The 71623-nt window shown below is 44.7% G+C and overlaps 1 protein-coding gene and 1 pseudogene across 1 annotated transcript; one reads left to right on the plus strand and one right to left on the minus strand.

Annotated features, from left to right (window-relative positions):
* Positions 1–15849: 15849 nt before the first annotated feature.
* On the minus strand, positions 15850–21578 carry LOC149747608 (uncharacterized; annotated as a pseudogene).
* Positions 21579–22073: 495 nt separating this feature from the next.
* Positions 22074–49641, plus strand: GATA6 (GATA binding protein 6). Its single transcript, XM_022586812.2, has 6 exons — positions 22074–23199; positions 27500–27666; positions 31740–31865; positions 32971–33058; positions 33151–33254; positions 49259–49641. Exons 1-6 carry the CDS (start codon positions 22074–22076, stop codon positions 49424–49426), a joined length of 1779 nt encoding a protein of 592 aa, XP_022442520.2. The 3' UTR covers positions 49427–49641.
* Positions 49642–71623: the final 21982 nt, after the last annotated feature.

Raw genomic sequence — 71623 nt, forward strand, 5'->3', positions numbered from 1 at the left:
ACACAGAGAAACACATAGAGGGAAGACAATGTGAAGGACAAAAAGAAAAGGTGGACATTTGGTGCCAGGGAGAGAGGCCTGGACCAGAGCTCTCCATCACGGCCCTCAGGAGGAACCAACCCTGCCGACACCTTGATCTTGGACTTCTGGCCTCCAGAGCTGTATTTCTGTTGTTTAAGCCACTCAGCCTGTGGTGCTTTATTACAGTAGTGCTAGCAAACCAATACACGGGACTAGAGCTCAGCTCCCAGAGGAGGAGGGGCATTGGCAAGGACCAGGCAGGATGTCAGAGTAACAGCCAAGCCGGCGAGTGAAACTTCAACCCCACGGGGGAATGAAAGTGAAAAAGGGGAACCAAGGTAAAGCCTAGTGAATTGGGGCAAACTCAGCGATGTTAAAGCTGCACTCATGGGCTTTCCCAGGACTCCTCTCCTAAACATAAAAGATCTGGCATCAAATCCAGGGCAGTAAGAGCTTAAGAAGGCTGGTTGCCTCCATGGGAATGGCCCAGTGTCTGGGTCAGGTTGGCATGTGTGTGAAAGTCCCCAGTATCTATGGCTGAGTGGGTGTAGGCAAGGCAGTCGTGTGAAAGAAGATTTAGAATTTATCATAGAGGAGAATAAATTTTGGCTCAAAGTTAGGAGAACTTTCATTTTTTCTTTTTTTAAAAATAAATTTGTTTTACTTATTTATTTTTGGCTGCATTGGGTCTTTGTTGCTGCGCGTGGGCTTTCTCTAGTTGCTGCGAGAGGGGGCTACTCTTCGTTGTGGTGCGCGGGTTTCTCACTGTGGTGGCTTCTCTTGTTGCGGAGCACAGGCTCTAGGCATTCGGGCTCAGTAGTTGTGGTTTGTGGACTCTATGGTGCAGGCTCAGTAGTTGTGGTGCACGGGCTTAGTTGCTCTGCAGCATGTGGGATCTTCCCGGACCAGGGCTCGAACCCGTGTCCCCTGAGTTGGCAGGCAGATTCTTAACCACTGCACCACCAGGGAAGCCCCTGATTTTTTCTTTTTAAAAACATTTGATGTTTAAAATATCAAATGGAAATTTGGAAAATAGGAAAAGAAAAAAATTCTCCCCACAATCCCACCATCTTAACCAAATTCACCATGTATTTCCTTTGCCTTTCTTCATGTATGTATACTTCAGGTATTAGATTTAGAAAGTGTGCATATAATTTGCATCCTGATTTTTAAAGGAATAAAATTTTAGTACAAACATGTTCCCATTTTGCTACATGATTTCTCATAAGGATAACTTTTAATGGCTGCAGAAGTCCATGGAGTGTGTGAAGCATAATAAATGATTCCCCTATTGTTGGATGTTAAGGTTGTGGCTAGTTTCTTCCTTATCAATATTCTCCCTAAGGTTCCTTCCAGTACTGAGATTCTATGATTCTATGTTTGGCAAAGGGAAAAGAAAACGACTTCTCAAATTACCTTCTCCCTCTATAATTCTTAAGAGGGGCCTTTTGAGATACCCTGACATGGTATATCAAGTCGTCTTTCTTTTTTCTTTTTTTAGTGGCCACACCACATGGCATGCGGGATCTTAGTTTCCTGACCAAGGATGGAACCTGTGCCTCCTGCAATGGAAGCCCAGAGTCTTAACCCCTGGACCATCAGGAAAGTCCCCATCAAGTCATATTTCTGTTTATTTCCTCTGAGTACCACTTTCATAAAAACAATTTTAAGAAATTTCTATCTAGTTGCCTATCTTTGACAGTTTTTTTTTCCAGATGTACCAAAAAAAAAAGAAAAGAAAAAAGAAAAAACCACCAAATTAGAACAAAGAATTCCTGTATCCCTTTCATCCAGATTCCCCCAAAGTTAACATTTTACATAATACAATGATCAAAATTGGAAAATTATCTTTGATGCAACACTCTTTTTTTTTTTTTTTGCCGTACGCGGGTCTCTCACTGTTGTGGCCTCTCCCATTGCGGAGCACAGGCTTCGGACGCACAGGTTCAGCGGCCATGGCTCACGGGCCCAGCTGCTCCGCGGCATGTGGGATCTTCCCAGACCAGGGCACGAACCCGTGTCCCCTGCATCGGCAGGCGGACTCTCAACCACTGTGCCACCAGGGAAGCCCTAATGCATCACTCTTATCAAATCTACAGACCTGATTCAACTTTCACCATTTGTTTCTGGTCTCAGATCCAATGAGGGATCACAGGTTGCAGTAGCTGTCTGCATCTCCTTAATCTCCTTTAATCCAGAACATTTTCTCAATCCTTCTTTGTTGTTCACAACTTTGACACTTTTGAAAAGTACTGGCCAACTATTTAATAGAATGACCCTCAGTTTGAGTTGTCTTGTATTTCCTCATGAATTTTTGTGTACCACCAGAGTGATGTTGGGTCCTTTTCAGAGCATCTATGTGGGGAGGCACGTGATGTAGATCTGTCTCATTACAAGAAATGATAACTTTAATTACCTAGTTAAGGTGGTCTTTGTCAGGTTTTTCCACCATAAATTTACTGTTTTTTCCTTAGTAAATATTATAGGGATCTACTTTGAGACTATGTAAAAATCTTGTTTCTTATCATATTTTCACTAACTAATTTTAGCTTTCAGTGATGATTCATCCCTGAACCAATTATTGTGGTGTTTTCCAGATGGTGATTTTCTACTTTCATTATTCTTTCTATGAATATTAGCTGTGATTTACCTTGGGCAGGCTTTATATATATATATATATATATATATATATATATATATATATATTTACCTATACAGCCTTAGATTATACTTTTGTTAAAGCAGAAAAAGAGAATATTTACCTACTGCTTATTCTGTTGTTCCTGTTACCCAAACACCTGGGGACCGCCAAAGGTGGAGGTACCCAGACAAAGGCTTGGAGGTGATGGGGCATCTTCATGTATCTGCACCCACTCCTGATTTTCTGAGTTTCAGCTAATTATAGGTCGTTCTGTGAAGGAATCACAGGCACTTTTTACTACGTGGTTTATCCTTAAATAATTGCTGTAAAGTAATAAGAAAGTAGCCATTGCCACTTCCACTCTACAGATGAGAAAAATGAAACCTAAGAGTGTTGATACTCCATCCCAGATCACATAGCCGCAGTGCCTGGAGTTTTTTAGTTCCTCTCTGGGACTGTCTAAAAATTACATTACTTCTATTTGTATTTGATAACATGATATGTCTTCAAGAAAAGATATTGCTTTTGAACAAAATTATTATCAATAAGACTATCATTCTTTGGGCTAATTATTATGTAAATTTTCACCCATTGTAATCCAACCTATTATTTGCAAGCAACAATAGTTATTTAAACAGAAGCTTCTTGCAGACATAAATTACAAAAATTATTTTTATCTCAAGCTGAATTCTTCATGATGACCTGAAATTCTCAATACAAAATCTTCCGTTTATCCAGAATGGTTAAGAGGTTCTAGTTAACTAAACATTTCTATATGTAGCAGGATTCCCACTCTTCAAAGAATCCAAACACAAAGATGTAGGAAAAGTATTCTTTAGAATCAAATACACATTTTAGGCCACTCCTTAGATGTGCAGGATTAGTCAAGTTACTATAAATAAAAAGAGAATAAAATTTGGCTGGAAAAAAAATTAGACAATATCTTACATTAATATGAAAGGCAACTCTTATTGCACAGTCCCATTCATTATAAAGGAGGTAGGAGATGAGCTGATTTTTAAAAAAATATTCACTTCCTATGTTACCTTGTTTTCTTATCATTTTTTTTTCTCCTAAAAATAGCATATAGGAGAAAGAAATTTTAGATTAGGTGGACTTTCTGATGATTGGTATCTTGGAGTTTGTTTTTTTTTTTTTGTTTCACCACATGGCTTTTTTTTTTTTTTGCGGTATGCGGGTCCCTTTCTGCTGGGGCCTCTCCCATTGTGGAGCACAGGCTCCGGACGCGCAGGCTCAGTGGCCATGGCTCACGGGCCCAGCCGCTCTGCGGCATGTGGGATGCTCCCGGACCAGGGTACGAACCCGTGTCCCCTGCATTGGCAGGAGGACTCTCAACCGCTGTGCCACCAGGGAAGCCCCTACAGTGAGATCTTGGAGTCTTAACCACTGGACTGCCAGGGAAGTCCTGGTATCTTGCATTTAAAAAAGTTACTAAGACAGCTATTGTTACACCAGCTTCTTATCCTTAGGGTACCAGTAATTAGAGTTGACCAAGGGGACACCAAGCATCCACATTTGTTCACATAATCAAGACTCGTGAACTCCGAGTGCCTCAGCCCAGCCACTCCGGCTGATTGGCATCGTTTAATTTCATTTTTGTCATTTTTGTATCCCCAGTATTCATCCCTGTGCCTGGTACAAAGTAGGCGCTGGATAAATATTGCTCCCTGATCCACTGACCCAGTGACAGCCAGACTTCACACCCAGGATGAGCGCCCAGCCTCAGCCTTCCTGAATTCCTCGAATTTTTTTTCTTATTTCAAAAACAAGGCATGCTCATTATAGATACATGTAAAATAGAGAAACTCACGCACGCACGAAAGAGAACATAAAGACTTCCCTATCTCACTAGCCACAGAGATGACTAGGCCATAAAGATGAACATTTTCCCATTTACTAAATATTCTTCAAAAACATGTTTTTAATGGCAATAGAATGGTCCATTGTGTGGATGTGCCATGTTTAACCACTTCCTTGTTGTGGGTCATATAAATTCTTTACAGTTTGCCACCATTGGCAAGAGTGTTGCAACGTTGCACAATAAACTCTCTGGCTATTAAAGCTATTATCACGTTACTTTCCAAAAGATTATGTCCATTTAAGTCCATTTGCGACTGCCCCGTATATTTTAAATGCTGACAGTTGAGAAATGAGGGTTTCGAAACTCCTTTCCATTTAAACAGCCTCCAGTGTGATGAGAGTGAACTAACCTTTTCCTCCAGACTTAACTCTGGGCCCCTGAGAAGGGTAAATCACAGGGGAGTGGATAATTTGGAAAACATTCCTGGAAACCGCAACCCAAATGGAGGAGAGAGAGTTCGCCCTTTTAAAAAAAGCTTGTGCAATAAAGCGAAGGGGCAATGACACCCCAAATTGAGCGATAATAACACAAAACAACCAATATTGTTATACTGATTGTTGTCCTTGTATTCATGACCCCAAATTAAAAGTGATTTTCTCTTTACAGAGGATAAAATCATGCTAGTGAAAAGGCAAAACTATTTGGGAGAGGAATCAGTCAAAAAGAGAGAATACTTAAAAAAAAATTTACTTTTACTCTGAGGAATATATTTGCTTCATTCGGAAACAAAACCCTCATTTTCAAAAATGATATATAATAAAATCCAAATCTTTCAAAAGTTATGTGCCATTATCAGAAAGAAAATTCCATTCCGGTGCTTGTCTTTTTCTGCGACTGCATATTCCGCCTCTGAGACTGCAGAGCAGGTGTCAGCTTTGCTCAGGACCTACGGCAGGTGTGGTCAGTTTCTAAATATAGCATGTGCCCATCTCTTTATTAAGTCAGCATTTCAAATGACCGTGAGCCATTACATACAGCTAAATTATTATTATCACAATACAATAGCTTAACTCTTTTCCATTTAATACTTCATGGGACAATTTATTTCCAGCCTTCCACTTCCATTCGAGCAAAGGCTGCATTACTTGGAGCTCTGGGGAAAGCTCTAGAGATACAGGCCTGGGCTCTGAGCCAGTCCTGCAGTGGGAAACCACCATTTTAGAAAGCGGGATTTTTGGAGTACGGTGGGAGTGAGATTGAAATCAATCTTTATGTGGGGCAATTTTGCTGAGAAGCCTGAGTAATTGACCCCTTCTTTATTTTACTTCTGTGTTTTCACTGATTGTCGTGAATCTAATTCCAGGCTATTTTCCAATCACAAGCCTGTTTGTTATATTTTATAGCTTCATGGCTCAGGGATGAACACTGTGCCCACTGTTAGTCAAAAAGAGGATACCCTGCCAAAAGTTGGGTATATGTAGTTTTATTAATATGAGGTAGTTGGGAAAGCAGTATTAATCCCACTTTCTTTGTACATTTCTTTAGACAGCCTCATGGTTGAACTTGCAGTGTTTAGTGAGTGATTGACTACAGACAGACGATTAAAGAGTAGATTCAAAGCCACCACAGTTTCGTCTCAAAGTATGCTTGGAAGTCAGTGGGTACCAGAGCCGCTTTGTCAGGGAAGAAAGCATGAGTCGAATTCCTAGGGCCCTTGAGTTTCCCTTCGACAAGGAAGTGGAATGAAGAGGAAGATGGAAGACATGTAGCCACTTTTAAATGATGCAGGAAAAGATATATTTTTCTACTGATATCTTCTTTTTTAGTAGTGGTGGTAGGTCCTAAAGTTCTAAGGTGGAGTGAAGGTCTAGTAGCTGGGATCTGAGACAGAGTGGGGATCTACGGGGCTCCTGGAGGTTGGGGGTAGAGGGTACTCTAGGATGGAGTGAACAGAGCAGAACGTGTCCATTTCCTTCCTCTGATCCCCACACTTGTGTGCCTGCTCCTGCTAACCTAGCTTCCTTAGCTCCACCATGCCATATAACACGTTCCTTCAGTGGCAGGGGCTGGGGTTAACAGGGAAAGATGGTTTAGTGGATATTGTTGGTTATCTATCCATTTCTCCCCTTCATCCAGCTCAGCGGGCCCACGTTTTCATTTTCGTTTACATCATCACCCGTGTACTTTGAGGGGAGATGATCTCAACCTTAACTCTTGATCGGCTTAACCCAATCAGCCCATTCCATTCCCCAGCTAAGGTCAGTGGTTCAGGGTTGCATATGACTTACAGGGACCAATCAAAGTGAATTTCAGGACTCCTGCTTAGAATCCTGTGACCAGGGCTTTCTTCCTCTTCTGCTGGATGCCAGAAGAAGTCCTTTTGCCGCCTGAGAGAAGTGACCTCAAGATAAAGTCAACAAATGGGACAGACATATAATGGGGGAGGGGCAGAGAAATGGGGCAGGAGCTCCTGGATTAAACTGACTCTGAACTTCAGTTACATCAACACATGACCGTTCTCACTGCTCAATCCAGTTAGAGAAGAGTTTCTGCGTCTTGGGACCTTTACAGAGTGTTGGGGGTGTCTCGTATCTAGGCATCATATGGTCCATCTCTAGGGGCTGTGTCTTCCTTCTGACATGTTATGAATGGCAGCCAATTGCTCATATTAACCAGGAATGTAGATTAAATGGTATATACTTGCAGTGAACAATACTAGAAAACAATGCTCATGTCTACAATACTGTATAATGATGAAGGGAGGGGTGGTATTTTGAGCTCTAACCATCATTTATCACATTATTTCTATAAGAAAATCTGCTCCAACTTCTTGGAAGCAACTTACAAATGAACTTTTGGGGATCATCTGGGTCTCAGGTTTCTCACAAGGGTGAGAAAGTAAGTAAAAGTGAGCTCTTGGGCTACCCTGGTGGCGGAGTGGTTGAGAATCTGCCTGCCAATGCAGGGGACGCGGGTTCGAGCCCTGGTCTGGGAAGATCCCACATGTTGCGGAGCAACTGGGCCCGTGAGCCACAACTACTGAGCCTGAGCGTCTGGAGCCTGTGCTCCGCAACAAGAGAGGCCGCGACAGTGACAGGCCCGCGCACTGCGATGAAGAGTGGCCCCTGCTTGCCACAACTAGAGAAAGCCCTCGCACAGAAACGAAGACCCAATACAGCCAAAAATAAATAAATAAATTTATTTTTAAAAAAAAAAGTGAGTTCTTGTAACAGGGCAGCATTCTTGAATAATATGACATCTGCCAATTGTTCATTTGCCATTCAGCAAGCTGTATCTTGTTTGTTTTCACAGCAGTTGAGGATCTGCCGTCATTATTTTAACCATTTTTGAAATTCTAGCACAGTGCTCATATCTTGCCTCTGAATACTTATAAACCTTATTTCCTACAGTAAACTCATTTTTTGAATTGTCAGATTTATGGAAACTTGAGAGATCCAAACAGGCTCATATTTCTAAGCAAAAGCAAATAGTAATTTTCTCCTTCTCTACCCATGGGTTAGTCAAAGCAGGGATTTTTCTAAGAGCAGAGATATCTGTCATCTTTAGATGGTTTCAACACAAAAATGCAACGGTTCGTAATACTTTGGGCTCAACACTTAAGTTATAGATTGAAAAATAATTGGTCAAGTAAGCAGAGAGAGTGCCTTGAAATGAAAGGATCCATGCTTGGAATCGTGATTGGGTAAAAGTTACTTCACATATAGGTATGGCAAGAGACGGCCTACCTGAATTACATGTTACTAAGAGACTCGTCCCCCAAAATCTCTCCCACGAGACTGCCAAGGAGTCTGAAATTCCACCAATCACACCTTTTAGAAACCATACTATACAAAGTCTCCGCTGAAACAAGAGTGTATCACCTCTGACGGCCTGGTTATCCCAGTAGCCTTACTTAGATCAGCCTGGTGTCTACCTGTTCGGGGCGGGCTGTTGGGAAAGGGAAGAAGGGAAGGATTGAATGTGAGGTAACTGATGACTGTCCCTGTTGGCTACACAGCACTGGGTAGGGGAACAAGAGACCTTTGAAAGACAATCTGACGTATTTCGTAGCGTTGCCTTGGGCTTTCCCTATCTATCTCGATTCAATAGATCTCATTTTCCTTCTTGAGGTTCAGAGGGTGTGGACCGGACAGCTCTTCCCTCCACACCAATCCCCGTTCTCTGCCCTGTTGTTGCTCATTGTTTGGTCACCTACAAAGAAGTCTCAGCAGGACCCCTGTGTGCGGCCTGGCAGTTGCTCCGTAGGCAAAAGAGTAGCTGTTTGGATGCTGCTTTTCTTGAATGAGTTCCTTAGGTTTATGTCCAGAACTAATACGGATTCAGTGAACCCCTGGTTTGGTACATGGAGGGAGGAAGAGAGAGACAATTCTTTTTTGGCCTCTTCCTCACGGCCAGCCTACAGTCCCTGCATCAGTGTGAGAGATGAAGGAAATATGAGAAAATATGATACTGATGTTTGCTCTTGATGGTTACAGAAGAAGTAGAGTTGATCTGATGTGGGTCTGGGACTGTGCTATGAATCTCACTGGGGTGCTTCTAATTAGGTAGGCTATCTTATGGTGACAATTCTTTAAAAAAGGATTCTGTAGGGCAGGAACTTTATCGACGGTATTCTTGTAAGGTGCTCTATATTTTGTGGTGTTGTGTGAGAATGTTTGAACTGCATGTCCTTAGCACGTCTTGCCCTGTTTCCCATGTATTTGGGTGCTTCCAGGGAGGGAGGACCGTGGTGAAGTTGATGGCTGGTTTTCTCCAGATAGGGCACACGCTCTCACACCAGGCAAGTCCCCACAGCTGAAAAGCAATCTGCATTGCCCTGACCACACAGTGGAAAATATAAGTGACAGGAACTTGACATTGTATTCAAATGAATCCTTCAGAAGGGACCTTGTTTCTCTTGTGCTGTTTAACTTCTTTTGGTGTGACCTTATCCTATTGTATTTTTGGTAGGTGCCAGTTATAAATCTGTTCCTTTGTTATACCTACTGGCAAAAGGCAGTTGCTCTCAGGACTGACATCTGTTCCCTAACGTTAGAATGATGGAAACAAAAGAGGAGTAAGTGGCCGGGTCTCAAAATGGAATTTGCACCTCTGCTTCGTGTTCATGGTGCTGGCGATACTGTTGACTATTTGCCATTGATTCTTCTTTTTTTTTTTTTTTTGCGGTACGCAGGTCTCTCACTGTTGTGGCCTCTCCCGTTGCAGAGCACAGGCTCCGGAAGCGCAGGCTCAGTGGCCGTGGCTCACGGGCCCAGCCGCTCCGCGGCATGTGGGATCTTCCCGGACCGGGGCATGAACCCGTGTCCCCTGCATCGGCAGGCGGACTCTCAACCACCGTGCTACCAGGGAAGCCCTGATTCTTCTTTTAAAGTGCGCTTTCTAATTGGCTTAATAAATTATTGGCCAATATAGAATTCTGAACACAGACAATATAATGTTCTCAAGTGGCTGAATTAAGAGAGAAAAATGTGGAAAGTATTTTGAAGTCGGAAGTAGTAGAACGTAGTGAAATATAAAGTCCATAAAAACTGAGACAGAGTCTGGGAAGTAAAGGAACACGTCTGCTGCAATAATAGCCTCGCAATAGCTCCTTTAAGGACCGACTATACAGTACTTGGGATTAGCGAATTTCCACAGGCTACAGTCAGGTTTCATTTGTATTAGGATTATTGGATCAGAAAGTGGCTTATAAAGATATCATTTGATAATCAACACTATTCAATATAGAATCCCGCCAGAAGTCGACGTTCAAACCTTCTGGCTGAGAATTCTATTTGGGAGGATGTAGGAGAAAAGAGTGAATTTTAAAACTTCAAATAAAGAGATCATTATCTCTAGCATAGAAAAGTCTGATACTAATAATGTTGGAACTCATGTTTGGGCTTGGAGCGTGGTATCTTAAAACTTTCAAAATGATCACACTCAAGAGTCTGGCTAGACACTGTGTGTGTCCATGAGGATACAAAGATGAGCAAGACGTGATCTGAGCCCCCAGGTGTTGCAGACCAGGGGAGCACAGGGATGCAGTAAAGATGACCCACCTATGACCCACCTCATGTCCCAGTGACCACAGTGCTGCCTGAGCATCAGGAAGGCAGCCATAATCGTGAGAACGTGGTGGGGTGAGTGAAGAAAGAAGAGGGCCATTGTGTGGTGGAGAAACACATGTTAGCCTTCGTTGGTTTTAGGATGGATCTCATGGCCATTAGAGTCATACCAGTTGTGACTGTGGACATTTGGGGAGCTCACGAGGACAGAATTGGTGCTGCAACCCCAGGGCCAAGTTCTAGCCATCATGCAGGGCTTCTTCAAGTGAGAAAATTTACCGATGTGCCAGAAATAAGAATCCTTACATGTGTGAGGTGTTAAAATATTTGCACCCTGAGAGTTTTATTGCCTCTGCAACCTTCACTTTTGCCTCTGATATAAACACGATATGCTGGGCAAGACCTTATGACTCCATTCACTGATCAAGATATTGGCACATTTGTCATTGTAAAGACAGCACGTTGGAAGGCTTTATACACAGAAAGGGTGAGTTTATGACCTTAAATAATCCCCAGTAGGAAATATCTGACATTCTTAAAGGCTTCTTCTCATATCTTTTCTTTATGCCTTTGCCTTCCTACCTAACTTTTTTGAGGACTTGGGGCGTCCTCCCTTCCCCCCTCATCTCTCTTCCTCTAGGAAGGCAGCCTGAAATAGAAGTTTGTGTTTTTCCTTGTTTATCAAATGGTTCAAATAGTCTTCATGTTGAGCCAGACACTCTTCTAAGCATTTGATAAATATTAACTCATTGAGACTTCATAAAAACTCTTTGAGGAGGCTACTGTTCTTACCACCCCTTTTTTTACAGATGACGAAGATGACAAGTAGAGGGATTAAGTAGCTTGCATAAGGACGCAGAGAGTGAGCTGCAGAGCTGGGATTCGAACCCAGACCCCCAGCTCTCAACCTCCACGCAAGAGCTTAATCTAGCCACAGTGCTGAGGTGTGGATGGATTCTGCTGCTGGCCCACCAGCTCAACCACTGTGTAGGCCCTTTTCTATTCACCGCAAGCCGAGCTCTCTACAGAAAGGTGCCTTTGAAATGCAAAGGCTGACAGCTTTATTTATGGATCCACACTGTGGTTTTTGGCTAGAGCTGGCTGGGCACCGGCTACGTGGTAGTCAGTCTTTTAAAAAATGGTGTAATATTCCCACTGTTTTTGTTGGATAATTGCAGGTCTTTAATTTGTGGGATTATAAACAGAGTAGTCACCTAGCTCAGGAGGAGCCAGAAAAAGTTATTTGATATCTACTAAGTCAAGTTTCTATTTTTACTCACCTCTGTAGAAGTAAACATTGTTATGGTCAGGAAAGAAAGCAACATCGTAATATACTCTAATCGGTGTTTCCTGATTGGTTAAGTTAAAAATATGCCTTCTGAAGAAGGTAGGCAATAATTCAGCTTCTTTCCTAACAGGTGAATACAATTTTCCTCTTAGATATTATGACAGTTTAGCTTTCTAGAATATGAAAGAAAAAGGGGGGGAAAATCACACCTTTTTAATTCATGGATTTGGAACAGTAATTTAAAAAAAAACCTACTTAAATCTCTGCTTACCTTACTCAGAAAATTCTGGTAGTTCAAGATAAATGAAAACATTAAATCATGTAAAATAATCACTTATGTCATAAATATGAAGTCCCCATATAGTCACCATACTGGAAATAAGGATATTCATGGTCACTGATGGCTTTTTGTCACTGTTTTGTGATTTAGTTGACTTATGACATATTTATAGGCAAAGAATAGATTATTTAGATAGCATCTTCCATCATAAGACATTTCAGCGGTTTGAAAACTTGAGCCTAATTTAACTGATCAGTCTTTGGAGATGAATCATTCCTTTTGTTTAGCCCATTGGTACAGTATTTAGATTAACTTGTAGGTTTGTATTTAACCTGGGAGAATCCAAACAGCCAGATCAGACAGGTGTTAGTGGTCTTACTGGGGCCCTGACAGAGCTACACACAGAGAGGAGGACTCAAGTCATTGGTTTGTGATTAATGTTTGTAGCAAGTAATATTTCTACCATTTTATGGATGGAGCAACTGAGGCACTGAGAGGTTACGTGGCTTGCCCTCGATCACAAGGCTGTTTAGTAGATCCAGGAAAATCATGTAAGCTGACCAGGATTTTACATCCAATTGTCACCAACTGTAAAATTTGCAAGTTACCGTGCCTGTCCCTGCCCACAGGCAGGTTACAAACTGGAAGTTGGAACTAAAATGAGAGAATGTTGACATCCCTTTTTAGGGGGAGGAAGCTACCAAGGTTCGCTTTGACTAACAGAGTTGACATGGGGGATATCGTTCTCTGGAGATCCAGCCCTCGTGGACCTGCTGGCTTTCTGCTGATCCCCCATGGCTTTTGTCCATGAGGATTCAGTCAGCCGGGGGACCACTGGCTGGGGTGGGGGGCAACAGGACTGTAAATCTGGGAAAGCTGCAAGTATTCAGGGTCTTGAACTTTATCAGGTTTGAATGTGTGATTGTGAAAGTAAAGAGCAGAGAAATGACAGCACTCAGTAAATCAAATGGAGAGAAGATCACGACTGTCAGAGAAAGAGAAAAACAGGCTCTGGGCACAAACGTGGCTGGAAACCTGCACAGTGTGGGAGACTTTTATGATCCCTCCAGACTTTGCCTCCTGAAAAACAAAGCTCTTTCGCCATCATTTTATCTAGAGAACAGTATTCTTTGTTATGTCCCATGGATTCTTTTTTAAGTTTTCGTTATTGCAGTTTAGATCTTGTTTTAGAAGATGCGATGCTATAAGAAAAAGAAAAACAGAAAGAAAGAAAATCAATTGGAAAAAATCTGGAACGGTCTAGATTTTCCTCTATCAATATTGGGTCCCCTAGCTTCTCACAGATCTTTATTTATTTATTTTTTAATTCCTTAACAAAATGTGATTAATGTAGAATAAGTCTCCTGCATAAACAGCAATGCCAGATTGAAAGGCAAAAAGCATGAGAGTAGTTAGATGACCAGGTCAATTTAGTTAATTCTTTTTTCTCCCTTATATCTAATGCCAGTCCTCAAGGTTGCCCTCCTTCATGGCCCCATCTGTTCATTCACTCCTATCTCCTGCCAGAAAGAAGCTTCCAGGGAGGGGGGTGCTTCTGAGGACTGGAGTTCTTTTCTCAGAGCAGAGGACAAGCCTTAAGATTATTATCTTTGTCCTGTAGTCTGCTGCTGGCATTTGCAAAGGGAACAAGGAATTTTTCCTCTTCAAAGGAACCAAAAAAAGTAGATCTACGATTGTCTCCCCCATCACCCTTCCCTACCATAATGCGATAAATAAAGTCCTCACTGCTGGTACATAGAAAAAGCCCAAGACCTCTGGTGAATGGCAGGTCTCAAAGTTGAACGAGTGCTCAAAGAAGTTCTTTCCTGGGAGTTAATTTAACTCTGGGGGATAGGTGGGTCTCCCAAAAAATTTAAATCTGATGTAGTAGGTGTGGGTCTATTACAATATAGATATTGGTAAAAACAGGTCATGCTTACACAGTGCTTGCCATATGCTGGTTACTCTTAGCCCTTGATACATAGGACATCTTTTAATCCTCTCAATGATCCTGTAAGGGAGGTACTTTTATCAACCCCATTTTAAAGATGAGGAAACTGAAGCAGAGAGGTTAGGCAATTTGTCTTGGTCACTCAGCTAGGAAGGGGTGGGGTCATGATTCAAACCCAGGAAGGCTGGCCCAGAGTCTGGGCTCCTAGGAATTCCCTAGTGTTTGAGCTAGAACACCACCCTCCCATTTTAATAAGCTCATTGTGAAGCCTAGAGGAAAATCCGAGCATGGGTACTTTTCTAGAGAAAAAAAAAAGACTCAGACATCTCCCTCCATCTTGAAAGTTGTCTGTGGTACTTTGCCTAACCGGCTCTACAGAACTGCAAACCGTTCAGACTGTAAACACTTCAAAACTAGTAGCTACCTCTTCTAGTTCTTCTTTGTGCAGTGCATACTCAGTACAGTCGGGCAAGTGCAGGAAGCTGGAGGACTGCATGTGAGTAGACAGCCTTTTGGTCCTAATTCCTGCATATTTGCAACACAGCTGGAGAGGTCATATTTCTGGGTGGCAAACGCAGTAAGTTTTTTTTTTTTTTAATTTCTTGGGCACTTTTTTTCTTTAATTGATTCAAGGAGGACGTTAGTCACTTAGCAAACAGCTAAAGCCTATCATCTCATTTTTTCTGCTTCCCCAATGCCCCCTGCCCCACTAGGAAACCAGTCACAAAGGTCTCTGTGCTGAGACAGCTCTGGGGCGGTGGCATCTGCACCCTGACCCTGGAATGGGCATTGCCTAAACACTTAGTGATACCTGCAAAGCCCAGAGAAAGCCCAGGTTTTGCCTATCTAGTGGGATGGAAATTTCTGCATCTCTCTCACCTTCTTGAGAGCATAAATGGTCCCTTTCCCTCTGATGCTCTGATTTCTCTCACCTCCAGAGGCTGGGTAAGAGGTTAGGATTAGATAAGGTGAATGATTTGGGACTTCACCTTATTTGGAGGGAGAAGTGAGAAGAAAGACATTTTTAACTTCTGGGGCCCAGCATGAGAGGACAGACAGACGCTGAAGATACTGGACTGCTTTTTGGGATTCTGAGTCCTGTCTCTGATGTTGCCAGAGAAGAACAGATGGGAAAGGCAGAAGATGTGGGAAGAAGCCCCATTGCAGCGAAGCCAAGAGTGGTCTCATTTGTTACCCCCAGTTTCTTATCCTGCCATATTTCAAAGTGGTAGAAAAGGCTTAAGTGGGCCTGGAGTATGGAGGATGTTCCATCTACTTAAGGGGAGAAGCAGCAGCTCTGTGCAGGAAACTGAAAACGTGGCATCTGACTCCCCAAGCCCACTTCTCAGTCCTGGATCAGGAAACTGGATTAATTTTTGCTTCACCTTTGGTGAGAGGGAAGGGATTACCCCTGGGTCAGGGCCTCAGCCCAGCGGGCAGCCCGAGGTAGTAATTTATAGGACTAATAGTAAACACCATACTTCATAACCAAACTCAACCTGAGGATGGTTGAGTATTTGGACTGCTGCCTCCAACCTGGACACTGTTATTCTGCGGGTCCACACCCTCCCCATTAGCCTGTATGATCCCGACGCCAGGTTCCTTCCACACACCACGTTCTGACTGGGGTTCAAAAGGTCTGCTTCGGACGACCAGAGATGGGGAGTAACACTGCCCCTAGCTCGGCAAACCGCGGGGAGCGGGGCGCGAGGTTAGGAATGGTTTGGCTTTGTAGTATTATTCAGTATCAGAAAATAATCCAAATGGGAGGTAATTTGGGTCCCACTGAGTTCGGTTTAGTTTTTCTGCCTAGTGCAGGAGGGCTGTTTGGGGAGTCCAGCTCCGGCCTGGAGGCCCCGGCTCCCGGGACCCCAGGGCTTGGCACTCCCCACTTGGCGGCCATCCGAGATCGGGGCCACCAAGTGGGGTTCTCAGCGTGTCGGGACGCAAGCAGGCCTCGGGGAGGGAGGCCGGCGCCGGTGTGGAATGTCTTATCGGGATCCGAGAGCCACAAGCTTCTCCTTCGCTTCTTTAAGCGATCACGGAAAGACACCTTTCGATCTTTTGTCAGACATCTTGGCCCTTAATAGCTAAATTTATTTGGTTTAAAGCGGCCTTGGGAGAAGCAGGGAGGGAAAATCTTTCGTCGGTCATTGGGTGGCCTAGATAACAAACTTTAAAAGAGAGAGGGAAGAAGAAAGTAAAAAGGTTAATGGATGAGGGGAGGGCTGGAAGGCGCCCAGCGTGGGGCTTTTACGGCGACCCTCCTCCGGCCGCCCCCTTATCGCGGCCCTAACTTACCCGCGGCGGATGAAGTACATTAAGTCACGTAAACAGCGCGCGGAGAGGAATGCCACCGCGGTGACCTTTCGCGCGCCGCCGCCGCGAGCCCACCTCCGCGCCGCGCTGGCGGCCGCCGGCGGCGCGCGGGGTCGGCGCGGGGCTGCGGGGCCGCGATCGCGGCCGGCCGGGGTCCGGCGTGGGCGCTGCGCCTTCCTGAGTCCGGGGACCAGCGGCGGGCAGGGGGCGGGGAGCCGGGGCACGCGGTTGGGGCGACCTCTAGGCTGCGCACGTCCCGCGCTTCCGCCGTCACCACCTGACATTTCTAAGGAGTATTTTGGGATTTTCGAGAATTAAAAAACAAAACAACGACAACGCCCCCCCTTCCCTCCAACAACTGTCAGGGCCCTGGGCGATGGCCTGCGTCGGAGTGACAGCCACCGAGTTGAATCGGAGAACGCGCCGCCCCGACCCGGCTAGTGGGCCCGGGCGCTGACGGGGGTGGAGGACGCCGAGGTGACCCAGTGTCCTTTGGCCAAAGCGTCCCCGGGACGGGAAGAAATATGGTACAAGCGAGAAGGCCCCATAAATCTGGTTAAAAACAACAACAACAACAAAAAACCTTTCAAGTTAAAACCTATGCTTTAAAGTCAGAAATCGTATGTATTCTTTTTCTTCCTGAAACGTCGCTGGAGCACCCAGGAGCTTGGTGAAATGATAAGAGGATGAGCTTAAGTTTGCGGGCGTAAAGGCGGATCCTCGGAAGACGCGGGTCCTCGTCGGGGCCTCGCGGCTCGTCCAGAAGCGGCGCACAACTGGCCTCCCAAACACCCTTCCAGTTTGGCCGCCAGGCCCCCGCCCCCTGCCCTATTGGCGGCTGGCTTCGGGCTGGATTCGAGTCGCGAAGAGCGGGGTGGCGCGCGCGGCCCAAATAAATCAGCCCTGGGGACAGGCCTCGCCCGGGAGGCACCCCGCCCCCCTCCGAGGGTGAGGAGGGCCGCTCGCGGAGGCAGGATCGCTCCGGAGGGGCTACTCCTTGGGTCTCAACAGTCCCGAGAGAAACGATTTCGTTCCAGATTAGCAAATCCACCAGAAAGAGAGGCGTTAGGGAAAGAAATGGAAAAAAAGAAAGGAAAGGAAACACGAAGAAAACTTCTAAGAGCATGACCGTCTACCTGAAGCACTGTGGGAACCATCGCCAGCTCTTGGGGTGCACTTCTTCCTCTGCGCCCCCCTAATCACTCCGGCCTTCCCGGACCAGCTGGGGCGCTCAGAGGAAGCTCAGAGCGCCGGGCCTCGGGTCTCTGGGGGGTGGCTTTGAAAATGTGCCGCTCCCCGGGGCCCCGGGGGTGTTGTCCCCAAGGCCAAAGGCGATGCGTTGGGAAAACTGCGAACTGGAACAGTCAGGCAACCTGGCATTCTGTCTGAATAAACTCCACGGGTCAGTTTTGTTTTATTTCTCTGTTAACTGACAAGAGAAACAAGACCAGTCTAAAAAACCAGAAAACAACTTGTGACCCTGCAAAAGAGCAAACAATGACTTCCCTGCCCCCACCTTTGTTTTAAGCAATGTTCAAAACTGATTGGGAATCTGGAGGGTAAAATGCCTTGTCCTTTCTCGAGCCTGAGAACTCGCACGTTGTGGAGTTGGTCTGTGTCCCGCCGCTCACCTCTGTCTCAGCCGTGCCGGGGCCAGCGCACCCTCTCCCCGCTGCTGCGGATTGGCGGGAAAAGCCGGTGCCTGGGGGTCAACTATTGTCCAAGGAAATTCACACGGTCACCCACGTAATTGCAAATATAAGAAACACACACACAGCAGGAATCAGGTTCGCGCCGGGGGCTCGTTCTCCTCGGGGCTCAGGCTTGGAGGCCGTTCACAGCCCGGACTCCAACTCAGCCAAAGGACTTATTTGTTAACTTGTCTTCGTTAGAAATCACCTCATTGAGATATGAATTTTTAAAAAGAAAACTTTGCTTTTGAGAGCAAACCTCAGAAATATTTAAGAACAGTTGGACTCAAAGGAAATCAAATGCCCACAACCTTTCTGTAACGGCTTACAAAGGAGCTTCTGCAAAACTCAGTCTACATAAAAATTTGATCGGAACTCACGTAAAAAACAAAAGAAAGGCATTGGAAGCCCTGGTAGGAGTTAAGTGGACGGCGGACGCCGGGTTATCTACTTTGGTAGACGCATTCGATCGAACTCAGGTTAAATTTTAAAGCCCCTGGATCCTGCTCCAGTCGCCTGTCTCCGTTCCAGAGTTTTCTACCTTCAGTCTTTTCGGAATTGGGGCCACGCTGAAACTGGGAGCCGCCGCAGTGATTGGGGGAGGCAAAGAGGAATGTAATAAAAGTGACTAAATTGGATGAGAACGGTTTATGGACCTTTTCAGTAGCCATTTAAAATTCAAAAGTGTTTAGCAGCAATTTACTACGAAGAATGAAAAAAAAAAAAGAATTGCCGACTTCCTCGATTCCACTCTTTCCTCCCCCGCTCTGCCAGGCCCTGGCCCCTTGTCCCCCAGGATTCACAGGTTCATAGCTCACAGTCACATAGAGAGGAAACATACATTTAGCCAGGAGGTCTCACAATCTCTCGAAACCCTATTTTACTATGGCCCTACCTACCCCGGCTCAACTCTGCTCAGGCTCCTCTCTCTTCCCCAACTGGAAACATACACACACACACGCACACACACACACACACACACACACACACACACACAGCCCAAACGCTTTCAGGGAGACTGACCTTTAGAAAATCATTTACTTCGATTTACCTTAAAAAAAAAAAAGAGTGTAAGAATCCATTGCCACAAAACAACTGCTCCTGCCCTAGTTAAAATTCTCTCTCGACAGTCTTCTGGGGTCACATCTGTCGGAAGAAATCCTTTTTGTGAGAGAAAGGGAGCGAGACATATATCACGGCTCCTGCCGCGGACGAACCTGCGGCCGCGCGACTCCCCGCTGACAGATCGGCGCTGATAACCCCGCGACGTTCATTTCCAGTCCCTTTGCTGGCTAAGGACCGTATCAGTTTGTACACAGTTGTGATAACCATTTGGAGGGAGCGAAGAAGGGGTGTGTATGTGAGGATGGGGGTGGGGAAGCGGTATTTCGCGCTGGGACCTGGGAAGGTGACCCCCTCCTATTTCCAACGACTTATCTGATACTTACCTGAAGTTCTCCAGGGAAAGCTCAGAGCAAACGGGATACCAAAACTTGGAGAGCACCTCCGGGGGTGACCGGCGTGGAAACCCTTTTCCATTCTGCACACTTCATGGACTAACCTTTACGTACACCATGACCCCCAAAGTTCCCGTAGTTTAGCTGGGGAGGGCTGACGTGAACCTCCCGAAACTTCCCAGGAATTTAGTACATTTCTGAAAAGCAGGGCAGAGATAGGGAGCTGGGCACTCGAGTTCCTTTTTTCCTAGATCACAGGAGACGAGACCCCCGACGGCCACCACGACCTGAGCCTCAGGGTCTCGAGAAGAGGTTGGGAAAGTTTAAGGTCGGTCACACACAACTGCGGAGCTAAAAGCTCATTTAATGTGCAGGGAGGAGCAGGGAAGGCCAGCGGAGGAAAGCACTTTCCCCCCTTATTCTGGGGGGCGCGCTGACCAGGGAGCTGGCGCGTCTCTCCCGCTGCGGTGGCTGCGTGGGGCTGTGCACGGTCAACTCCTCCAGCGCCACCGTCGCCCCCCCCCGCCCCCTTGAGCGCGCGTGTAACTGGGGGAGGAGGAATGGGTGGGGGTCGCCAGCCAGGTCAGGCGTTTTGCCACCTCCGCCCCTCCCCCGGCGTCCCCGGGGTCGGCGCCCCCTGGATGGACTCGCCCCTACTCCCAGGACGGTGCTCGCGGCTTAGCCCACACCCGCAGGCTGCGCGGGGCTCATTGTCTGCCCGGGCGGCGCGCTCCCCTCCCCCCGCCGCCCGCCGTCTCCTCCCCACCCTCTTTTCTCTCCTCCCCTAGCTCCCTCCTCCTCCTCTTCCTCCTCCTCTTCACCTCCAGCGCCCAGCTGCTCGCAGAGCGCAGTTCCGACCCACAGCCTGGCACCCTTCGGCGAGCGCTGTTTGTTTAGGGCTCGGTGAGTCCAATCAGGAGCGCAGGCTGCAGTTTTCCGGCAGAGCTGTAAGAGGCGCCTCCTCTCTCCTTTTTATTCACCAGCAACACCGCGCAGACCCCGGACTCGCGCTCGCCTACCGGCGCCCTCGGCCTCTCTCAGCGCTCTGGAGCCCCCTCCGCCACGGCTGTTCTCCATGCGCAGCGCCCACCCGAGGTTCGGCTGCTTCCTCTCTTGCACGATCTCTCCTCTTTCCTCCTCTGCACCCCCCACCCGTCGCTGGCCCGTCGGCCTCGGCTCTCCGGCCCTCTGCGGGCCGCGGTCGGCTCCGAGGGTTTCTACCTTCTCCACCCCCAGCAGGCACCCAGGTTCCCGGGACACCGCGGACCGACTTATGGTGTCTTTTCCTCTCCCCGAAGCGCTTATCTGCGCGCAGCCTTATCTCCGAGTTATCTTGGCGCAAAGGGGCGGGAGCCGGCAGTCAGGCGGGCAGAGACTTCTTTCCTGCTATCTAGTCCCGGTCTGTGTGTGGGTATTAATTTTAGTATGGTTATCTCCGATGAGCCCAGGCGATTTGGAAAAGCAGCCCCGAGAAGGCCAGTCCGGCTGTATTTCGCCTCCCTCCTCCACCCCCTCCTTGTCTCCCTGTCATTCTTCCTGCTCTCCCCTTTGGGGTGGCCTCGGCTCCGGGGCGGTCTCGCGTCCCCCCTTACATTTCCCCCTCCTTTTCTCTGCGCTCCGCTCCACCCCGCTACGTCCGATTCCGGAACGGTCTGGCCTTTCCGCGGCTGGGGATGACCGCGGGGTGGGCCGGGGTGGTCTGGCCGGCGTGGCGCGGCCGGCGTGAGCGCACGCGCTGGCGTCTGCAGAGGCGAGCGGTGTCTTAAGGTGTGCGGCGCCGCGGGGACGCGGGTTGGGCAGGAGTCTCCGGCCCCGCACGCACCCCGAACTGCCTATGACCCGAAGGTCCGAGACTGCGATCTCCGCCCTGCGGCCCCACCTTCCAGGGCTGGGTTGCATTTCTCTCTGGGGCTCGCGTTCTGTCTCGTCAGCGCAGTCTGGGAAGCTCTGGGAAAGCCAGTATGGGAGAACGCGGCGGTTTCGTTTTCGGGAACAGGTTGCCTTCCCTGTGCTAATGATTTTCACGCGGGCAGCTCTCATATTGGGGCATTCCGGGCGAGCGACCCCCGTACGGAGGAATGATAAGGCAGCGCCGACACGCACGGCTACTTAAAAAGTTCCTTTGTGTGCCATCAGCCAGGAGGGAGCCACTTCGGGGCGGAAGGAAAACCTCGGCCAGCCTCTCAGTCACCCTTGGGGTCTGGCGCTCGCGCTGATGAGGGATGCTGCGGAGGGGGTGGGAAGGGAGCGCGAAGGGACCCGAGCCGTGCGGGTGAGGGAGAGCTTGTATCCGGGTCCTGGGAAGATCCTGTGGCGGCTGCGCAGGCCCCATGCCCCTCTCCTTACCCACCCCTTGAGCCCGGGGCAGAAACGGGATCTCTGAGGAATCTCATTAGCTAGGGAGGCGAGTGGAGGTAAGATGTCGTGCAGCCTGCGCTTTGGATAACTCCTTTTTTATCTCTCCTCCCGATCCTGTCTCCCTCCCCATCCGGTCTCAGGAGCTAGAAGTCAGCTAGGAGCGGCGCCGGACCGTGGATGGCCTTGACTGACGGCGGCTGGTGCCTGCCGAAGCGCTTCGGGGCCGCGCCTGCGGACGCCAGCGACTCCGGAGCCTTTCCAGCGCGGGAGCCCTCTACGCCGCCTTCCCCCATCTCCTCCTCTTCTTCCTCCTGCTGCTCTCGCGGTGGGGAGCGCGGCCCCGGCGGCGCCAGCAACTGCAGGACACCGCAGCTCGACACGGAGGCGGCGGCGGGACCCACGGCCCGCTCGCTGCTGCTTAGCCCCTACGCCTCGCATCCCTTCGGGGCTCCCCACGGACCTTCGGCGCCGGGGATCTCTGGCCCCGGGGGCGCCCTGTCGAGCTGGGAGGACCTATTGCTCTTCACTGACCTCGACCAGGCCGCGACCGCCAGCAAGCTGCTGTGGTCCAGCCGCGGCGCCAAGCTGAGCCCTTTCGCCCCCGAGCAGCCCGAGGAGATGTACCAGACCCTCGCCGCCCTCTCCAGCCAGGGGCCCGCCGCTTACGACGGCGCGCCCGGCGGCTTCGTGCACTCGGCGGCCGCCGCGGCTGCGGCCGCGGCCGCGGCGAGCTCCCCAGTCTACGTTCCCACTACGCGCGTGGGCTCCATGCTGCCCGGCCTGCCGTACCTCCAGGGGGCGGGCGGCGGGCCAGCCAATCACGCGGGCGGCGCGGGCGCGCACCCCGGCTGGCCCCAGGCCTCCGCCGACAGCCCCCCGTACGGCGGTGGAGGCGGCGCGGCGGCCGGCGGGGCGGCGGGGCCCGGCAGCGCCAGCTCCGCCGCGGCGCACGTTTCGGCGCGCTTCCCCTACTCGCCCAGCCCGCCCATGGCCAACGGCGCGGCTCGGGACCCGGGCGGCTACGCGGCGGCCGGCGGCGGGGGCGCGGGCGGCGTGAGCGGTGGAGGCGGCAGTCTGGCGGCCATGGGCGGCCGCGAGCACCAGTATGGCTCGCTGTCGGCCGCGCGGCCGCTGAATGGGACGTACCACCACCATCACCACCACCACCCGAGCGCCTACTCGCCCTACGTGGGTGCACCGCTGACGCCCGCCTGGCCCGCCGGACCCTTCGAGACCCCGGTGCTTCACAGCCTGCAGAGCCGCGCCGGAGCCCCGCTCCCTGTGCCGCGGGGCCCCAGCGCAGGTAAGGGTCGCGCCGCGGCATGGGAGTCGGGGCGCGAGGGGGTGTGGAGTAGCTACTTGACTTGGGCCCTGTTTCCAGGGCATTCCTGTCTGGGTGCCCGGAGTCTGACCGCGTTGTTGTGGTGCTTCAGTTTTGAACGAGAGAGACTAGATGCGCAGATATGCCTCAGTGTCTGGGAGGAGATCCAGGGACTTGATGGATAGTGACTGGAGTGGGCAGTTGGAAAAAAATGAGCCCAGGAGGGAACGGACAGGGCCTGAACTTGGTCGCAGACTCCAGTTTGCCTGGGTGGAAGCGTGAGAGTCCATTTGGAGGGTAACTGTAGGAGCGTGTTGGGCATGCGATTCACCCTCTCCTCCAATACACACAGTCACACCCAATTCAACTCTCCCAAGGTCGGGAGCTGCGTGTGTTTCCCTCAGCGAGAGTGTTTAAAGAGGTCCATGGTGGAAAAGGACCTAGTTGGCATCTCCCTGACCCTCAGTGAGAGGGCAAGAAGAGAGGTCAGCCTTGTGACTGTCCGGAGGGAAGGCTGGTGCCGGGGCCCTTTTGCTTGGCATCAGCAGGCCGGCGGGGTGTCGTGCTGTTGCTCCCGCCTGCGTCCCCCAGGCTGGGACCAGGGATCCAGGAGCACTCACGCCTATTCTTCCTCCGGAACCCAGGCCAACAAATTTTCAGTTTCCAATCCCACTCATGCTTTCCATTCCAGTGTCTGGGGGCAGTTTGGAGTGAACTGGGAAAACACAATTGTCAAAATTCCTGCAAATGCCCCACATCTTGAAGAGTGTTTGTCCTGCTCTTCAAGGAGAAGGGAGGGTGTGAACTGTTGTCTGGCCTGACAGAGGCACGTTGGCTTCTTTCCTCAGCTTCAGCATTCTGGGTCCTTTTTCGTGCTTTCAGAGGTCTCTCTTTGTATTTAACCTGTTTGATATAACCTGACAGTCTCCTAAGACAAAAAAAATGGGCTTTTTTTGGCCGCTGTTTCTTTGAGGGGAGCTGTGGGAGTCAAGAAGTGGCAAGGACAAGGAGGCACATCAGCCTAAGGTACCCTACCTGGCGCTCTCAGGCCCCAGGTCTGGGCTTTGCGGGAGAGCCCTTCACTTAGGGACAGCAAGTCTTTTAGGGACCCTAATTAGTGAGGGTCAAGTAAGGCACTGCCAGCCTTGTGTTCAGAGACAGCCTGGGAATGCTAGTGGCCTGAAGGTGTGAAGGATCTTATTTGAATTGCCCTCTCTCAGTAACATTGGGCTGAAAATCCCCTCTCCTCTCCTTGCAAAGCTGGTCCTGGAGACCATCTTTATGGTCTGTGTGTAGAGTGGGGCGGTGGGGAGGGCCCTGTTGAAGTTTGGAGACTTGAGACCACAGACCCCTGTCACCCTTCCTGCTGCATTAGGGACCCACATCTGGCTCCCGGGAGCAGAGAGACAGGGAGAAGGATCTTCAAAGGATGGAAGGGGGTGGTGGTTAGGCTGTGAGGTTTCTGTCAGTCAAGAATCCAGCAGGGAATCCGAAAGGTTGTGTGAGCTGGGTAGGGGGCAGCTCTGCCTGCTTGGCGACGCACCTTAGCGTGACCTCCGTTTCCCTTTGCCCTCTTCCAGCATTACACAGGACAGAGAAGCAGTCCAAAAGACATAATCGGAGTCTTTGGATGTTTAAAGTAATTGGTTTTGTGAGAAAAATCCTTTTAGAGGTGGTAGAGTGCAATTACAGACAGGTTGTAAGTTTTTCAATCTAAACTTAGCCTATCCTTTCACTAATTTTTTCCCTTTTTGGGTAGAACACTGCAAAGTTAGAAAAATCTTGTGTAGACTCAGAGCATGTTTCAAAAAAAAAGGAAAGAGGTTTGGGAACACCCAGCTTTTGCATAAAGAGTCTTTAAAGGCAGGAAGCTGCTGAGAATAAGCCAGTCTGGGGGTGGGGGAGACGAATGACCCTAACTTTGCTTGTCCATTACAGGTGTTTCCATGCTAGAGAGACCTCGACCCCCAGCACCTCTCCTCCCAGCTTCCTAACTGATTCTCTGCTTCTCCACTCTGATTTTTTTTTTTAAACAAACCATTTTTGGAGGCACTCTTTTTCGAGCAAATGGGCAGGGCTAAAACCTGAGCCCTGAGCTTTCTCAACCTGCACAGTGCAGGGTGGAGTAGGGGGCTGTTCTCTGGGAACCTGCTCCATTCACCTCTCCCTGGTGCTGGTGGGGAGTTTTGGGGTGAGTTCTGTCTCCAGAGGCCAGTGCCCTCACAAGCTGCCGCTGAATTGGGTCCATTCTCGGTCCTGGGATGACATTCGCTGGCCTTGCCCTTCTCCCCTGAGTCTGTCACTGCCCAGGGCCACCCAAAGCAGCCAGGTTAGGAGACAGAGGATGAATTGGGGGGAAATGGTGAGAGAGCTTCCAGCACAATCAGATTTCATGATTTATAAAAAGTAGCTTTTTCTTATTTTAGTTATAGGATTGCAGCTGCAGAATGAGGAGTGGGGAAAAGTGTGGAGGCAATGGGAGCTGTAGATTTTATTTAGTTAAAAATAAGCAAACTTCCTAAATTTTATTTATCCAAAGTAGACTTTAAGTTTTGTCTCTGGGTTTTCAGCTGACTAAAGAGATTTACCTGGGGCGTTCACACTGCCTTCTCCGGGGAGTCTTTATTGTTACCAGCCCGGGAGAAGGAGGCCAGGCGTAGGGCTGGGTTCTCCAGGGAATGCCCCAATTCTCCACGGAGAGGGGCTCTGATAGGTAACATTTTAAAGTCAACAACAAAGACAAATACCTTGTTTAACTTCAGTGTCCTTGAAGTCCTGAGCATTTTACTGGTTACCGTAGTCAATAGTAGCTTTTAGGGCGGAGAAGAATAAATCTTTGTGATGTGTCCTAAGTTGCAGTATCCCCATGACAACTTTGAACTCGAGTTATGTGGGAGGCTAGTTTCTTTTAAACTTATTTCTTGAGGAGGAAGGAGACTTGTTTTGCAGGGTAAATAATATTAATGGAATGAAAGATTTCTGTATGTCCAAATCCCGTTTAAATATCTTTACAAAAGTTGATGGTAAACACAAGCTGTAAACTGCTCGTGAATAGAAAGACGAAGAATAGAGAGGCTTGCTAGCATACTCTTCAAATAAACTTTAAAGTGTAATGTTTATTTACTTTAAAAATTGATTCAAAAATGCTCCTTAAAGAAAGCCAAATGGTAACATTTAAATTTTCTATAATATAAGTAACTCTAGACTGGAGATATTTTAAAGTCTATTTAAAAAGTGCTTGATAAGAACCTCATTTTAGATAATTATTCATATTTAACTGATTCAAGGGGAAGTAATAAATGTTAAAACCATTTACTCTAAATTCTTTAGAGTAAATTAGCAGGTTTAGGTTAATTGTGAACTCCGGAAAACTAACCAAGTAGCCAAATGACAAATATAATTTAAATAGATGACCTAAGTTGAACTTTTAGTGCAGGAAAATTGGAAAAAATTTATTTAGCATTGGGACAGTCCGAGTAATTTTCTGAATGGGTAAAGCATCAACCATTTGTAGACGTTTTGTAGATTGAAGCAGTAAGACCCACTTTGAAATCATAATATTTTAGTATTTGGTCTTTGTGGCATGAAAATCGAGCTTAACATTTATCTCTGTGTTTATTAATCTTTTAGTGCTTTCCCCGCCCCCTGAGGAGACCTGAGTAATTTCTAATTAATTGGCAAAAGTGCCCAAGAACAGTATTTCTAATTTCACTTGTCTATTTTTTACTGAGGAAAACGAAGAGTAGTAGATACAGCAAATACCTTCAAAAAGTTAACTTGAGATAGAAGTAAAGAAGACAGCCTCACTTTGTCCGGGGATATTTGTGGGTTAGGGCAGGGGTCAGTGATCATTGTTAATGTTGCAAGGCTTGCTGGGGTTTGGCAAGTGGTATATTGTAATTATGATGGATTTCAGTTTTGAAAAGCTTGGGAACAGCCGGAAAGAAGGGGTCAGAGGAGCCAAACCAGCCTCCCCACGGCTCAACTCTGAGGTCCTTGGAGACAGGAGGCAGATGATTCGGGCCGGGCTTCCAGCTCAGTCTCCGACTGCTCTGGGGTTTGCACTGGGTGCGCCCAGGGGTGCAGAAGTATTGGACAAAGTGTTGGTCAACAGGTCGATCGCTATGACATCAACAGCCGGCTCCCGGCCGGGCCGCCGAGCAGAAAGCGGTGGGGAAGGCCGGCACTGCAGCTCGGGGTGCTGGGGTGTCGGGGAGGCCCGCGGAGACGGACGGACGGACCGGCGGGCGGGCGGGACCTCACCGGCTTCTCGTCCCCGCAGACCTGCTGGAGGACCTGCCTGAGAGCCGCGAGTGCGTGAACTGCGGCTCCATCCAGACGCCACTGTGGCGGCGGGACGGCACCGGCCACTACTTGTGCAACGCCTGCGGCCTCTACAGCAAGATGAACGGCCTCAGCCGACCCCTCATCAAGCCGCAGAAGCGCGTGGTGAGTGCGAGCGCCGCCCTCCCCTGCAGCCCGGCCCCAAGCGGCGCTCTTCCCCTGGGGCCGGGGTCTCTCCGCCCGGCCCCGCCCGGCCGCACCTGTCCCCGCGGGGGCACCCGGGGCGGGCCGACTGCCGGCCCCAGCGGTACGCCCGGTTCTCCTGTAGTTTGAGCGCCCACGAGCGCAGGTCCTGAAAGGAGAGTGACGTCCTTAAATGGAAAAAAAAAAAAATAATAATGGTGTAGTGTGCTACCATCTTTTAAAAGTACCAAAACTCACTATATTTACAAATCTCTAGATGTACTTGTAAATGCACTGAAATAGTTTTGGAAGGAGATACAAGGAATGAGTAATGTTAGTAACCTCCAGGGAGAAAAACTGAGGCTACAGCCCCAGGTCAGGTGAAGGAAGGAGATTTTTATTTTCACTGTGGACTCTTTGGTCTGGTTTGGAGTTTATTCTTGAAAAAAAGCATGCTTCTTTGTAACATGCCCCCTCAAATGGATATGACAACAGCGAACCCACAGTCCCTTTCTCCCCACAGCCTCATCCTCCTGGACCCCTTTGACTCTGTCCCTTCTACCTCTGGGCCCCTTCCACCTCTTCTCGGAGCCAGACTAGTTTTAGCTCCAAATTCCATCCGTCTTTTGGACTGTCCTTGAGTCGGGTGAAAAATTTATTTACTCTAACCTTTGTTATTTTGAAATGTGGCTGTTCAGAGAACTACAAAGAACTTGAGAAGAAAATGCAGTCTGTATGTTTTTTGCAAGTAGAGGATTTTCACCATCCCGACACATTTCACTATGTTTTATTAAAGTGTGGGAATTCTGATTTTCTTCAGGGATTAATCTCTTATTGTCTTGTGTGTTGTTAAGAAGGAAAGGGTATTTACTGCTGTAGTGATTGGAGAAAATAAACGAAAGCTTTCACAAGCCCCACCGTAAGGCTAACATTTGTTTAGCCAAGCACTCATACTCTAATACCTTTTAAAGTAAAATATTTTACAGTTAGATGCCAGACATCTTAAGTATCCAAGTAATTTATTTAATTGTTATACTCTAATTAGCAGGAACAAATGCTACACATGTTGTTTGTGTTAAATAGATTAGAGTGAAATTGCATCACAATGTAAGTCTGACACCTTAAAGAGAAGCAATTAGTTTTATGGTTGTTTTGTTTTTAATGCATTTAAAATAAAGTGGTCAAGGTTAATTTAATGAGTGTATGTGCCTTAAACTTGTTACAGTCTCCCACAGCTTAAACTTTTCTTCAAAGGGCATCCTTAACTTCAGTGCCTGACTCCCTGTGGTTTTCATTTTTCTTATATGCATCATATTTAAAAAGAAAAAGTACTGCCGGAAAATATTCCAAGGAAGTTCCTTGTTTTCATGTATTAGCCAATGTGTGAACAATGAAACTGATTATTATTTTTTTGGAAAGGCTCATTGAGCTGAGTCCAGAAGGTAACATTTTCTCAAGACTGAGCAAAAAAACTGGCAGAATTTAGGTTCTAGTGGCATTTTAAATTTGATCTAGTAACATCCATATTTAGATGGCGGCATTAGTTTTGTGCACTTACCAGTAAAAATAACAGGAAAAAACCCCAGTTTTTAACATCTCTGAATCTATGAGTTTTCCTTCTGTGTAGCAGGTGTCTTGGCAGTGACCAAGGTCAGCCAATGTGCTTGGTAAATGTGTTATAAATGATACCAATTGAAGGGTGTGTCTATCAATTAGTTCTCCTTGTGGGCTTCTTATTTATTGTTTTGCTGGATCTAGTTAGTTCTCAGAATGTTGAACCCAGGTTTGTTTAGCTAGCAGTACAGAACCAATCACTGAATTTGAACTTGTAATACATTGCAAAAAAAGGGATTTATGGTGTAACTTGAATTCCTTGTCAGTGATGAATATAGCTGAGATCACTTGTTACAGGAACTTTTATAACCCACTCACCTTCATTTCACATGTTTATGGGGACTGGCTTCACTTATGATCTGCAGTTGACAGTCATAAAGTTCTTTGTTATAATGGCAAATTCTGATAACAAGTTTGCCTCACATTGGCTCCAAATTCCACTGGAAACTGTCATAAATGACCTGTTTATAAAATGAAACTTCCTGTCCCTAGTTTACTGATTTCACATTTATGAAGAGAAAGGAGTGCTCTTCTGGGAAATTATTTTATTTTAACCATAAAGAAAAAAAAAAAGCCCTGATGTGTAAGATTTTATGTTTTCATCATTTTAAAAGCAATTTCCCAAACAGTTCTGTTAGCCAAACATATTCATTTCAACCAAATGTCAAATTGATTCTTTCTTAGCACTGATTTCTTAAAAAGGTGGCAGTACTAAAAGGCTTCCCAGTGTCTCTTTGGTTTTACAACTTGTCTGTAAAGAGTATGCTACAGCAATACAACAGGATGTGAGTTATAAAAGTAAAATACAATTTTAACTTTTAAATTTGCCAATGAAGATTTTGGAACTCTCTGTCTTTTAGTCTGAATATTCAGTGAATGCTCAGTCTGTGTTTTTGTTGTCCATTCTTTATAACTTCTTTTCTTAAATTAATCATCGTTACCAACTTCCCTAATTCTGTCTTTCAGCTTGCTTTGGTCCCTGGATTTTCCCCATAGCTTTTTTTTTTTTTGTTTAACTGAAATCACAGCAGGGTTTTAGTTGCCTATCTAGGTAATTTAAAAACAAACTTAGATTTTTGTGATTCTAGGCAGGAACTTATACTAGCTTAAATAGCCCCTCTTTATAATTCACACATAATAATTTAGAGGAAATAAATTCCATATAAGGATGTTATGGGTATGAAAGGGAACATAGAAATCAGAGTGACAGACTGTTGGCCTCTTCTGATAAATTTAACCCTTTGTATGAACAAAAGTTGAGTACTATATTGACAGGCTAAATAAAATATAGCAGCATCACCATATATAAGACAATGCCAGCACTAACACAATGTTGTAAAATTTGCTAATCCTTTGTAAAATGGTTAATACAAAAATTCATGCAATAGGCAATCATGATGATAATTAATGAGATGTATTAAAATATATTTCTTTCCAAAATTTTTGTACATTTTCCAAAATCCATTTCTGTGAATATATATAGGCCCTTCTGCAGTTTCTGGTTTATTCCTCTGCACATATCTGAGAAATAGATCGATATCTCAGTTTTCAGGTGAAGCAGAGACTCCCCAAAGCCACTTAACATGTTGGCAGGTGGTTTGTGACTGCGTTTCTTTTTTTTTTTTAACAAATTTATTTATTTTATTTATTTATTTTTGGCTGCATTGGGTCTTTGTTGCTGCAGTCGGGCTTTCTCTAGTTGTGGTGAGCGGGGGCTACTCTTCGTTGCGGGGCGCGGGCTTCTCATTGTAACGGCTTCTCTTGTTGCAGAGCACGGGCTCTAGGCACGCGGGTTTCAGTAGCTGTGGCTTGCGGGCTCTAGAGCGCAGGCTCAGTTAGCTGTGGCACACGGGCTTAGTTGCTCCACGGCATGTGAGATCTTCCCGGACCAGGGCTTGAACCCGTGTCCCCTGCACTGGCAAGCGGATTCTTAACCACCGTGCCACCAGGGAAGTCCCCTAGAACATCTTTTAAAAAGAGAAAAAAATCTAGAAGTTTCTCCTCAATGAACAATTTCCTCATTTGGGACCAGGTCTGCCAGAGCCTCTGACAATACACACAGATAGAAAACATTTCTTGTCCGGGAAGCTTGGTTTCCCTTGTGCGAGCAGAATTCCAGAGGAGGGGGCACAGAAAAACTCATTTCTTTACTCTTGTGTCTCAGCCGTCTGACAACAGTGAGTGCAGGCATTGGCCAGCATTGTGACTGCTTTAATCTATGCTAATGGGCTGGAGCAAATCAATCTTATGTATTGGATGGAGCACACTTTGGTCCAGGAAGGTCAACCTAATTACACGTCAAGGTTTTTTTCTCAAGGGACCTCTTATTTATAATAACCAGGTACATGCTTGTTGATGGCAGGGACGTGATACATTGATGTATGTAACATATGCATAAAAATCACATATCTGTACACTTACATTCTTGTGCTGCTTTCTAGCCTTCCTCCCGCCGGCTTGGATTGTCCTGTGCCAACTGTCACACCACAACCACCACTTTGTGGCGCAGAAACGCCGAGGGTGAACCTGTGTGCAATGCTTGTGGACTCTACATGAAACTCCATGGGGTGCGCCACCTACTCTGCTCATGTGTATACACGTTCAGTGTCTTGTTTGTACATAGTTTCAGTTTAAAAAATCAGCAAAGGAGAGGGCATAAAAGTGAAAAATCTGATTTTCTATATGTACCTCTGACTCGAGGGTCCTGTTAATTATAATAGAAACTTTAAGAAACAAAAAATACTGCCAATTAAACTGTCACACAAATCCAGAGTAAGACATCCCAATTTTAAAAATACTAAAATGTGGGAAAGTGCGTTTTAGAATTGATAAGATGGTAGTAAGCTTTAAAAAAAAAGCTGTAAAGTCAAAGTATAGTTGATTTATAATGTTCTTGTTAGTTTCAGGTGTACAGCACAGTGATTCAGTGATACATATGTGTGTGTATAATATATATATTATATACATATATATGTATTCTTTTTCAGATTCTTTTCCCTCATAGGTTATTACAAAATATTGAGTATAGTTCCCTGTGCTATACAGTAGGTCCTTGTTGGTTATCTATTTTGTATATAGTAGTGTGTATATGTTAAAAAACTGTACACTTAAAAAGAAAAAAGAGCATGGAACCAACTAGAAATTCACACTAACTAGTTTATAGCTTAAAAAATGTGAATGCAATCAAATACATTTATACAAAAGAGGAATAGCTATATTTGATAGCTATAGTTAGATTCTACATTTTAAGGATAGCGCAAGATATATGTCAATTTTAAAAAGAAAATTATCCTTGGTATATGTAGGGAGAAGAATACATGATCTCTTTGAAATAAAAATATTTATTTTTCTTGTATGTATTCAGTGTTTTTACACTGAATGTATTCAGTGGTTTTACTCTGTAATTGAAGTTGTTTAAAACAATAAACATTAAGTTGAAGGAGTAAGTTCTCCCTGGCAAATCACCCTCCCTATTTTTTTTTCTGGAGGAATCTCTGCATTTGATGGGGAAAGTGTAGTCTTTATGCAGTTCGAAGTGTATGTAAAAATTGGATTGGCATTTATGCCAAGTTCTTTTAAATGAGGGCTTTCAGTACTGAGGTTGGGTCTTTAGTTTGGTTTTTCTTCAATATAATATTTATTAAACTCATGGCCTACGTGAACAATTTTTAGGTGCCTCGACCGCTTGCTATGAAAAAAGAGGGAATTCAAACGAGGAAACGAAAACCTAAGAACATAAATAAGTCAAAAGCTTGCTCCGGTAAATATAACAAAATACTATTTGACTGTCAGGTATTTGCCAAACTTAGCAGAGTATATGTATATTTATGAGGTTAATTTTGACTGTTGCAGGTAATAGCAATACTTCTGTTCCCATGACTCCAACTTCCACCTCTTCTAACTCAGATGACTGCAGCAAAAATACTTCCCCTACGACACAACCGACAGCCTCAGGGGTAAGTGTTAAAACAGTATAGACTCCTTCTAAGCTAGTGGGCTGCTCTCCCGGTATATTATCTCAAATTTTATCTTATCTGGTAGTACAATAATCTAAACCAACAGTTCAGTTTTGTTAGCTGATACCTAAGAATAGTTTTTAGAGGAAATTACATTTAAATGTCAACAAAATGACAAACTTAAGTACTTTACAAACCTCTTAATTAAGATCCACATCATTTCTTTATGGTTAAATTAACCCAAGTAAAGGCAAGAAGTTTTGGTTTGAAGTGCTTTAAATTGTTTTATTTCCAGGTTTTTATCTGAGTTTATATATATATATATGTACATGTATATACAGTAGAAATGTATATACATGTATTATATATTTCTAATGTAGATCAGGAAAAGTACCAGCTCAGTGGTTTTATATATCCCAGTGCCCATGGCATTTAAATTGCTTTTGCTTATCTTATCAACTCCAGCCTTCTTTCTTCTCTTCCTTCTTTACATTAAAAAAAAAAATCATCTACCCAGAGCAAAGCTCATCACAATGAGTCATGTGATGTGCTGCTGTATTCGCTGATCTTCACCTAACAGTCCTCTGCTGGGCTGGGCAGCCTCGCCATCTTCTAATGCACCTTGATTGTACCCAGGCTTATTTCAGCCTGGTGATCAGCCTGTGAGCAGTTCGGTTTGTGTGTGATAAGGGTGCCTGGGTCTTTGTGAAGATCACAGACTTCGTTTCAGTAAAGCTGTAATTGAAACTCAGGTTTTCTCAAATGAAGAGCACTTTCCCACCCTAGTGTTTCCTAAATTTACCTGGAATGCCCTTTAAAAATGACCGGGCCGCACCCTGGTCCTCAGAGATCCAGGGCCCGACCTGTGCGGCAGCATTTCACAGCCCCGGGTGAGGATTACACTGAGACTGGTTTAGGGCGAAACATTAGCATTAAAATTCCTACTTAGTAATTCTTTTCTACATTTAATTTTGCTTTATTTGGGGTACTTTGAAATACTACAGATTCCTGGGCTCCACCCTGGATTTTCTGAGTCAGCGTCTCTGGGGGTGGGGCTTGGAAATTTGTGTTGTTGAACAATCACCACAGGTGAAATTGAAACTACTGCCCTTGAGTTGTCTTTGAACCAGGATCCATGGAGCTGGTATTTTTACTGGCTTAAACAAACAAAAATTAAAAAAAAAGTTGTTAACTGCTTAAAGGTATGTTTGATATTTTTCTTTGACTCCTCCAATTCAAACACTTTTGGACTCTTTTTCTTTAATGAACAAGAAGTTTGTTCAGAGTTTCCAAAGGGAAAAAGCCTTTCTGCTGTTTTTGTTTGTTGCAGACACATATTCTTAAAGAACGTTTCTAGCCTTTATAAAGGTGAACTCTGGTGAATGACTTTTTTTTTTACAGGAGGGTAAGATGTAACTTCAAGGGTCTAAAGTGGTAAATAGAAGTTGTGAGGAAATGAAAAAGTCAATATTATTTTAAAATATCCTTTATTGTGCCCTAATTCCTCAGAAGCAATTACGCGGCTTAAATCAGGAGAAAGGATGTTCTGGTTTTCTGAAGCGTTGAGGGATCAGCTAGGGTTTCAGCCTCAGTATCTGCCTCTCCTGGCTAAAAAGTGGATTGCTGCCAGCTCCAACTCACTTTTGTTGGTGCTACAGTCCAAGCTTAGCATGGCAAAAGCTAAATTTGAATGATAAATGGCACAGAAATAGAGATTTTTGCCCAACAATGGGCTTTGGAACCTTAGTGGGCGGAGTCTGTTTTGCCCTTGTGGTTTTGTGATGTAAAATTTCAAAATTGGCTATTTGCAAGTCCAATCAATTTTGCCCTCCAGGGGAGGAACAGTGCAAAGGCAGTGACAGGGTCAGGCCCGGACTTGTCTGGAAGAAGGACCTCGGGAGTCCAGCAGCTAGTCCCACGGCAGCTTTGGCGTCCCTGCATCTGTCTCTCACTTGGGACCCAGCGTGCCAGGGGAGGCTCGTCGGCCAGTGCCGTCAGATGAAAGCCTCAGTTTTCTACCAGAGGCCAGGAGGCAAAGCAATTTTAGTATTAAAAAAATATATTTTAAAAAGTACTTCAGAGATTGGGGGAGTTGGAGAGCAGTTCCTTACAAGGTCTTTTGCTGCACTCTCCCCATCACTCCCGGAGCCCGGGCAGCCTCTGTGGGAACCAGCGGTGTGAGTTGCAGACCCGGGGGTGGGCAGTTCTCCGAGCCCAGGTGGCCTCAGAAGTGCTTCCTGACAGCTTTTCCCGAAGCTGGTGGGGTGAGGTCAGGGCTTGGCGGGGGAGGGGAGGGTGGGGGGGGGTTGGGGGGGAGGATTGCCTATCATCCCCTCCTCCCTCCAGGGACCCGCCCTTCCTGGCCTGGGCTGGCACTGGGCTCGTGGGTTTTCTCCGGATGGCCAGCCCATCACGGAGTCTCCCAGCATCGGTGCCTTCCTGATGTGGGTGTTGACTACCCGGCAAAAGCCAGTAGACTGGCTGCTTTGGGAAACTGTCCCCTCCAAGGATAATTGTAGCAGACTCAGTGGTTTCCCCAGGAGTGCCAGTGTGTGTCCGTTGGTCCCTGGACACTCTTCAGACCCTCCTGGGCCGGCTGGTTCTTCGTGCGCGTGGCTGGCGTGGCAGCGGCGGCGCCGTGAAGAGCCTGCTGGAGCCGTTATCTGTGAGCAACTGGCAGAAGCATTTGTGAAAGGCGTCTGTGTTGACAAAGAAGTGACATTTTCCCATTTTGGTCCCAGTTTATCACGTTGGAGGGCAGCTGGCGTTGTGAATGACTGCTTTATAGGATTTTGTGAGTGCTGTAGGTGAGGGGGATGTTATTATATCCACACAGCAAGGTTGGGTCCTTCTTCGGCTTGGCGTTTAAAACCTCCAGTGATGATGGGTCTGCCCCGTGGATCTCCAGCGGCCCCTGTGACTGACGGGGTGGAAATCAGTCCTGCAGGGTTGTCCTCAATTAATAGGGACAGCCAAGCTACAAAACAAAGGACAATCGTAGGCATACTCCCAGTGGAACAAGGAAAGGGGCCACACGCTCTACTTAGAGATACAAGTGGCAACATACCCGCTCCTCCACCTTTCCTTAATGACTGTGATTTAAAGCACAGAGACAGTTGCAGAGACTGTATGAGACTTGCTGTTTTAATTCCCCGCTGAGAAATCAGCTGTAGGAGATCACCAGGAGGCATTCCTAGAGGACTTCTTTTAAGTTCTGATGTCCCTGCATGTGGGCATATTCAGTGGTGGTACTATCGTGACCTGGCACCTGAGCAAGCCTGGCTGGAGCTGAGTATTCTGGAGCACACGAAAATCATTTTTGTACTGCTCTGAAGCCTCATTTTGTTGACTTTGTGGCATGTCTTAGCTTTATATACGTGTGTTGCTCCTTTGCGTTTTAACTAGACCTCTGTCTCGTTTCTTCTGATGGTCATCAGGTTGCTGACCTGCTCCCTTATGACTCAGTTTCTCTGTTGCAGGCTGTGCAGGTGTGGTGTGTAAGTTTTGGAGGTGAAGGGAGGGCAGTTTGTCTCCTGTATGAGAACAGGAAGACCCGTTGCTGCTGCCGGGCAGCCTGGTATTAAAATAGCCACTGTCTTGTTCCTTTGGAGTTCTTTTTTTAAATTATTGCAATAAATGATTTATTTGCTTTCATTTATATGATATTTACTATTCATTAGACCTTATTATTTTTCATTTTTCTTTTCCTTATTTTCTCTGTTTTTAAAATTTTTTTTAAGTTATTTATTTTTCGGGGGCCTTGCCATGTGGCATGTGGGATCTTCCCCGACCAGGGGTCGAACCCATGATCCCCTGCGTCCGTAGTCCTAACCACTGGACCCACCAGGGAAGTCCTATCAGAATTTTATAATCAGTTTCTTGTATGGAATTCTTTGTGTTTGTTAAGAAATGTGTTGAACTTAATTTTTGATACAGTTGATTAATTTTGTGAGTTTTGAACTTAAAGATAAATTTCCTCCAAATGTTTTATTTTTTTCATTCAGTCTGAAATCTTCTTTATCTAAATCTTCTAGATTTACTGAAAAATGTTTATTTAGTTGACCGAAACAGACATCAGATTTTCTTTGGCATTTAGAGTCTCTGTGGATTGTAAGAATATTTGAATTTTTCATTGAATTCCATTTATTGACTGAGTTATGTTTTACGTTTGTTGTTATTAGGAGGCAAATATGGTAACATTCTATATCAGCAATTCCCAAATAAGATTTAATAAGTAGTCTCTATATATTCTATCCCTCTTAGGACTTGTAAGTAAAAATTTGTAAAACTGGAGGATACTTTACATATATACACACATATATAAAATGCATATGTATATTGTATATATGTATGTAACTATAATATACAAAAACTTTATAACTCATCCCCCAATTTATAAAGTTATCTCTTAATTTTCTTTGGGACAGGAAGGATTAATTTGATAAAGTGAGTAATAAGACAATGGCTGAGGATAAAAAAGTCACTGAACATATTTTGTCTGCCTACAAGTAGTTCTGTAGATAATTATTTAACAAAAATTAAAACCTACTTAAGTTTATATTAAAACTGCAAATATAATGTTGAAGTCATCATTAAACATATAATGTGGAAATAAATGGAGATGAACTCTATCTGACTATCCCTTGCCTTACGGTCGTTGTTCCATTTAAGAAGCATTGTGCTACGGGATGCCCTGTTTTCAGTGTAGTAAAACAAGGTCCTGGATATCAGATTGTTGGTAACGTGGTGGTCGTGGTGGGGACACGTGTGTATAGACAGATCTTCCTGCTGGTCAGATTTGAAAGTGTTTTAAATGAGCAACAAAGTTGGGAGTCGAAAGTAGGGAGCCGTGAATTCTGACCGCAGGGTTGGAAATGGCTTCTCAGAGGAGAGGAAATTTGAATTAGTTGTGTAGGATTTTTGTGGGGGAAAAATCGGGATAGAGGTTTCCAGGAAGAAGAACATGGTAACTGTGATGCTTCAGGGACATAGTTTTAGGAATTCAGTGTGGCTGGAGTGTAGGTTAGAAAAAGGCAAAGGCAGGAGCTGAGGTGGATAAATTAGGTGGAAGGCAGATGTTTAAAACTGTTTCAAGTCAATTTTAAGTCAGCCTTAAGTAGGGTCCACACTATGTTCACTTCTAAATGATGGACTTTCTCTAACACGCACTGTGGTGTTTCTGTCCAAAAATGTGTTGTTATACTCCAACAATTAAAACATCCTTAACTGGGCGCATTTTGATAATTGATGTAAACAAATGTTAGCATGCCTGTTTGTACATTTTAGAAGCAGCTTTTCCTTTCACAGTTAATAAGGAAAACTACCTCCTTGGAGCTGGTGACGTGTCCTGACCTGAGGGACTACTTGGGGCAAGATGGTTTCAGGGTAGCTGCCAGGTGACCCTTCCAAATGGAGATGCGTTAAGGATGGTGTGTCTAAGTGTAATTCATTTCCTCACTTTGTGGTTTGTTGTTGGTGACAGCTTCCACAGAGAGAGAGGCAGGCATCTTTATACTCAGACAAGGACCACATCTCAGATTCCTCTCTGGCTGGTTCTCTGCCTTTGGGTGGGCCTTGCCCATGTTTGGTCAGTTTCTCAGTGTTGAATAGGTATCTTCATTCCTGCCTCATTTATCCTTCTGGGATGCACTATGCCTAGCGGGACCCATTTCCCTACTGCAGTCAGTCCTAGGTAATAGCTTTATTCAATGACCTTGTCAGAAGTAATACCTCTGAGCTGCATGGTGCTAAATCTCATGCTAGAAGTGGTTTGAAAGAGTTAAGTGCTTAAGTGCTCCGGAGCTGAGGGGCAGTGATTTAGGGACTGACATTTGTTGGGATATCTGGATGTCTTTATAAGGCCTTCTGAAGAAAGGTTAGGTACTTGGCAGGTTAATATTTTATATTCTTTTTATAGATTTTATTTTATATGTTAATATTTGCACACTGTGATGAAAATTGGAAAACATTGCTTGAGTCACGTAGCTTATTTCTTTATTAGCAAGTTTATATTCCACTGTCTTTTTCTTTGAGTAGCTGAATCACTTTGGATTTACTTGGCACTATGATTGGTCACAAAATAATAGCTTCTATTGTTATTAACTATTTCTGTAGTAGTTAAATACTTGAAAGGAACGTTCATGAAGGACCTGCATACAGTATGAGTTGCTTTCACGCAGGGTAACTTGAGTGTGAGGAAGAGAAGATTCAAGAGGCTGCTGGAGTGGGGACCAAAGTTCTTGCTTAACTCTTTTTTTTTTTTTAAATACATTTATTTATTTACTTATTTATTTATTTTTGGCTGTATTGGGTCTTCGTTGCTGAATGCGGGTATTCTCTAGTTGCGGCGAGTGGGGGCTACTCTTCGTTGCGGTGCGCGGGCTTCTCTTGTGGAGCACGGGCTCTAGGTGCATGGGCTTCAGTAGTTGGGGCACGTGGGTTCAGAAGTTGTGGCTCACGGGCTCTAGAGCGCAGGATCAGTAGTTGTGGCTCATGGGCCCAGTTGCTCCGCGGCATGTGAGATCTTCCTGGACCAGGGCTCAAACCTGTGTCCCCTGCATTGGCAGGCGGATTCCTAAGCACTGCGCTACCAGGGAAGTCCCCCTGCTTAACTCTTACCTTGAATGTTCCACGCTCGCCTTTAGGGTACTTGAGAGCCAGGCCTTAGTGGATTAATTACCGTATGGTTGCTTTGGGGGAGTTTCCTCTCTTTCTCGTACTTTCTCATAAGATTGTGGATGTAGGAAGGCAGGAAACTAGCTTCTGTCAAGTACCTTTTAAGTGCCAGATGTTTTATGTACCCTTTCTCTTTTATTCCCAATTATCACTCTACAAATGAAGTGTTTTTATTTACATTTTCCATTTGGGGGAGTGAGACCCAGTAATAGCCCCAAGGTTATGTATCAGATTAAGAGGCAGAGCTTGGGTTTGGACACAGGTCTGGCAGAGGCAGAGTCAGTGTTTTTACTCCTATGGCATACTGGATTAATATGCGATAGGCTGAAGCCTTTAGAGAGAAGAAATAGCATGTTCTTAAAGAAAGCTGACTAATTTTGGTTATAACTTCAGCATCAAGTACAGCTAGGAAAATAGCACTAGAGAAGTGATTTTCTCATGACCAAATACACAAGGCACATTGTATAAATTTTCTTGTTAAACATTATACTTATCAATAAAATGTATTATAATTCTAAGACTTTGTTAGTTGGGTAATAGAAAAAATAATAAGTAGTAAAATTTACTGTTGTTGACGTGCATGTGATGGTAAAAAGTCTCCCTTAAAATATGAAATACTTTAAGATCGTATTAAAATCCTTCTGATGGTGTGATTTAAACCCATACACAGTGAGTGCCAAGTGAGTTGGAACTTTTAGAATGTCCAAATTGCCTTCAATTTAATTTTTACAAAATCATTAAAAAAGCATTTCTTAAGAGGCAAGTGTCCATTTCCCCCCCCCCCCCAGAGTTTATAGTCCAAGATACTTTTTTCTAAATGAATAAAAAGAGTTAAAAAGGCATTAATCTCCCACGAGGGTCGGCGAGAGAGTTGCACTTAGGTATTATTATTGCCTCATTTATAAACCAGGATCCGGAGTGACTCCGTAAGGTCATAAGACAAGCCCGCGTTGCAGCCGGGGCTGGAGCCGATGTCTCCCACCTCTCCCAGGGAGTTGGCAGTCATCACAGTTATTAATATCCCACTCGCCACTTGCTGCTAGCCATGAACATAAATATTTTGTTGGCATTTTATCTTCACGCTCCTTACGTGCCAGGCTCCCTTTCTTTTCTTCTTTCACAGACCCTTCTAATAATTCACTCACGTTCCTGTCTGACCACATTGGCCTTCGCCGTGAAAGTCACACGTCACCCTGGCAGGGAATGTGAAAGCATGTGGAGTTTGCATACTTTCACTTTGATCTGAAGGCCTTTTCTAGACTTCCCTCTTTTTTTTTCCTTGTGTGCCTGTGCGCGTGCGCGTGTCATGGGGAGGATGGTGATTAGAAATACACTTACTACATTAATATGACAATGTCCCTGTATGTATATTAGGAAACAGTAAAACTGTATTGCTCTTTAAATAGTTTATAACATATATGTCCACCCAATTTATCACAGGACTGTGGTTTGTTTAATAACTGACTCACTATCACAATCTGAAAGCCAGAATACTTGGTAAAGAATAAGTGTGGGCTGCCTTTTCATACGGCCTCAAGTTAGAAGGCTTCATCTCAGGGCACAACTTTTCTTTGCGGATTACAGATGCCTTGCAGTTTTTTTTCCCCCCCTGCCTCTATAAGAATATACAAAAATTGTCACAAAACATGAAATAATGTTACGGAAAACACGGCCAAATTTAAGAAATCTGGCTTAGGATACTCTGAAATGTTATTGCTAAATGAATCTTCGAAGAAAATGAATTCCTTTACTGGAACAAAAAGTAATTTATTATGCATTTCATGGGTGTCTGCCAAAAGAGTTACTAGCAATATGAAGATCTAATGGATATGAATTAAATACAATCTGTTAACTCTGTGTTTAGACCTATTTGTTAATTTTCTCTGAAACTTTAATAATTAAAAAAAGCATCTCCAAAGATAGGTGTTGACCTGTGTGATCATTCGTGATTCAGTTACCTATCATATCAGGGCCAGTACTCAAAAGAGTTTGTGAGCCAGAGCAAAAAGAAATTCTTTTATTGACCTCAGATTTTAAGAAAGCTTTGAACAAATAACAGGTATTGATTTCAATGTCACGTCGGAGTCTTTTGAGCTAACAATTCCAAGTCATTATCCGATGATATTTATTTATTTTATTTATATTTTTTTGCGGTACGCGGGCCTCTCACAGTTGTGGCCTCTCCCGTTGCGGAGCACAGGCTCCGGATGCGCAGGCTCAGCGGCCATGGCTCACGGGCCCAGCCGCTCCGCGGCATGTGGGATCCTCCCGGACCGGGGCACGAGCCCGTGTCCCCTGCATCGGCAGGCGGACTCTCAACCACTGCGCCGCCCGGGAGGCCCTCTGATGATATTTAAATGATAATTTACTTGGTGTACTGCCCCTTTTGGTAGTTGTTAGCATGGCATGGTTTCACCAGAGCTGGTGCACACGCTCCAGAATCATATTTTTATCCTATTAAACGCGAAATACTTTTAATTTAAAGCTCTCCTTATGTTTAGTCGCTTGATTCATGGTGAAGCCTGAATATGGTCTGAAGTTTATCCTGGGGGTTCACGGATTAGCAGCTGGAAGGAAGCAGTCAGGCAACCAAGCGCTAGCTCCAGCTCTGTGTGTGACTACAGCAAACTGCCAAGGTTTTCCTCCTTCTACTAAAGGGGAAGAGTAATTCCTACCATCTGGTCCTTAGGAGTGTAGTGTAGCATAAGTGGGACATGCCTGCAGACCACTTTGAAGCTCAAGAAGAATAGCACTATTTAAATATGACCTTGGAAGTTAATAGCGATGTGCTTTATTTGCATGGAATTTTTTCCATCCCAAGACATTAGACATAAATGTCATTCCCTTTCTTAATGGGGTGAATTTAGAGATGTAAAGCTATTGTGTTCACAAAGTAACCATGTTTAAATACTTTTATTTCCCTGATAGCAACAATTTTTCATTCGTTATGATTCTTAGCACTTTCATAATGCCTTCTTGTAAATGCTGCTTGGTTCTTGGACCGTGGTCTGCTTTGTCTAGTAGATATGGCCAGAGGAAGATGCTCATCTAAGCTCCTAAAAAGCCAGTCTTTAATAAGATCCTAATCCATCGGGTTTTACATCTTACCTCTGGATCTTTCACCACTGAATTTGACTAGAATAAAGCCGTCCATTTTGATTCATTTCCGAAGATAAACTTTTTCTTTAGTAGGCCAGTGACTTCAAGTTGTGGGACAAACCCTTCTTCTTGCAATTTATATTTGTACATCAGTGTTTTGCTGATAATCCCAGAGTACTTATAAACTTGGGGCCATGCCTTTCTTTATCCCAACATGCTTGCTGTGTGTATGTACAGATGCATAAAACAGTTTGCTCCTTTGTCCAGAGTAGAGTGTGTGTAGAATAATTCTTTCCCTCCTTGAAAAGAGAAGCATCCTGGCTATGGATATAACCCTGCCAGCTCAGGCCCAGAAGGGGCACGAGGGGTCAAGGGGACAGCCAGTGAGCTCTCCTCAGTAAGGAATTTGTTTGCTAAATTACAAAAAAATAAACTATTCTGCTAAACACTGAGTTGGGTCATCGGCTGAGGTGACCGTGACTCTCCCTTCTTGAGCTTTATTGAGCCCTTGTGGGAGACTTAGAGGGTTTTGTTGTGATTGATGGTTTTCACGTGTCCTGGTGGAGACAGAACCCGTGTGTGTTTGTGTATCTTCCTAGTGTTACCTCCTCAACTATTGGGTCACTTTTGTGTCTGGTCCTGTTCCCTCCATCCAAACTGAAATGACCTTGGTTTTTAGAGGGGAAGTTAAGGTTTATCTGAAAGTGTTTCTCCTTTGTTAGGAACTTAGACAGAGTTTTTAATTTTTCTTTTGAGGAAGGATGCTATCAAACACCACAGAGTCTAACCTAGAGGTGACGAAAGCAGAGAAGAGAGCTTTGGCAGTGAGGGGTGGCTGGCTTCCCCTCACACAAGGAAAAGCTGTAACCACAACTTGCTTAGATGTGCAGGAAGGACAGAACAGAGGCCATGGAAGCTGACAGCCCGAATCCAAACTGAGGAGGCAGTGTGATCATCGTCAAAATCCTGTGCTCTGGGAATGATCACGCACCCCCCAGCCTGCCGGGGGTGCCGAGGTTTGTTTCTCCAGATTGTGAGGCAGCGTTAGGAGAGATTATAGCATGGCAGGCAGACAGAGCACACCCCAGCGGACTCCTTTTTGGTTTTCTTCCTCAAAAATGAAATTCCTGTTTATAATTCACAAGCCAGAGAACCTCTGTAATCCTTCTGGAAAGGCTGTGTCCTTTAAGGGTTCCCTTTGCTCTGACGTGTCACCTTTCCAGAGCTGCTTCGTGGGTATTGTGGGAGGCTGTCTCTGAGCCTGCCTGTAATGGGACGTGACAAGGCTCATGGCTGGTGAGCCCACTGTGAGCCAGACACTGCTGGGCATCGGCTAGAGGAGCTCAGCAAGTCAGAAATCCTTGACATCCAGATACGTGTCCGAAAATGAGTGAAGGCTTATTTTCACAGCAAAACAATCTGGGTGATCCAAAGATCACTGTGCTGCCTCACGGGCCAGTGGAGATTTTCCACGTCCAGGTCTGCAGCCACGACTTGTCCCTGAAGTCATTTATTCCTTTAGGAGGGGGGGCGTCCGGCCAGTTGCTGTGGGTCCCCCACCTGACCCGGCCTGCTTGCAGTGCTAAGCCCGGCCTGGGTCGGTGCTGATAACACATTCTTTCAACAGGAAGTGCCTCCATTTTCAGTCGTCAGTGGGAGGGTGGAGGCCGATAAGCTGGGAGTGATAACAGAACAGATTTCTGCTCCACCCTCGTCTTGCACTTTGATCAGAGAAAGAGCCAGGACCTCCGCCTGTCGGAGCTGCCTCCCAAAGAAGGAAGGATGGCTCGGCTGTGGGCGTTCGGCACACTCTCCTCTACTGTTGTTCAGGAACTTTCGGGGGATTAGGTTGGTTTAGGGTTAGTGACGTGCCTGCTCTGGCCGTGTTGAGATGTCTGCGATCTGATCCTTTCAGGGATTTAAGTAGACGTGGGAAAACCTTAACCAATTGGCATTTATATTGGGGTGTGTGTGTGTACTGGGTCCAGGGTCCTAATAAGTTATCTCTGATTTTTTTCCCCCAGATTGAACTGATTCTTGAGAGGTAGCTCTTGAATATCCCCAGTGAAGGGAAGGCACTTAAGATGACAATGTGACAAGCCAGGTTTCTTAAGGAGAGTTGTGCTAATTCTAGTCTTCTTCTGCTGTTAGAATGCCAGTTTAAGAGCTCAGGTTATATACTGTTGCACCCATCTGTGTACTGTGTTTGGGGTTTTCACGTACCTGGAACTGTGTTGCACACGTGCATGGCTGGCTGGGTTCCAGCCTATGCCAGGTGGCTCAGAGGTGACCTCAGGGGTGCATGGGGGCCCATCTGATCCTCCCTCCACTCTGATTCCCCCTGTTTTTCATGCTGCTTTATGACTGTCCAGGCTGGCTCATTTCTCAAGTACTGGTGCCTCATGTTTCTGTTCCTCTCCCCCAGTTAGACTGCAGTAAGCCACTCAATTAAAATATTCAAAAGGAAGTTATACATGGCTAACTGGTTGGGCCCTCCCAGGTGGTCCCCAGTCTCCCACCCCACACTGGGTTCTCTTGAAATACATTTGCATGCACATGGGTAAGTTGTAATTATGACCTAGAATTTCTATCCTGCTGTTTTTCACTTAACATTGCATTACAGGATTTTTTCCATTTTGTTACATGATCTTATTATTTTTAATACTTGCATAATAGTTCATTAAGCAGATATCCCTTCGTTCCCAAACCATCCTCATATTATGAGACATTAGATTATTTCCATGGTTTCCACTATTATAAGTAACCCTGCAGTGGATGTCTTCCTGTGGGGAGCCTTTCCGTCCCTTTGAATTTTTTCCTTGTAATCCATTTCCAGAAGTGAAATTACAGAGCTAAGTAGGGTATAAAGTTCTTGATGGCTTTGCTAACTACCTTCTAAGGTGTGCGCCAGGGTATAACCCCGCCAGCCAGGGATGAGGGGGCTGGCATTATCCATCCCATCTGATCTCATCATGATGATCTCATTATGTATTGTGACATGAAATTTCAAGTTATTTTTTACTGAGGTATGACTGACATAGAAAAAAACGCTGTGCATCGCAGCATTCCGTGTTTAAATAGTATATCCCCATTTAAAAATAAGGTTCTCAAACCTTGGGCACAAGTACTTGTATTTTTTTCTGACAAACTCAGATGTTGCTTTTGATTTCCAATGAGCTGATATTTTTTTCAGGAGCTCATCACTCACGTAATTTGGAGTTTGCCTGCCATATAGCTTAACATTTTTGTCTGAACAAAGAAGACAGTAAATATGTATTTCAACAGTAGCTTTTGGGACTGTTGTTCAGGTGTAAGACTAATGTTCAGGGTATTAAGGTTTCTTTAATGCGGCTTATTTGAAAAAGGGCCGATGAGCCTTTTGAAGGGCTGCAGGAGCACCTGGCTTTCTCTCTGCGCAGAGCCGTCAGTGATGATTAGAGTAAGGTCATGGCTGTGGTGGTTTTTACTTAGCTCTGGCTGAGTTCGTAGGGCTGCTCCCACCCAGTGATGGCGGCACCTTGCCTGGTGAAGGCTGACATTGGGGAGATTCAGTGAGGTCCACGCTCCTTCACTACAATAACAAAATTCTCATAGTGTCAATAGCACATACGTATGTAGTCTTGACTATTGTCAGACACTTTCACGAGGGCTTTACATACACTAATTTAATTCTTTTGCAGCAACCTTCTGACATATGTGCCTCTTTATTTCCATTTTCTAGGTGAGGAAACTGAGGTACAGAAAGTTCTAGGTCAGACCCTCTAGTTTCTCTCTCCCACAGAATCTTTTCTGACTCATTGCTTAATATCCTTCCCTTTCAGCTGTCTTGTCTTGTGAACGGACCTCTCCACATCCTGCATGCTTCCAATTATGAGCACCCTTTCTTCACCCACAGCAATAGCTTCCCTTCATGGAATATTTAGCATGGCAAGGCATTCTGACGTGCCTGCACACATTAGCTCACTTAATCATCACAAACATGCTTGAGGTAGGGCCAGTTTCCCAAGGAGGAAGCTCAGGAGGTGGGTGGCTGAACCAGGGTAGAATTTGAAAGTCCATGCTGGTCCTACCGTGCAGGCTGCCTGTGGCTGTCCCTGGGCATCCTTTCCCCTCTGCGATTCCTTCTCTGACCTCTTGTTCTACCTCCCTGTCTCAGACACTCATAAACTCATGATAACTGTTGAGTGGTCTTACTTTCGAGTGCGTGCGTGTCCTAGTTCCCCACACAACCTGGGAATGACTGTCTCTCGGCCCCGGGGCCGAGGTGCCCTGCTCATGTTTCTTCTTATGACTTGTGGTGACGGCAGACCCCTCTGCTGTCTCAGCATTTCTGGCCATTTGAGGTGCGCTGCTTCCTGGGTCAGTCCAGGCACCCCCTCCATTTCAGAAAATAGCACTTGCTGTGGTGAAGTCAGATTTAGTCAGATAAATGCAAATGTGCCTTTTTGGGGAATAGGTAGATAATACCAAGCTGGGTATGACATTAGTCATTTATAAGGGAGCTCACTCTTTCTACTAGTTGTATGATAGCTCTTTTCTAAAATGAAGACTCTTTTTGTAATTGAATAGCATCCTTTTGTGTATTTCTTTGGGGGTTAAATCTGGATCTATGTTGAGTTTGCTTATAGCCGAGGTTCTGAGCTAAAAGTAGTCACCGTATTTGTACGTGTAACTAAATCCATAGCTTTAGTTTGTTTGACAGGATTATTTCATCTATTTCACAAGAATCTATTTTAAATTTTAGACATCTCAGTGAGTTTGTGAAATTTGCTTTTTTAGGCACCCAAAGCCCTTGGTTTACATCTTTAAGTTTGTATTATTTAAAAAGAAGTTTGGGGGCAGGGGTAGGGACTGTTGCTGGATTTGCACAAACATTCATTTTTGCTAGGAAAGGGAAGGATTCGTTACCTGTGGTGGGGCCACACTTGGTCTGTCCAGCTGGGAGGGAATTGGGATGGGTGGACAGGAAGTTCCATGGTCACACTTCCCAAAATCCTACCTCTCAGTCCCATACAGCTATTGTGAGGATCAGAGAGAAAACCAGATCTTTTCTGGGAGAGGGTAGGACCACGCTGACTACTAGGCTCCTGAGTGGAGCCACGGAGGGTCTGGGACCCTTCCATTCAATTCTCTCAGTGTCTGGTGTCCTGTATTTCTCTGAAGTGGATGTACCGTCAACTTGGCCAGACAGATGGATGTTTTAGGATTTAATGGGATTGTGAATGTAGAAAAGGAATGCTTTGAAAAGTGCAAGATGTTCTACCTGTGTTAAAAAACAAGTATCCAGTAGTTTATGGAATGGAACCCTGAAAGCTCAGAAGAAATAATGGGCTTCAGAGCTTTTAGAAGGAAAGAAAGCATGATTCACAAGTATGTGATTATGGCTAGATTTAAAAGAAAAAAAAGTCAAATGCAACTGTTTTCTCAAACCATAGTCTAAACATGATTTTAGTTATTTTGGTTTGATTTTACTAAATTATATCATGTTTGCTATTTGGCTTTTCTTATTTGGATGGAAGGAAGGAAGGAATGAAACAAGAGAAAGGTGACCTTTTGCTTCAAGAAATGATTGCCACGATCATGACAGATATAGGATGTTAGCATTTTCTTTATCACATGGCCTGCTTCAAACATGGCCTGTGCTTTAGGGAAGAATTAAATCCTGTGTATGCATGGGTTAATTTTCCATGAAGTCAGTGCTCAAAAATTTCATTTATCAGGTCTTGCTGAACTGTGTATCTTTCCTTCTCAGACTTTGATAGAACTGCTAAGCCTCGTGGTTCCGCTGTGTGTGTGTGTGTGTGTGTGTGTGCGCGTGTGTGTACGCGCCGTGCTCTGCCTTTTCTCTTTTGCAGTGATTAGATTGTGCGGGCATCCTTAAGGCCTGTTGACCTACGTGGTGTGGTTTGTTTCACTGTCGGAGATCTGAGTGTTAGGCACTTTTTACAAATAGGCCACCTCCAGTTCCCCTTTCCTACCTGCGCCCAGCTGCGCATCTTGCCTGGTGGTTCCTGCCACGAGTTAATGGTGTGAATAGGACGCTGTTTCTAAGAGCAGATATCGCCCGAGTTAGGTCAGTGGCACCCTACCGCCCAGGGAGCAGCTCTGCCAGCTGTGCTACCGTCTCACTTGTCCCCGAATGTTTACCTAGCAGGGACCAGCTGCCTGACAATTTACTGGTAACTGTCTCTCCCCTTCTCTCTCTCCTCTCCATCCCCCTCTTCCATCAGGCAGGCGCCTCAGTGATGTCTGGAGCAGGGGAGAGCGCTAATCCCGAGAACAGCGAGCTCAAGTACTCAGGTCAAGATGGGCTGTACATCGGCGTCAGCCTGGCCTCGCCGGCCGAAGTCACGTCGTCGGTGAGACAGGATTCCTGGTGTGCCCTGGCCCTGGCCTGAGCGGCCGCGGGTAACAGGAGGAGGACACGGCCAGGGCCCACGGGACCGCCTTCGTGATCTTCTTGACAAGCAGTCCGGACTGGGCTGAGGATGCCGACTGGACATCTTCCTCTGACACAGGATTTCCGTGCCTTTATTTGAAAGAGATGTATCTCCCGTGAGGCTTGCTCAGCCTTTAGCACCCTGGCCCTGTCTTGAAGACCCAGGGAGAAGATGGACCGGCTCGGGAGAAGGGCCAGAGCAGCCCACAGCCTCCCTGGCCACGGCCGCTTCCGGGGTCGGCCAGGGGATTTGATGTCCAGTGTGCCACTTCCAGAAACCTGGACTAGGAACCGGGGCCTTGCCTGCTAAGGAATATTGAGAGAGATTTTTAAACAAAAGTTTTATGTGTATTGCCCCAATTCCTGTGCATCTTCTAATCGGTTTTGGTTATTCCAGAATTTCTTCATACCTTTTCCGCCCCCAGATTTCACATGCGTTCGTGGAGAAGACCATTCGTTTGGTACACGCCTCTGGAGGCTGAGTCGGTTCTTGAGGTCTCCTGTCAAAAATATCACTCGGTTTGCAGGACTGCATCGTAACTGTAACATACACTGTGACTGACGTTTCTCAAAGTTCATATTGTGTGACTGACCTGAAGTCAGTCTGAATTTGTAAACAGGGTAGCAAACAAAAGATATTTTTCTTCCATGTATACAATAATTTTTTTTAAAAGTGCAATTTGCGTTGCAGCAATCAGTGTTAAATCATTTGCATAAGATTTAACAACATTTTTTATAATGAATGTAAACATTTTAACTTAATGGTACTTAAATAATTTAAAAGAAAAAATGTAAACTTAGACATTCTTATGCTTCTTTTACAACTACATCCCATTTCTATATTTCCAATTGTGAAAAGAGAAACATTTCAAGAACAAATCTTCTCTCAGGTAAATTGCCTTATCCATTTGTTAAGAATTTTTGTACAAGAACACCAATATCTTCCCTTTATTTTACTGTGGAATATGTGCTGGAAAAATGGCAACAAAACTTTACTACCTAACAGATAACATTTGTAAATACTCTAGGCATCTGTACACACTATGATGAGGTCTCTGTAGCGTGACTAACCCACAGGCAGGTTGGTTTACGTTAATTTTTTAAAAAATGGGATGTCATATGGAAACCTATTTCACCAGAGTTTTAAAAATAAAAAGGGTATTGTTTTGTCTTCTGTACAGTGAATTCCTTCCCTTATAGTTTCATTTTGATACTGTATGTGGCTATAGCTATTCATATAAAGCAAGTACATGTGATGTTTGCAAATTGCCTTACGGCCTTCTTTTCAATGAATTGTCCTTTTGGAGCTGTTTTATACCTTGGTTCATTTGAAGTTGGCACATGGAGTCAAGTTATCAACTTTCAACTTGCATTGGGGACAACTTTATAAGTGAAAAGGACCCAGTATTATAATTATAAGACATTTCTGTGATTATAAGCATTCTGTTTAGGATCAATCCTTAAAAACATTTAAAAAGGCCAGAGTTTCTTTTCCTCTGAATGAAAAATACTCTGTGGCCCAGAAACAGAATGATTTCCTTTCTAGTTCCTCCCTTTTACAAAGTGCTGTGATATCTCAAAGCTCATCTGAAGTTAAAGTCTTTACATTCAGCCAAAGATATAAAATGATTTGAACAGCCCCTTTGTTTTTTCTATGTTGCTGCATGGATTTCAGGAAATCGGGAGGCTGTTTCACAACACAAAATGATGGCATTTCATTTTGGCTTCCTAACTGTGGCTCATTTTTCATGTACTGATTACAGCGGTCTATGGCGTCCAGTCTGAATCAGGAGAAGGGAAGTCTTCCTTTGTGGTGGGGTGGTGCTGGAAGCCAGACTCAGGCCTGGGATGTGTGTGTGTGCGCGTGTGTGTCTGGGGAAGTTGGTAAAGCTCGCTTGTACCCTGACACCCTATGGTGGGCTGGGACAGTGGTTAAGAAAGCAGGGTCTGGAGTCAGACCACGAGGTTTCAAGTCTGTGCTCTCTGTGACCTTGGGCAAGTTACCCAGCTCTCATTTTCCTCATCTGTAAAATAAGGCATATAACTCATGAGATTAAGTGAGATAATCCATGTGAAGTGCCTAGCATGGTGCCTGGCACATAGCCAGCGCTAAGTGTTAACTTGACTTTGAAGGAGGGTGGCGTGAGCTCTTAGCACATGGGTGTTTGGATGTCTTACTCCATGTGGAGTATCTGAAGTTTATGGCCTGTGAGAGTCTGATGTCCCTTGGCTTACCTGCACTTTTGAACAAAGCTGGGGAGAATGAAATGATGGATCCCCACCAGCCCAGGTGGTGGTAGAGATGGTTGCTTCAGAGATATTAGTCTGAGTTTGGCAGATTGTTTTAACAGAACAGGGATGGTCAACAGCAGAAGGAACTTACCCCGACTGACTCATTTTTCCCCCCCTTCCTCTTCTTACGGTTCTCATTACTTTGAGTGGTTTCTGGTGGGTTGGGAGATGTTAGAGTTAATATGTTTTGATTGGAAAATGAATTTTTCTTATTGGGTCTTCCAAAGGATCTTTTTTGTTTTCTGGGGATGGTCGCAAACAGTGCTTCTTCTAATCCTAAGATGCCATTAGGTTCTAAAGTGCCTCTTCTTCTTTTTTTTTGAACACAAAGTGGAAGGAATTTGTGAAATAAATTACAAGGGGCAGAAAGAGGGGGAGAGGGCTTCTTGTGGCCTGTCCTAACACAATGAACTCCACTAACCTGGGCCTTTTCAATAACTTGTTTACCTGTAATTGTATAAGGCATAAGTTTGATAATTTTTTCCAAATACACAATTTCAGCACTCCTCCCCCAAAGTATAACATACAAAAGAACAAGTTATTTTTCACTAGGGAGTACATTTTTTTTTTTTTTTTTGCAGTACGCGGGCCTCTCACTGTTGTGGCCTCTCCCGTTGTGGAGCACAGGCTCCGGACGCGCAGGCTCAGCGGCCATGGCTCACGGGCCCAGCCGCTCTGCGGCACGTGGGATCTTCCCGGACCGGGGCACGAACCCGTGTCCCCTGCATCGGCAGGCGGACTGTCAACCACTGCGCCACCAGGCAAGCCCTAGGGAGTACATTTAAATAGAGGTCCAGTCTGGATCTTGGCTTAAAGACTCCCCAGACCCATTACTGTGCGTTGCAGAATTTATGTCCTCTGTCAGCCCTTGCTGATTTTAGGTCATCTTACATAAGTGAGGGCTCTGTCTGGGGTCTCTCCTCAGGGTCACTTCATGTTGTTTCCCGGTGCCTATGGGAGGGTCAGGAAAGCAGAGGAACCATTCATTTTCCCCTGCAAATAAATTAACTTCTTGCTCATGGGAAATGTTTTCGCCAGTCCTTGGAAATTTGATGTAATTTCAGATTGTAGATAAATTTTGCTGCTGGGAGGGCAATACAGCAAGTCTTTGGCTCTGCCATATTCCAGGCTGCTTTCAGTTCGAGGCAGTGTGGTGGCTTCAGTATCTATACCGGCATTGTCCACGGGGTCTTCGGATCCCCGTGACTCTGAAAAGGTGTATGGAGAGAGGGCGGGAGGGCAGAGCAGGGAATCAAACATTTATTCAGAATAAGGCAGCTCAGGCTAATTAAAATGCGTTTTGTTTCTGGGTTGAAATAGCAGGTCAGTTTGGTGACAAAACGAGTTACCTTCTGTTGTTTGGAAGCTCTGATGGGCCGTCAGATATGTTTGATTATCTAAAAGGAGAAACAAATATTAATAAATTTGCTAAAAAGAAATGAAATTGAGTTATTTGTAGTGAGGTGGATGGACCTAGAGTCTGTCATACAGAGTGAAGTAAGTCAGAAAGAGTAAAACAAATACCATATGCTAACACATATATATGGAATCTAAGGGAAAAAAAAAAAGGTCATGAAGAACCTAAGGGTAAGACGGGAATAAAGACACAGACCTACTAGAGCATGGACTTGAGGATATGGGGAGGGGGAAGGGTAAGCTGTGACAAAGTGAGAGAGTGGCATGGACATATATACACTACCAAGCGTAAACTAGATAGCTAGTGGGAAGCAGCCGCATAGCACAGGGAGATCAGCTCGGTGCTTTGTGACCACCTAGAGGGGTGGGATAGGGAGGGTGGGAGGGAGGGAGACGCAGGAGGGAAGAGATATGGGAACATATGTATATGTATAACTGATTCACTTTGTTATAAAGCAGAAACTAACACACCATTGTAAAGCAATTATACTCCAATAAAGATGTTAAAAATAAATAAATAAATAAATTTGCTAGGCCAGATCTTTCAAAACACAGTCCATGGGCAAAAATTTGGTACCTGCAGCTCTGTCCAGTTGAGACCCCAGGATGGATTCTGTGTGGCTGACTCTTTAGCTGGGGTTGGTTCTGAGCAGACCTCTCTGCGGTGGCCTCTGAGGAAGGGTGAGTCAGGGACAAAGTGATGGCTGTGAGGACCTGCAGAGGAAAGGAATCATGTGGTGTTTTCGGTTGGTTAAGATATTAGGCTAAGAGCCTAAGTAAGTTCATAGGAACTTTGGATAAATAAACTATGGTTGGTAGTTCCAGACAGCTTCGAAATGAAAACTAGGTTGATGGAGGTGCAGCTCTGAGATTCAGGTCAGAGTGGACAACACTTCCAAGCACTGTATAGCATCTCCCAAATCTGCCCTGGAGAACTAGGGGGACAGCTGCTACTTCACCGTTTTTCCTGCCCAGCAGCTGTTACAGGGAAGAGATGGTTCCACAGTTGAAGTCACTATTTTCACGAGATACTTATTTTACGTAGTGGGCTTTTTCTTGTTTTTAAAGAATGAACGTTTTAAGAATGGCTAAAATATGGCAATTAAAGATGAAATAATGCGTAATTAGTAGAAGGGCTTCTATTTCAGTTATCAGTGGTCCCTGTGGTAAGGTAATTATCTAGGTATCACTGAACTTTGGGGCAGGTCATTTCCTCTTTCTGCACCTCAGTCTCCACAGCAACCATAAAATGGAGAAATCAGGCAGTGTGGTCTCAGGGGTCCCTTCCATCTGCATTTGCTGCCCAGAGTCCCAAGCGCAGATTGTATGCAATGAAGTGATGGTGGGTCTGTGGTCTGGTCTGGGCTCCCTGAGTCCATGACCAAGGAAGCTGGTGGGTTTGGGATTCCCTTTGAGCTCTTCCAGTCCCTTCACCACCTCGGGTTTTTCTGTGGAGGCAAAGCCCTTCTGTTGCCTTAGGGGACAGTGAGGGTGACAGTCCTGGTCATACTTATGAGCACAGGGGCTTGGTAAGAGGTGCTGCCACCCCCAACGCCAAACCTGCTTGGTTTGGGGCTCCTGACATAAAACTTATACAGTGATACAGACCCAGACAGGAAAATGGAAACGTCTGGCTGCCAAGCAGTCCACAGAACTAGGAAAAAACAGCTTTGCTTTGCTTGGCCCATTGCTTCAATATCTTGTAGTTGGTTTTTTATTTCTTGGAAACAACCAACTTTTCATTGTTGTTTGCCTTCTGTGTCTTCTCTTTAGCCATTACAGAGTTTTCCTCCCTGTCTCTCCACCCCTTCCCTGGGTTTACCGTTATTTTTGAATTCTTTTCCTTTAGTACGCCAAGACTGGTCTGAAATAATAATAGCAAATATTTATCTAGCACTTACTATGTGCCAGTTTCTATACAAAGTGCTGCACATGTATTAATTTATCTAATCCCCATACCAAGTGAGTGAGGTGGTACCATCCCCATTTTACAGATGTGTCTGTGGAGGCACAGAGAAATTAAGTAACTTGCTCAAGGTTACACAGTGGCAGAGCTGGGATTTGAGCCCAGGCATTCTAGCTCCAGAGCACATGCTCTTAATCACTCCACCATATTGTTTTTTCACCTTGATTTACAGGGGAATAAATTGAAGAACACAGAGGGGGAGCCAGAGCTGTCTGAGACTTGGGGCTATGCCCTTTCTCTCTCCCCTAGCATCTCAGAAATACACAACTGTGATTTGTAACACAAGCCATGCCTAGATTGAAGAAACCTAGTAAATGTATACGTTTCTTCTAGACGTAAGTTTCTTTAGAACACGGAAGCTGGGTTCGTAGTTGTTAGCTGGAAAGTAGTGAATTTGGAGGTGTGCTGTTTTCGAACATTTCACTTATCTCTTTTTCCTGTAACTTCAAGTAAGGCTTGTTATGCTCTTACCTATTTCAAAGGATTAGGGTAAAGCATTTTGCAAAGTATAAAAAGCTAGTGAAATGATTAACAGTGGTTGAAGCCAAACACCAGCGAGAACAAGGAATACTTCGTCGTGGTGTAAACTCTTTCTATGCTAGGCTGTGCCAGAGCATTTTTTTTCAGGAAAAACTTGTGCAAGATTTTGGCAGTGGTGTCTTAGGCTTTATCTTTTTAAATACGTGTTCATTACTGCTTACATCACTGTTGCTATTATTATTTTGATAAGTTGCATTACCAGTTGCATTACCAATGATGCTCTCTGTTGGGGCTTCTCAAACTTCTCTGCATGAGAATCACACACAGTGCTTGTTAGAATTGCAGCCCCTGGCTCCTTCCCCAGAGAATTTGATCCTGCAGGTCCTGTGCAAGGCTGAAGAATCTGCAGTTTGTGGGCCTTTGCGTTAATTGAAATTTCTTGAATAGTACAAAATTTAAAAGTTATAAATGCGAGTACAGTGAAAAACAATTGCCCTTCTCATGCCTGTTTCCTAGCTACTCAGTTCCTGTCCCAGATAAAACTTCTTAGTTTTTGTATTGATTATATCCATGCATATACAAGCATATGTAAGTAATATTCAATTTTTTTAAACACATGTGGTAGTGTACAGTACACATTGCTTTGCATTTTGCTTTTTTCACTTAGTATATCTGAGTAGTTCATTATTTAATCAGTGCCCTACTGAAGAACATTTGTTTCCAATCTTTTGCTATTCAAGCAATGCTGCAATTATTATCCCATATCTGTGTCATTTCACTCATATACAAATATACCTATAAGATGAGTTTCTAGAAGTGGCATTATTGAGTCAAGGGGTATCTCTACTTTCTAAATTTTGATAGAAATTGTCAAATTGCTCTTAGAGGATTTTCCTATTTGCACTCTCACAGGCAATTTTGAGTGCCTTTTTTTCCTTAGTCAAATGAGCCTGTTATCCAACATTCTGGTTTTTGTCAATTCTGTATCTCTGAGAATTGTTTTGCATTTATCTTATTGTGACTGAGATTGAACATCTTTTCTTATGATAAGAGCCATATGTAGTTCCTTTTATGTGAACTCTTTGCCCATTTCTGTTCATATTTTTACTTCCGTTTTCTATTGGGTTATTTATCTCATTGATTCGAGAAGTTCTTTGCATGAAGGAAATTAGCCCTTTGTCTGAAATATACTTTAAAGATATTTATTCCTGGTTTTTCATTTGACTTTGTTTATGTTTTTAAAAAATCATGATGATCTTTTCTTTTTTTAAAGGTAATTCAGTTTATCGATCTCTTCTTTTATGATTTTGGAATTTTGTATAATATTTGAGAAAACCTTCTCCACTGTTAAGATTATTTTTAAAAATCCCATGTTTTCTTCTAGGACTTCTGTGGTTTTGCTTTCAAGGTTTACATTTTGTTTTCACCTGGAATTTTTGTTTTTGGTTGTTTGTAATATGTAGAGTATACATATATTCAACCTTATGTTTTTCCAAATGGCAACCTGATTGTTCCAGTGTCATTTCCTGAATAATCTATTTACCTCCCACTAATTCAAAATGGGAATTAAAAAAATGTAGATTCTCATATGTCTATGTATTCTTGTATAAATTCTTATGTGGATATATATTTAACATAAATTTTTATATATATTTGGGTTTATTTCTGGATTTTTCTCTTCTGTATCAATAATCTGTTTATTCAAGCTTTGATATCAAATTGCTTTGACTATCATACTTTGCAATGTATTGAGAGGGCTAGCGCCTTCTTATTAATCTTTTTAAAAATAAGAGTTTGATCACTATTTTTGTTTATTTATTTTTCCATACAAAATTTAGAACCATTGTTCAGTTAAAAAAATGTCCCATTGGTATTTTTATTAGGATAATATTAAAATTTTAAATTAACTTAGGGAGAATTAATATCTTTATTTTGTTAAGTTTTCCTGTCCAAGATGAAGTGTGTGTTTTCATTTGTTTAAATATTTTTCTGTGTCCCTCATTAACATTTTAAACTTTTTCTCATGTAGATCTTGTGCATGTTTCCAGGGAAGTTTATTCCTAGGTGTTTTACACTTTTTATGTTAGTATAACTCTTCTCATTGGTTGTTAGGCATGCTGAGTATATTAAGCTTGTTTCCCAGAATCATTCTGAATTTTGATATCTTTTTTTCAGTTGATTCTCTTGCATTTTCTGGGGCAATATGCAGTTTCTACTTGCACGGCCGGTGTATTGGATGTTGGTGGGAAACCCCTGCTCTTGGCGTTGTCTGATTAAGGAAATACAGTAAATCATGGATTCGTATACCTTTAGAGATAGAAAGGACCTTGCTGAGGTCCTGCTGAGGAAACTGAGTCTTGAGAGGTTAAGTCCTGTGTATCAGTATGGAACCTGGGTTTCCAGAGTCATTGCTCAATGGTCTTGGCTCTGGGCTAGGCTGAGAGATCACTGAGTGAAACTTGAGAACCAACCACTGTGAGCAAAATCTTGGCCTTTGGCAGAGCCTGGCAACTTCTTACTACTCTGAGTATTGCTTCATTCATCAGTTTAGGAATTAACAAGCTACTGAGACTTGGGCCAGTCTGGTTTTTCAAAGATTGCGTACATCCCCAAACACCAGCTCTGAGTTATCTCCAGGGAGCAGCACAAACGACCATTGGTCTCCAGTGAATCATCAGGCTGCATCTGCTGGAATAAGTGAAAGCATTGTGAGAGCAGGAAATCGGGACAAACACCTACACTTGCTAACCCAAACAGCTTCCCCTTCTGAGCCCCTGGAGATCAGTTATCACCAAATGGAGAGATAGACTCTGCAAAGTTTTTGCAGGCCTCACAGCTTGTAAATAAGAGACTGCATTCTTCATTCTCCCCTCGTGTTGAATCTGGCAGAGGGGAGATCTCTGGCTCCAATCAGCTGGGCAATGACCAGTAGCTGGGCTGGCTGGGGGAGGGAGATGACTCCAGTTGAATGAACTTTGTAAACCCACTCTATTTAATTCAGAGCACCCTGTATTTTGAGAACAAAAGGCATCTTTTTCATGGAAAATCATGCTGGGAGTACCTGCTGTATATTTCCCATCACTTATAAAGCCAAATACTAACTGGTCCCTGTGGAACACACTGCTTGATTACACGATATTTAACATCTCTATAACTCTTATCCTATTTACTCTTTCTTACACATTTATTATTCTTTGTACTTTTACCAGTACTTCCTTTTTTTTAAAAAAAAATTCTATTCTTCCATTTACATTTGGTTAATGACTTGAGTCTACAATGAACATTTCTGACTCTTTGATACCACTAGATTCAGTGATGGACTTTCCAGTTGGGTCCTTCTAAGAGAAATTCCCAAAGGTGCCTCCCCTCATTTACAAATGGGCGAGAGATTCTTTTATTTTGGAACTGACGGTAGGAAGCCTTTGGTTGCTGGTTATATCTTGGATCGGGGCTGTGGAAGGAGCTACTCCCGGTTCAGCCTTCCTTCCTTGACCTCTTTCAAGCATTTGACATTGTGGCTCACTCTGTTCTTCCCGAAGCCTCCCCTTTTGACTTTCATGATGTTATAGATAAATCAGAGGCTTAATGAAATGGGGACACTGTGGACTTTGGAGCCGTGAAAACCTGGGTTAAGATCCTGGCTCTACATACCAGCTCTGTGGCTTGACCTGGTTACTTAACCACTCCAGGCTTCAGTATCCTTACTTCAGGATGAGCAATGTTACCACCTGATGGCAAGGCTGATGGCATCAGCCTTGAAGCCTCACTCAACTTTAGCTTTGTGAGGGGAGGAGCAACGTTTGCAACCCCAGGCATGGCGCTAGCGTGGTGCCTTCACAGGACAAACACTCATTGCTTTCTGCTTCCTGTGTGCAGCCTAGAACAACATCATTCATTCATTCTCCATCTTTCAGGATTCTCCAGAGAAACAGAACCATATGTGTACGTTTATATATATATGCGTCTCTTTCTCTGTGTGTGGATATCTATCTCTTTCTTTCTTTCTCTCTTTCCTTTCTTCTTATCTAAAGATATTTATTTAAAAAAAATTGGCTCACTCGATTATTTTGGGGGCTGCCGAGTCTGAAGGTTGAGTTGATGTTGGAGCCTTGAGTCTGAATTATTGCTAGAAACTCAGGCAAGATTACTATGTTGCATTCTTTTTTTTTTTATTAAAGTATAGTCTATTTACAGTATTGTATTAGTTTCAGGTGTACAGCAAAGTGATTCAGTTATATATATATATATATAAAACATACATATATATACGTATATTTATAACCTATATATATACTTTTTCAGATTCTTTTCCACTATAGGTTATTACAAGATATTGAGGGACTTCCCTGGCGGTCCAGTGGTTAAGATGTTGTGCTTCCAATGCAGGGGGCATGGGTTTGATCCCTGGTCGGGGAACTAAGATCCCACATGCCACACAGCCAGAAAAAAAAAAAAAAGATCCTTAGGTTGTCTTGTATTTTCTATGGTGACAATTATATTATTTGCAAATAAATGACAATTTAAAAAAAAGATACTGAATACAATTCCCTGTCCTATACAGTAGGTCCTTGTTTATCTATTTTATATATAGTAGTGTGTATCTGTTAATCCCAAACTCTTAATCTCTCCCCTCTCCTTTCCCCTTTGGTAACGATAAGTTTGTTTTCTTTTTTTAAGACAATTTTTAAAAATAAATTTACTTATTTTATGTATTTATTTTGGCTGCATTAGGTCTTCGTTGCTGTACACAGGCTTTCTCTAGTTGTGGCGAGTGGAGGCTACTCTTCGCTGCGGTGCACAAGCTTCTCGTTGCAGTGGCTTTTCTTGTTGCGGAGCACGGGCTCTAGGTACGTGGACTTCAGTAGTTGTGGCACAGGGGCTCGGTAGTTGTGGCTCGCGGGCTCTAGAGTGCAGGCTCAGTAGTTATGGCACACGGGCTTAGTTGCTCCGTGGCATGTGGGATCTTCCTGGACCAGGGCTCGAACCTGTGTCCCCTGCATTGGCAGGTGGATTCTTAAGCACTGAACCACCAGGGAAGCCCCCATAGGTATTTTTTCGATTAAAAATATTTTAAAAAGTATGTCTCATTAAAAAGACATGTTCATAGTGGAAGCTCCAGGGTAAGGGATAGGTAGACTCCAGGGTAATTATAGGTAGACACACCCTTTGCATTCATTTTCTTGAAGTTTAGCAATATGTAAAGTATATTGGAAAGAACCAAGGCTTTGGAAGAAGACTGAACTGGACTTAAACCTAAGCTTTTCCACTTACCACCTGTGTGAACTTGGTCATAGAATTTAACTTCCCTGAGCCTCAGTTTACTCACCTATAAAATGGGAGTAATGGGATGTCACGACAGGGTTGTCATGAAATTAAATGAAATGCTGTGTGTGAACTGCCAAGCATAACACTTGGCACAGAGTAAACTTGAAATAAAAGTGCGTTCCTTTCTCTTCCCTTGGATTTTTTCTGATGTTCTGGAACCCTGCAGTGCCACTAGTAGGTCTGAGGCAAGATGCTCATTCCGAGATGTCAATGTCTGCCTTCTCTTAAAAAAAAAAAAGAACCCCACATCAGGATGTGGTCACCTTCTGCGCTTGTCAAATGTGAAAAAGGAGGGTTAAGTCATGTTGCTTTACTTTTACAACAGACGGTCTGTCTTCTAGGAACTGGCCGTTCTTCCATTCTAGGAAGAAGTGATGAATCATTACAAGAAATACTGTTTTCTTTCTCAAGTACCTTATCAACGTAAGTAATTAAAAATAGAACCTTCAGTTGAGAACAATTTTGGGAGGCATCAGAGTGGAGATTGCCATCCCAGGGTTGGAGTCAACATCTTTGAGTTAGTTAATCCTGGCTTTTAATCACTGTCACTCTCTCCCCAAGGCCTCGAAAGGTTCGTATATTGAAAAAAAATTACTTAAAATACAACTTTATGGGGGAGAATGGATACATGTATATGTACGGCTGAATCCCTTTGCTGTGCACCTGAAATTATCACAACATTGTTAATCGGCTATACTCCAATATAAACTAAAAAGTTAAAAAGAAAACAAAACTAATCACTGGCAAAAAAAAAAAAATACAACTTTACATCAAAAGACTTAGAATACCATCAGTGAAAGAAATAATGGTAAATAGTGTTCTAACTAACTAACTAGAAACAGGACTCTATGGGTACTGGAGAAAAGCCCCGACTTGCCTGGAAAGTGCCACGGTGCTGGGGCACTGAGGCCAGCCCACACTGCCCTCTGGCAGACTGAGCACAAGGGCTTACAACCTTTTTTTTTTTTTTTTTTCCTCGGTACGTGGACCTCTCACTGTTGTGGCCTCTCCCGTTGTGGAGCACAGGCTCCGGACGCGCAGGCTCAGCGGCCATGGCTCACGGGCCCAGCCGCTCCGCGGCATGATGGGATCTTCCCGGACCGGGACACGAACCCGTGTCCCCCGCATCGGCAGGCGGACTCTCAACCACTGCGCCGCCAGGGAAGCCCCCTTACAACCCTTTTTACAGCATCATTTGTGCTGGACCAGGATGGGCTCACTCTCTCTCTCCACCTGGTTTCATTCAAGTCCTAAATTATTGTTAGTTACCATTAATCACTTTCTTTCAACCTTTCTGCTCGTCAGAGAAGATAGGTTCTCAGTTATTCTTTCCTTTGATTGTGGCTGGGGGTCCCATCACTGCATCCTACATGTAATTGTAATGGGGACTTCCCTGACGGTCTTGTGGTTAGGACCCCGTGCTTCCACTGTAGGAGGCCTGGGTTCGATCCCTGGTTGGGGAACTAAGATCCCACAAGCCGCGCGGCAGGACAAAAAAAAAAAAAAAAACCAAAACAAAAATCACCTCATTAAATGTGATTGTAACGGACACTCCACAGATAGCTGCAGTAGGGACTTGGTGTCACGTGTACCCTTAGATGCACATCTTCTTCAGGTTGGTTACTAACCAACACCAGTCTCAAGTCCAATTTTACGTGGAGTAAATGAAGACGTTTCCAACAGAGCTGATTGTAACCAAGGGCTAAGGGTTTTGGGTTCTTTCTCTTCTTTTCCGAAGTGGAAAGGCAAGCTCCTCCTTCACCAGACTCTGGATCTTTCCCTACAGTGGATGGCTGGCATTTATATGGTGAGAAAAGAGAGAAAAAGAGTGCTAAAGAGGCCTTGAGTGGGTGTTTCTGTAGAGCCCTTGCCCCATGTTACCCCCCATGTAGTTCGTCACTTGTCCGACAGCTTCTTGACTCTCACCTGGGTGGAGGCCACGGTAGGCGGGTCCCCAGGAGGGCGTCCTCCGTTCTGCTCACCTGGTCTGTCTCTCCCTTTGGGCATGGAGGGCAGGGGTCCCGGTGGCCCAGCCTCTGTCCTGAACACACAAAGGCTGGGACTGGCCCAAGTCCTGTTCACAAATTCTTGAAGGTTCACTGCTCACATTCCAGCAGGGTCAGGAAACAGGAAGCCAAACAAAGGAAAGAAGTACAGAGGGAGAGACCTAAAGACACGGAAAAGATACTCTCTCAAATCTGGTCTAGTAATTGGCATTCAGCTAACTTCAGGTAGAGAGGACAATGGAAACAGAGAAGACTGTTCAGATGAAATTTTTTACTTTAATGAAATATACAATCAAAAGAGCATATATGTTGCATATAATCTACTTAAAGAATAATTATAAAAATAATGAGATACCCAGGTACCCACCACCCAGCTTAAGAAATAGAGCATTACCAGTAGTTTTGAACCCCTTGTGAGGCAGAGGGGCAGTTTTCAGTTACCTGTGGCTAACTTAACCCACAGCCAGATGTCTGAATCCACCAGACATTTACATTTAAATATGTCAAATTATCACCTCTTTTGACATTCTCCAGGTAAGAGGTGGTTTTAGTGGCTTGAAAGATTCCCTACTTCCCCAAACCTATTCATTAACCTCTCTCTGACCCCTGCCACTATTAAGGATTTCCCCCAATTTCTGTCTGCCAAAAAGTGGGTTGATAATCCATATAGGGAGACCTATTTCCAAGAATAACATCCATTTAGCTACCCGATCCTTCCTAAGTTCTGTGATGTTGGAGCAAGGAACCCTTACAGACTTGAGGAAGCAGCAATACCCCCCTTGGCAGCACAGACGAGGGACTTTACATTTTCAGGCCTTTCAAGGAAGAGGGATGGAAGGGTAAGTGGCAAATACGATTTTCCTTTCTTTAATATGCAGAATTGAAGCTTGCAACCAAGAATTCTCTTCTTCCTTGTCTGGCATTTTCCAGAGGGATGTTGTAAATGGTTTCATCTATTCTGCATGGGTGACCTTGGGAACTACAAGCTGGGTGTTTGGATGGTGCAGGTAGGTTAGGTCATCTTCAGACAGGTGGCTGAGAGGCCATTCTGAGCAGCACTGATGTCTACCTGCCACTCAAGGTCAAGAAGCATCTTCCATTGCTCATCACTCAAAAGCAGTGACGATGTCACCCACACACATCACTTTATGAGTGTACCTGGCAATCCCTCATTTCCCATGTCACCAGACATGGTTTCTAGGATTTTTAGGTGCCCCTCACCCCATTCCTACACCCTTGCCTGCCGGGCTGAATCTGGACTGACTTTTAGCTCTCTTACTTTTTGCTGCCTCTTCCATAGGACTTTGAGAATGATCTGGATGTGAGACCCAGATGGACCTAAATCTGTGTTCCTTGATCTTGTTTTGGAGTGACCCTCCCTCTCCCTGGTCTACCTCCCAGATTCCAAAGACCTTAAACTACCAGGTGGAGCTTTTTGGTCCTGGACTCAGATGAACTTCTGGGCTTGGGGCTTTTCTGGGGAGATCTTTTTGGGTTTGGCAGTATCATTGATGGGCAGGGTCCAGGTAAAAGAATAAGAAGCTCCATCTTTGTTATTCCTCTCATCAAAATGTGTGCCACTGTGCAGAAGGCTAGTCCTGAGAGCCTCAGGGCCTGAGTGTGGGATCTTGTCCTGAGACTACTACAGCTTACAGAGGACCTCAGAGCCATTAGTGATGACCGGAGGATAAAGTCATTAGTGAGTCAGGTAGAGGCTAAATTGTCAGCTAAGAGCAGGTGTTGTGAAATTTTATATGAATATAGTTATGTGCATTTTTCTGAGGAAAGGTTCATTCATCAGATTTTCAAAGGCACTTGTGACTCAAAGTAGATTAAGAACCAGTGATCACTTCTGATTGCTGGTTTGCAATAAACTGAGAAAAATAAGGAGATACCATTGAGTTTTTCATAAACCTAAAAATTTTAAGAATGCCCTTTATTCTAGGATTATGTCCATTCTATATATTTTTTTTATTTGGCATTAAAATATTCTTTCCTTTTACGGGATAATGATAATAGTGAATAGTAACTGTAGAAAACAGTTCTTTCTCAATAAAGTATGAAGTCGATAACACCCCAAATTACAATTTCTTTTTTCTTTCTCCCTTCCCTTCCCTTCTCTTCCTTTCCCTTCAGAGCTGAGCTATGATTTTAACCCAAACCCACTTAGCTGGAAAGCTCCCCGCCCTGCAAACACAGCTTGAAGCCAGAGTTTTGCTTCTCAAGGTGTGGTCTGGCAGAATGGGTGTCACCTAGGGACTTGTAGGAGCATCTTGGTGCTCCCCTGAGACCTATTCAAGCAAAATCTGGATTTAATAAGATTCTCAGGGGATACATATTCACATGAAACTGGTTTAAATGACTTAAAAAAAAAACAAAAAAACTTGTCCCACATGTTAATAAACATCAAGTGTTTCCTGGCTTGATGGTTGAAGAAGAAATGCATCACACTAAGAATGACAGAAGGGGGTTCTGGTTGTGGAGAGCGGAGTCCTTGCTTACTGACTGGTTTGTGAATTTCCTATCCCCTTCTGCAGGCTTCCTTCCTTGAAAACGGAATCTGTCACAGAATGCACGACACCAGGAGTGAACCTAATGTCAACTTTGGGCTGTGGTGATGAAGGGGTTCAGGGGTTGTTACTGATGTGACACCCGGGTGCAGACGTCTGCAGTGGGGGGCTGTGCGTGTATGGGGACGAGGGTACGTGGGAACTTTCTGTACTTTCCAGTCAATTTTGCCCAAAACTGCTCTAAAGATATATGTTAAAAACAACAACTACAATTGAATATGTGAGCCCTGAGCTTTGCCAAAGATGGGGCAGCCAGTAAGATAAAGCCTGTTAAATTCTTTTTTTATCCATTTGGATAAAAGGTGCTTTTGAAAGAGGATTTTGTCAAGTGCCATGATCTCATCATCTGGCAACACCAGTGGGAGAGGATCCAAGGGAAACCCAGCGTGTTGACATGTGGGTGACTCAGGGCCCGCACCGCTGGCGGTGAGCAGCCCAGGCTTGGAGTTGGTGGGAGGGGGCCATGCGGACGGTACTGAGGCCTGGGGCTCTGGCCGTGGGCTCCTGCCCGCCTGCAAGTGCCGGGCGCTGGCCTCGACTTCTCTCCACTGTTCTGGGCTGCGTTTCCTCTTTGTTCTTCAATGGATGGTTGTGACCCGTGGTAGCTCTTTCAAGGGCTCTGCTAACACCAGGCAGCCCGGACCTTAGTTTATAGACGTTCCAGCCCAGTTCCCACGCTGTGCCCTCACCGTCAATTCCTGGGGCAGTTAGCATGCCTGAAACACGCCCTTTTATGAGTTTTGCTCAGTTTTTTGGTTTATTTAATAATATTACTAACATATGTATAAAACGTTTTATTCCTGTATCATTTGATTCTCATGACAGTGTCTGGTAAACGGAGGGGTGAATGATAGCATCAGGGTGGCTGGTGCTTGTCCTGCAGATAATGAAGAAGCAGGCAACCTGCGAGGGAAATGACTAGCCCCAGCTGCATGCCGGTGGGCGACGTGCGTGACGTGGGTGACGTGTGTGACGTGGACGACGTGGGCGACGTGCATGACGTGGGCGACGTGTGTGACGTGCGTGACGTGCGTGACGTGTGTGACGTGGGCGACGTGGGCGACGTGGGCAACGTGGGTGACGTGTGTGCTGTGGACGACATGAACCACCGTTCCCAGGACTTCCTCGGGCATCCCAAGGTTTGTGGTCTAAGCCCTGGGGTCCCACTTATGCTGCTTAAAAACTAACTAGGTCAGCGAAATAGGTGACGCTTTACTGGTTAGCCATCGAGGGAGAAAATTAACCCTGTGTGTGTTTGCATTTGCGGGATTTTTCCAAAGATAGAACTTTCAAAGAGATTTAGGATCAGGGTGGAAAACAATATAACAAAGCAATTCTTTAAAAGGACTTTTTTTTTTCATTTGGCTGTGCTGTTTTTGCCAAGCGCTTAAATAAGCCTCATTTTTATCCACGGAGCTAAGTTTTAAGAAACAAACTACCCGGGAAAACAAGGCTGAGTGAAATGTTTAGGCGGGGCTCAGGGATGCCAAGCTAAGGTCTCATCTGAACAGAGAGGAAACTGGGTGAAACCACGAGGCCCTCGGGGAAGCCCGATTATCTGGATTTGAGGCAAATGGTCCAGGTGGCTGTTTAGCGTCTTCGAATTTACAGCTTCCATTCCAAGCCAGTAACTCAGCTGGGCCCCCCGGTGACCTGTGTTCCACACCTCGGACCAGTTTTACCGGAGGTGGCTTATTCATTAGCAAATGTGAGAAATTACTAATTAGCACCCCTCTACCGAATTACAGCAGTGGAGGTTATAGGTGAGTGTTTAAAAAGAAGACCGACTCCTCCTGTTCTCTTCCCTTCTGAGCTACTTGGATTAACAATGGAAGGATGCCTCCACTAATGAAACCACCATAGTATTCAAGACTTTTAAAACTGAAAAGATGGATGTCAAAAGAATGCTAAGAAAGTTTGGAAAAAATGAAAAAATTCATAACACTCCCATCCTAATGTGACTGTAGCAGTTAGTCTTTGCCCACACGGGGCATTTGGTATTGTGAGAGCCTCACTGTAACATAACCATTCAGTACTGTACTTTTCTCTCTTAATATGATATCATACATATGCGTTGCCTTAATCATGATAATTTTCAGTGTATGCGCCGTATTTATCACGTTGACATTTTGAATGTACTAGCCAATTCCTTTGATGAACATTTTGATTCTTTCTAGATTTTCTGTTACTGAGCTGGTCAGCAACATTTTGGTGTGTAGATTCTTTGTCTTCTTTCTTAAGGAAATACCGGCAGTGACAACTGAAAACAAGGCAGCTGGGCAGATGGCGCCACTCTTCTGCTTCTGTCCACACTGGAGGGAGATGCTCAGTGCTTTCAAACCGTCTCACGAGGCTGCTCTTTGAAGTGCTTTTTCAGTCGCTTTAAAATATCTGTCCTAGGTTCCTACTTACGCTTCTGCCTTCATTCTCTCCTACTCCCTCTCTCGTTGTCATTCCTCGACCCAAATCTGCCTCTTGGACTCCTCGCAAACATCCGTCTCCCCATCCCTGGAAGGGTCTCGTCTGACCGATCCATCTTTTTGCTCCTGGCTCCTTTCTGAAGATCTGTTCTCGGAGGGATGGAGAGGGTAGGGGAACTACATACATTTGAATTGTATCAGTCTCTGGATCTGATGTCTTAGCTCAATATTATTTCTTATCCCACTTACATCACGAGCCCTCAAGGCAAGGGCCTTGCCTCTACATGCACCATGGAGAACAGAGAGCCCTGCTGGCACCTGGCCAACGGGGAATGTTGTCGTTATAAGGTGTCAGTAATCGGAAGATGTGCAGAAATGTTCAGGGAGGTTGGACCTGTGTTAGAAATGAACGGGGCTTCCTGGGAGGACCATTAAGAGAAGAGGCTTCACAGGAAGGGGGCAGTTCTGAGCTGTCATCTGTGTTTTCAGAAAACGCGATGTCTGGGGCTTCTGCTTCTGGGGGATATTGCCACTCGAGAAGGTGCTTGGATGGGGTGCTGGCCACTCAGATATAGTTCCATGGAGCATGCTGAGTCCCTCCAAGTTGAATTCAGGGGAATGACAAGCAAATAGCTTTGGGATAATCCTTCAATGACGTTGAACAGTGGGACCGGAACTCCTTGACAGTTTCTATATTTTAATACTCGAAGTTTCAGAATGGAGGGTGAACTTGAGAGAGGATTTTTTCAGGTATAAAAATCCCTTGTTGGATCAAGCCAGCGGGACCATCCATCCTCTGTTGACATCCATTCTCTGTTATCCTTTTTGACTTTATCCTAAGATATTAGTGATATATACTTAACCTTCCTGGATCATTTTAGCTAAGGTCTTTCATGAGTTGAACAGAAATTACGTCAAGTAGGAGAGAGATCAAAACCCTATCTGGTAAGGGCCCTTCACTTCAGGTTTTACAACAACTTAGCTGGGGAGGATGCTTCTACAAAAGGGTTCTTTCTAATGCAGAATCTGTTTTCGTATTTGAAATGTGTTGGTGGTTATGAATTTGCTGTTATGTTTATATAACTTGCATAGGAGGGGTACCTATACTTCTATTTACATATTGTTCTATAGCTCAACAAGCATTTTAATATACATTTTCTCTTTATTCTTATAACAACTTGTGAAGTAGATATAGGTCTGTTTCCACTTATAGAAGTGGACGGTGAGGCAGAAGAAGGTAAGGGATTCAGGCGCTCAGTTGTTAAGTCAGAGTTTGAACGCAGTGTTATGTATTTGTCTAGTGTGCTGTCTCTCTGACATGGAAAGTGATGGTAACTTCTAGTGTAATCTCATCCTTTTTTGTCTTTGTGAGTATTCCGTGATTTGCTCCCACTGTCTCTTTTTACAGTCTTTCTCTCTGTCTCATGGGTATCATTCTTGTGTTGTTAAAATACCAGAGACCCCATTGGACTTTGTATTGGTGAAATGGTCAATACAGGAGGCCCAGAAATGACAGCCTCGGGTATTTTCAGGAAACAGAATTGGAAGAGGGGAGGAAAGGAAAGCCCGGTCAGCTGAAGAACCCATTAGACACCATGTGAAGCCCACATGAGGCATTTAAACAGAAATGTTCTGACGTGTGGGTTGAAGGAGAGTTGTCATTTCTAAGGTGTTTCTGGAATGCTGTAACTGCTCCAGAAATGCTGCAGAGCTGCCGTGATAATGCTGATTTGATCTCCAGTAAATTGTGGCCCTATCAGAAGTGAACATTTTTGCCCTCTGCTAATAGAGAAGCATAAGTGTTTAAATTGCATTTTAATTGAATTACATAAATTGCTCATCTTGTCCTTAGGGTCTCTTGGTACATCCAATATCACTACTGTGTGACTTTGGGCAAGTGACTTCACCTCTCTGTGCCTCAGCTTCCTCATTTATGAAAAGGCAGTAATATTAGTCTCTACCACATATGGTTATTAGGTGGATGGATTGTGTTTAAGTTAGTCCCCTAGTCAATAAATGTTAACTATTATTGCTATTATAAAGGCTAACTTGTCCTCACACATATTATCAATGCTAGGTTTGCTCTTCCACTGGTAATGAGTACATTTCTTTTTTCATTTTAAAAAACTGTGGTAACATATACGTAACATAAAATTTACCATCTTAACCATTTTTTAGCATATGGATCTGCGGCATTAAGTACATTCACAGTGGTGTGCAGAACAGGTTATTTTAAGTGGCGAGTGGACCGGGGGAGGGAGGGGTGTGGGTGTTGTATGTGCAGCATCCAGAGTGAGGGTCTTGGCCCCTCCTCTGCCTGCCTTTCCGAGCATAGTACAGCGCAGGCGCCAGCAGGGTGACCGGGCCCTGCACAGAGAGCTGGGTGACCGTTGTCTGGAAGTTCTGTGAGCCACTGAGAGGCTGAGCCTGACGTTTACGTCGTGTCATCTCTCCACTTTGTTTTTCTTCATTTCACTGGCTTCTTTTGCTCAATCACTTTTTGAACCTGGGTTCAGATCCATTTTGCGGATATTATTTGTCTGAAAGGTTAGCAAGTCAGTGGCAGAGAGAACCGTTTAGAAGATCTATGTTGCACGATCAGAGGTTCATGACTCCGGTCTTCCAGGGCATCTGGATTAAGCCTGGAGTGGAACTCAGTGATTTTACTGCATTCCTTGAAATTGACCAGGCCAGAAGTTTAGAAGGTCAGTTTCTGAAAATCATAAGGTTGTGGGAACAAGCAGACTTTCATAAAAATGGGAAGCCAAAACGCCTGTCTCTCAGATTATTTCTTCAAGTTGCTGGTGGCACCATCATCCCGTAGCTGGTGAGTATGAGAGCAGCTGGAAAAGTGACTGATCTGATGCTTGGCACATGCGTCTGCAAATTCAGTCTCAGAGAGATGGTTTGAAATGCATTTATTCTTCCATGTATCCCTTCAACAAACATGTTCTGAGTATGTGCTAGAAATTGTAGTGGTCACTGGAATTCTGCCTTTTAAAAGGATCTTGTCTCCCTCAGAGAGGGTTTATTGCAAGAAGTTTCTAAAATGTAACTTTTCAGGCAAATGCCTTTTATCCCCAGTGTTAACTTTGTTATTTAACTCTTCTGGACCTGTTTAGTTTACAGGTGTCAAACAGACACAAGCTTTTTAATATACGTGAGAGATCCTAGGTTGGCAGACTGTTAAACATCAAAGAGCATCAGCTGTCTCCAAGGTGGCTGTTCTAGCAGTTTCTTAGAGCTCAGAAAGTGAACTATTGGCAAACTAAAGGGTCCAGGTGGGCACACCCAGATGCAATCACCAGATGCAATCACCTAGGGGCTAGAGTTTTTAGTTTAATTTTTTCTAGCTTTACTGAGATATAATTGACATATAACATTGTGCATTTTAAGGTGTACAATGTACTGATTTTATATGTGTGTATACCCTAAAATGATTGCCACAATAAGGTTGGTTAACATATCCATCACCTTACGTAGTTACAATATTTTTTTTTATGTTGAGAACTTTTAAAATCTACTCTCTTAGCAACTTTTAAGTATACAACACAGTATTGTTAACTCTAATCACCGTGCTGTACATTGCATCCCCAGGACCTATTCATCTTATAACTGGAAGTTTGTACCCTTTGACCATCTTCACCCATTTCCTCCATCTCTATCCCCTGCCCCTGGCAA

Source organism: Delphinapterus leucas, chromosome 14 (assembly GCF_059928025.1).
Source record: "Delphinapterus leucas isolate spDelLeu-1000000601 "Yukka" chromosome 14, BTC_Dleu_Yukka2, whole genome shotgun sequence".
Taxonomy (NCBI): domain Eukaryota; kingdom Metazoa; phylum Chordata; class Mammalia; order Artiodactyla; family Monodontidae; genus Delphinapterus; species Delphinapterus leucas.

What these genes read in the sequence shown, in the direction of transcription:
- GATA6 (XM_022586812.2), top strand. Translation starts at nt 22,074, where the DNA reads ATGGCCTTGACTGACGGCGGCTGGTGCCTGCCGAAGCGCTTCGGGGCC. An exon ending in GCCGCGGGGCCCCAGCGCAG is followed by an intron (nt 23,200 to 27,499) that starts GTAAGGGTCGCG and finishes TCGTCCCCGCAG; the next exon opens with ACCTGCTGGAGGACCTGCCT. An exon ending in TAAGTCAAAAGCTTGCTCCG is followed by an intron (nt 33,059 to 33,150) that starts GTAAATATAACA and finishes TGACTGTTGCAG; the next exon opens with GTAATAGCAATACTTCTGTT.